Below are 72,089 nucleotides of genomic sequence, written 5' to 3'. Positions count from 1 at the left end.
TAACAAGTTCATAGAAGCGTAACCTAACGGACGCCGCTCCCTGAACTGTTCTTGCAGAACAACGGTCAGTGTTCCACGAGTAGGAGCATCCGTTTTCACAACAAATGCGTGCTCAAAATCCGAAATAGCCAAAACGAGCTACTGCTTAACAAAGGAGCTTTTAAAAATTTTAATTCATTTGTCACAAACTAATTTTTTCTGTTCTAATTAAAATTAACTAGTTTTTGTTCCCATTTTTTAATAAATTCGACAATTTTGAAAAAGGTTGTGATCAGTTACATTTCCTGAAAATCTGAAGCAAATTTGTTGGGTCGATCGAGAGAAAACATGTAATGGTATGAAAAATAAAACTGTTGGGAACCGATAGACAAAGTTTGGATCAACTTTTTTGGTGCGTTCCAGGTCTACAGGATGGATTATTTTCACCTTCTACAAACTCCTCCTCATACATTTTGTCCTCCTCCTGTTTGCTCTGGCTTGTATTTCTAGGCTATTTACAACCCTGTCAGTAGCCTGAAGACGTTACTTTTCCAGAGCAAGTATCATTCGAACCATGTTGAAACCTTTATTCTATATTTCGAAATACTGTGCAACTTACGACGTTGCCATCATTGAAAGTAGCAACAGTATCATACACACTAAAGTGACTTGTTTCTATTCCAACACAACCTTTGGGATTCTTCACCACATAACACTATTTACACTTTGATTTGGGTTTTGTGCTTTTCCATGAACACACTTCAGGTGTTTGCTAAGTCTCTGAAAACAGGTTTTATCACCTCCATTACCACATCAGGCAGACTATGTTTATGAGTGCACACTTGACCAGTTAGCAATTCCTTGTTGTTCTTCCACCAACGGTTTTCTCCTTTGGGACACAGGTAACGATAAGGACTTTCATCGGTTGACACACTATGAAAAATAAAGCCCAAACAGTCTTCTTCATTTCGTTGATACTGTTGTGTTTTGTCTAATAGCCATTACACTGTCATTTAACCTTCCCTTCCTATCCTACCCTTTACCATCACTGAGGTATTTTTTTTACATCTTGATCCCATTTTTCTGTACGTGTCCAATACACTCAAAATTTTGCTCTACAACATTATCACCATAGTGCTTAAGTTCTTGAATATGTTTTAAACTTAGAATCACCGTCACCAAGGTAATTCACATATCGCACTTTACGCTTTATCACACGCAACGCAAAGTTGAACTGTACTAGCAGCACCAGCCACTTCCATTCTTCCACTACTGCAATTATTTGTATGTGTACCTTTATTTTTTTGTGGACACCTACAATATTTAGAAATTACTACTAGGTATAATACTTTCCCTGGATACAATATGCTGGCAGATACTACACCACGAAGAGACGTGTGTCCTTGTTTATGCCATTACTACTGTTTTCTATTACTGCTTCTTCCACAACTTTCTTCATAGATTCTATACAGAATCATCTACTTTAGACCCTATAAATCTATTGTAGTTCGTAAACTTAGTTGGGGGATGTGGAAGTTTCATGATGCCACAGAAATCTATACCTGCAGTAGCACACACTTACCAGCTGGTCGCAAGCCATAAGCAAATGTTATGTTTATAGATTTTGATACCATTTTCTTCATTTGGAGTTACTGCAACTCTGCTCCAAAAGGTGGTCATATAAGAAACTTCACTGCCAACTCCTAGGTGATTTTTATAGAGAGTTCCAGACCCACTTCACTACACTGAATACATCTTACGCAGTTTGCAAAAATTCCGTTGAGAATTGTCATATCAATATTTCATTCACATCCGAATCGCCCATCAAACATTCATACTTTTCACTAACTTAACAAAGCGAAGTACTTTCTTTTTCACTTTCATTGGAATGGAAGGTGTACCAACAAGGTTAGGTTCACACACTGTGTTATCGCCTTTATTGTAGATACACCTGCCTTTGGCTTTCCAACATTTCTCCTTTTCTTAAAAGCCTTCAGAGGATTTCTAGTCACTTTACGTTTACCCACGATTATCCTTCAACAGAAAAAAGACTTCAGTGAACAGAAATCACTACAAATATTTTCAGTATTATAAAAGAGTAAATAAACTTGAAACATACGACAATCGAGCGAGCGATATATATCGAACAGTCACAGGTTAGCCACAACATTTATTTTGTAACACTTATGTTCTCTCAAATCACTAGAACGTAATGATGAACATGTAGATTCATGAGTACAGCATTTGACCGCAGTTTAACAGCGCCACAGAGAATCACGCCCATGCAGAACATATTTTAAAAATAATTGTAGTCTTCTGAACTGAATAATTATATATCTATTGATAAGGATAGGTCTTTAGTTGTTTAAAATGCGAAAACGTAAAATTTGAGCATTTCATGATTTTTAACCATCTAAAATCTGGCCACAGCCTTCTTATTCCTGGGCGCAATGAATCTACCCAAACCGCTAGTGCAATCTTTATCGAAGCTAATACCTTAGGCGGAAATTAACTGCCCCAAAAATAATATCTGCCGACACACCAACGAAATTTTGGAAGGTCTGACGGCCAACCAAGCCTCCCAGACACGCTCCAGAACAACCTCCAGCTGTTACAGATGATCAACGAAGGTGGCACTACAAACCATCTAATCGTCGAAATACACTACTGGCCATTAAAATTGCTACACCAAGAAGAAATGCAGATGATAAACGAGTATTCAATGGACAAATATATTATGCTAGAACTGACATGTGATTACATTTTCAAGCAATTTTGGTGCATAGATACTGAGAAATCAGTACCCAGAACAACCACCTCTGGCCGTATTAACGGCCTTGATACGCCTGGGCATTGAGTCAAACAGAGCTTGGATGGAGTGTACAGTTACAGCTGCCCATGCAGCTTCAACACGATACCATAGTTCATCAAGAGTGGTGACTGGTGTATTGTGACGAGCCAGTTGCTCGGCCACCATTGACCAGACGTTTTCAATTGGTGAGAGATCCGGAGAATGTGCTGGCCAGGGCAGCAGTCGAACATTATCTGTATCCAGAAAGGGCCGTACAGGCCCTGCAACATGCGGTCGTGCATTATCTCGCTGAAACGTAGGGTTTCGCTGGGATCGAATGAAGGGTAGAGCCACGGGTCGTAACACATCTGACATGTAACGTCCACTGTTCAAAGTGCCGTCAATGCGAACAAGAGGTGATCGAGACGTGTAACGAATGGACCCCCGTACCATCACACCGGGTGATAAGCCAGTATGGCGATGACGAATACACGCTTCCAATGTGTGTTCATCGCGATGTCGCCAAACACGGATGCGACCATCGTGATGCTGTAAACAGAACCTGGATTCATCCGAAAAAATGACGTTTTGCAATTCGTGCTCCCAGGTTCGTCGTTGAGTACACCATCGCAGGAGCTCCTGTCTCTGATGCAGTGTCAAGGGTAACCGCAGTCATGATCTCCGAGCTGATAGTCCATGCTGCTGCAAACGTCGTCGAACTGTTCGTGCAGATGGTTGTTGTTTTGCAAACGTCGCCATCTGTTCACTCAGTGATCGAGACGTGGCTGCACGATCCGTTACAGCCATGCGGATAAGATGCCTGTTATCTCGTCTGCTAGTGATACGAGGCCGTTGGGATCCGGCACGGCGTCCCGTATTACCCTCCTGAACCCACCGATTCCATATTCTGCTAACAGTCATTGGATCTGGACCAACGCGAGCAGCAATGTCGCGATACGATAAACCGCAATCGCGATAGGTTACAATCCGATCTTTATCAAAGTCGGAAACGTGGTGGTACGCATTTCTCCTTCTTACGTGAGGCATCACAACAACGTTTGACCAGGCAACGCCAGTCAACTGCTGTTTGTGTATGAGAAATCGGTTGGAAACTTTCCTCATGTCAGTACGTTGTAGGTGTCGCCACCGGTGCGAACCTTGTGTGAATCCTCTGAAAAGCTAATCATTTGCATATCACAGCATACTCTTCCTGTCGGTTAAATTTCGCGTCTGTAGCACGTCATCTTCGTGGTGTAGCAATTTTAATGACCAGTAATGTAATTATGTTCATACTTAAACTGCAGATCACCCAAGACACAATCTAAAAGGCAGGACAAAACAGTCTCACCAGTGGACAAGCCTTTCAACCCAGTTGTTATATAAGTTCCAGTTCCAGAAGGTGATAACATGTTTAGAATCTTCGGATAAAGGGATGTGACAATATGCCTGATGAAGATCAAGAACGGTAAAGAACTTGGCCCCATTGAATCACGTAAAACAATGGTGTAAATCAGGCAAAGATACAGATTCTAAAATAAACTTTTGGTTAACTAATTTATAGTCAACTACGTAGCGGAACTTCCCACTATTGGCTTTAGGTACCCGAAATATGGGCAATACATAAGGAGATGTAGAGAGTCTGATCACGCCATTACACAAAATGCTATTAATCAAGGAGAGGATAGCCATTTTCGGAGGTGATAGCCTGTATGGATCTTGCCAAACTGGCACCTCAGCAGTAGAGATGATTTTATACTGATCGTTATTCGTTGTGGCACAACACTGAAATGTAGAAAACTCTTGATGGCACAGTCCTTTATTAAGCCTTACTCGTTTTAAAATTTCATCATCAGACTGAACTTGTGGAATAAAGTATACAAGAAATTAATGACATGAAATATACGTACTCTATGTGATCAAAGATATCCAGGCACCCCCCCCCCAGGAACATACGTTCTTCATATTAAATGCATTGAGCTGCCACCTACTGCCAGGTACTCCATATCAGCGACCTCAGTAGTCATTAGACATCGTCAGAGAGTAGAATGGTGCGCTGCGCGGAATTCCCGGACTTCGAACGTGGTCAGGTGTTTGGGTGTCACTTGTGCCATACGTCTGCATGCGAGATTTCCACACTCCTAAACATCCCTAGATCCACTGTTTCCGAAGTGATTGTGAAGTGTAAACGTGAAGGGAGACGTACAGCACAAAAGTGTACAGGCCGACATCGTATGTTGACTGGCAGAGACTGCCGACAGTTTACGAGGGTCGTAATGTGTAATAGGCAGACATCTATCCAGACCATCACACATGAATTCCAAACTGCATCAGAATCCACTGCAAGTACTATGACAGTTAGGCGGGACGTGAGAAAACTTGGATTTCATGGTCGAGCGGCTGCTCGTAAGCCACACACACGCCGTTAAATGACAAACGACGCCTCGCTCGGTGTAAGTAGCGTAAATATTGGAAGATTGAGCAGTGGAAAAACGTTGTGTTGAGTGATGAATCACGGTACATAATGTGGCGATCCGATGGCAGGGTGTGGTATGGCGAATCAGCCCTTGTTGTTTTACGTGGCACTATCACTGCACAGGCCTACATTGATGTACTAAGCACCTTCTTGCTTCCCAATGTTGAAGAGCAATTCGGTGATGCCGATTGCGTCTTTCAACACTATCGAGCAACTGTTTATAATGCACGGCCCGTGGAAGAGTGGTTACGCGACGATAACATCCCTGTAATGTACTGGCCTGCTCAGAGTCCTGACCTGAATCCTGTAGAACACCTTCGTGCCAGACTTCACTGACCGACATCGCCACATCTCCTCAGTGCAGCACTCTGTGAAGAATGGGCTATCATTCCCCATGAAACCTTCCAGCACCCGATTGAAAGTATGCCTGTGAGTGTGGAAGCTGTCATCAAGGCTAAGGGTGGGTCAACGCCATACTAAATACCAACATTTAGGAGAAAGTAGCATTTCAGACGTTGCACAGATGAGCTACATTTGTGTGTCCACCCTTACGAACACTGAAAATTATGTCCGTTGCTGATAGAGACGAGACATTAATTCCTGTGTGTCAAATTGATGACGAAATATCAGTTACAGATAACCATGCAGTAACATGCTGTTCTGTTTTTATCTTCTTCATCATTTCCCTCAAGCATTAGACCAGTTGATCCGACGATACTTCTTGACCAGTCCATCTCTTCTTTGGTTTACTAATGTTTGTCGATGTACTGTAGCAGTTGTTTCAGGATACGTTCATCGCAGATTATTTCAGTTTGTTCTTTCCTTAACCTTTATTTAAAGATAAAATTCCTTCATTATTTGTCATGGTCCCATTTTTTAATCAATCTTATTACGCCATAGTCTGTTGTCAAATATCTCATCTCGACAACCTAGAGTCCGCTACGTATTGTGGAGTTCAAATTCTAGTTTTTCACTTCAGTGTCGTCCACTTCATAAAATTTTAGCATTGCTGCATTACTAATTGTCCCTTGCAGTTTTTTGATGGTACCACGCATAACATTGAACCTCTCAATCCTCTTTTTAAGTATTCATTTCGTCGAGACATAATATGCATCCCAAGAATCTGTAGATATTAAACTTGTTAAACAGTTTTGTTATCCATTATGAATATACATTTTAACACTAGAGCCACGGCTGGGTCACTCGTGACCCATTTGATAGTTCTTTTGTTTGTCACTTTTTTGTATTATTGCCAGGTGTGTTACATTTCTGTTACTTTTTATGAAATAAGGTAATTAGTGATTATACTTCATTTCACATTTTATGGCGAAAACATAAAAGAGAAATATGAAGATTCACCTAGAACTGTGTAAGGATCAGTTCTGACCCGTCCCGCGCAGTCGCTATAACAATCGCATTTTTCATGTAGCTTCATGCCTATTGTTAGTGTGTGTTTGGTCAGCAATCGCAAAACTCGTTTTTACTTCACTTCCGGCTGACGTTCCAGTTTTCAGCAGAGGACGAGAGGGAGAGAGATTCAAACAAGTCTGACCTTGTATGGAGATATTGCGCACCCAGAGTTTTGTACCACGAAAACGGGTTTAGTAGTGCATTCTGTCTGTGTAGATAGCGCTTGTAACTTACGAATATATTATGGCCAAATTTCTACGCACAGAAGAGGACATTATAAATGCTCTAAATGAGATTTTAGATAATGAATCGGAGGGCGAAACGTTAGAGTCTTTATTTGAGGAAGAATTTCCATCGCCAGTAGTTCGGGATTCTTCATCAGAAGACGATGTTACTCCTGAGAAGGTTCTACTGAATGCTGATGAGAAAGGTGTGCTTATTTATGTGTTTGTTTTATAATAATTTTTGTTTATGTGTATGTTGCGTAGACACTAATTTCAATTGCAACACTTATGTTTATACTTTGTATCGTGTTGAATTTTTACAAGTTATATATTAAATTTATGAAGGTGTTTTTGTTCTAATATTACACAATATATTCAATATTAAATCGCGTTCTGTCACGTATAACTACTATTACAGGAACAGCTGCCACAAAGACTAAGTCAACTCGAGGAAGTGGACGTCCTCAAGGTCGGCGTGGACAACAAAATGCCCAGGGTTCTGGACTACTTCAGTTTCCTTCAGGTAGCGATAATGTAGCACCCGATCGAACAACCTGGAAAGTTGGAGTAATAGGTGACTATTCGTATGGAAGATATGGAAAACAGAATGTTTTCAGAGATAGGACAGTACCATCTCCGCATGCAAAACGAAACGTGAATGAGACGTGTTACAGTGCATGGCATCTAATGATAACAGACAGAATTTTGAAACATATTGTAAAATGTACAGAAACTGAATCACGTCGTGTTCTGAGCTCAGATGAGTGGACTATAAAAATTGAAGAACTGGAAGCTTTTATAGCTATATTGTACGTCCGTGGAAGTATTGGAGCTAAGAGCTTAGAACTAGACACATTGTGGTCAGTGAAGTGGGGAAATAATTTTGTGAAATCAACAATGGCTCGTGACAGATTGAGAGAGATAATGCGTTATCTCAGATTTTACATTAGATCCACAAGATGAGAACGACTAAGAGAAGACAAGTTTGCTTTGGAATCAGAAATCTGGAATGAGTTCATTGCGAATGCACAGTCTAGCTACATACCGGGTCCATATATAACAATCGACGAACAGCTTTTTCCTTCAAAGTGCCGTTGCAGATTCACGCAGTTTATGGCCTCAAAACCGGACAAATACGGGCAAAAATATTGGATGGCGGTAGATAAAGACTCAAAATATATTGTGAATGCTATCCCTTATCTAGGAAAGGATGACACTAGGCGGAGTGATGAGCGTCTTGGTGACTTTGTTGTAAAAAAATTGATGCAACCCTACCTCAACAAAGAAATAAATGTCACATGTGACAACTTTTTCACCTCCTTAGCGCTCTCTGAGACACTGAAAGCTAATTCTACGAGTCTCGTGGGCACAATAAATCGATCTCGCAGGGAAATACCAGTCTGTATCAAGAAGGCAAGAGAACAGTTATACAGCACAGTATTGTTGAAAAAAGATGATACCGCACTGTTTATTAGGGTAAGAGCAACAAGAATGTCCTGATTCTGAGCACTACGCATCCTTATGTGATGATTGAGAATGGTATAAATAAGAAGTCAGATACAGTTACGTTTTATAACTGCTCTAAATATGGAGTGGACGTGGTCGACCAAATGGCTCGCAAATACTCTGTCAAGCACCATCGAGACGTCGGCCTATTCACACATTTTACAACTTGCTGGATTTGGCTGGGGAAAATGCGTGGGTATTGTTCAATTCCGTAAATGATAAAAAATTGAAACGCAGGGATTTCATCCTGCAGCTGGGGGAGGAGCTTGCTGAGAAGTACGCAGCGACTAGAAAGACTAGCGTCCCCGTCATACCTGAAGATATTCCTGACCGACAAAAAAAACGAACACGTTGCCTTGAAAAGTCTAACTGTGAAGGAAACAAATCATTTGTAAAGTGGCACATCTGCAAGAAAACTGTGTGCAACAAATGTACATCAAAAGACTATTATTTGTGTTCATTATGTAACGGTAGCCAGTAAAAACACTCAGCAAGTGCATATAAGTTTTAAAATATAAAATTATAATTTGTGTAAACCTTGTTATTTTTGTTAATTCCATTCTAAATTTCCTAGTGCTTCTAACAAGAGATTCATTGGCAGTAACAGTAACACATTGACATAGGGGAAATAAAGGAAAAGATCGCGGGTCATTAGTGACCCAGCCGCGGTTCTAGATATGTCCAAATATCAGCGGTTCTAGTGTTAAAGGTTGTGAGCCCTGGAACACAATCAACTTGATTTTATTTGTTGATATACTTCTTGCTTTGCCATTCTGTATAGTTCATATACAGGGTGTTACAAAAAGGTACGGCCAAACTTTCAGGAAACATTCCTCACACACAAAGAAAGAAAATATGTTATGTGGACATGTGTCCGGAAACGCCTACTTTCCATGTTAGAGCTCATTTTATTACTTCTTTTCAAATCACATTAATCATGGAATGGAAACACACAGCAACAGAACGTACCAGCGTGACTTCAAACACTTTGTTACAGGAAATGTTCAAAATGTCCTCCGTTAGCGAGGATACATGCATCCACCCTCCGTCGCATGGAATCCGTGATGCCCTCATGCAGCCCTGGAGAGTGGCGTATTGTATCACAGCCGTCCACAATACGAGCACGAATAGTCTCTACATTTGGTACCGGGGTTGCATAGACAAGAGCTTTCAAATGCCCCCATAAATGAAAGTCAAGAGGGTTGAGGTCAGGAGAGCGTGGAGGCCATGGAATTGGTCCGCCTCTACCAATCCATCGGTCACCGAATCTGTTGTTGAGAAGCGTACGAACACTTCGGATGAAATGTGCAGGAGCTCCATCGTGCATGAACCACATGTTGCGTCGTACTTGTAAAGGCTCATGTTCTAGCAGCACAGGTAGAGTATCCCGTATGAAATCATGATAGCGTGCTCCATTGAGCGTAGGTTGAAGAACATGGAGCCCAATCAAAACATCACCAACAATGCCTGCCCAAACGTTTACAGAAAATCTGTGTTGATGACATGATTGCACATGTGCGTACGGATTCTCGTCAGCCCACTCATGTTGATCTTGAAAATTTACAATTTGATCACGTTGGAATGAAACGTCATCCGTTTGCACTGAAATGAGGATTGACACATTGCTGGATGAACCATTAGCAGAAGTGTCCCGTGAAGGCCAATCAGCTGCTGATAGTGCCTGCACACGCTGTACATGGTACGGAAACAACAGGTTCTCCCGTAGCACTCTCCATACAGTGACGTGGTCAACGTTACCTTGTACAGCTGACATTAGGGTTATCGTCAATTGCACGAAGAATTGCGTCGTCCATTGCAGGTGTCCTCATCGTTCTAGGTCTTCCCCAGTCGCGAGTCATCGGCAAGAATGTTCCGTGCTCCCTAAGACGCCGATCAATTGCTTCGAACGTCTTCCTGTCGGGACACCTTCGTTCTGGAAATCTGTCTCGATACAAACGTACCGCGCCACGGGTAAGGCCACGTGCTAATCCATACATCAAATGGGCATCTGCCAACTCCGCATTTATAAACATTGCACTGACTGCAAAACCACGTTCGTAATGAACACTAACCTGTTGATGCTACGTACTGATGTGCTTGATGCTAGTACTGTAGAGCAATGAGTCGCATGTCAACACAAGCACCGAAGTCAACATTACCTTCCTTCAATTGGGCCAACTGGCGGTGAATCGAGGAAGTACAGTACATACTGACGAAACTAAAATGAGCTCTAACATGGAAATTAAGTGTTTCCTGACACATGTCCACATAACATCTTTTCTTTATTTGTGTGTGAGGAATGTTTCCTGAAAGTTTGGCCGTACCTTTTTGTAACACCCTGTAGTGCTCTCTGTAAGTTCTCTTTGTTGTCGGCAACTGGAATCATGTTATCAGCAAACATAAAGCGTTTTCAACAATTTCTTTCTTTGAATCTGTCCTCTACATCAAATTTCATAATCCGTTGATACCATTCTCTCACAATATCGTCTACATGTAAATTAAAGACTACCGATGGAATCCATCCTGGTCTGAACTCTTTATTAATATTTCCTTGGGACCTATTTGCAGATTCTAGCTTTAAATTGAACTTTGTTCCATATATACAGGTATTTGAGATAGCTTTGATGAGGTATAGTGGTGTTCCTCTTTTCCCATAATACTCCATAGTTTTCCTCTGTGCACACTGCAAAAGGCTTTAACATAGTTGCAAAGATTTTAAATTATTTTCTCTTCTTTTTTATGTGTTTTATTTTAATGAGAAAATATAGCTTTAGCAGGCCTTCCTTTCCGAACACCAGTTTATTCTCCGAATAATGTGATATTTACCAGGTTTCTCATTCTCTTTACTGCTATTGACACAAGTATTTTGTATTAAGTATTTAAGCAACTTATTCCTCTAATTTCTATTGTTACTGATGCTCTTCTGAAACTAGGAATTGCCGATGGTTTCTTCTATTACATTAGTAATTTTCTTTGCTGCCAACATTAATTTACGAAATCTAGAGCCTGTACTAGGTTCTTCTGGTAGGTATTTGCAAAGTTCTCTATTTATGGTGTCAGTTCCTTGAGGTCTTCGGATTTTCCAGCTCAGTAAGGTCTCTTAAAATTTCTTAAAATCTATTTTGTCAATTTCCGCAAGACATAGCTTCATTTCTTCTACTTCCTCATTCTCCTTTTATTCCGATCGCCGATTTTTACACAACAATTTTTTTCCGTTTGTTATTAAATGATGTTATTGATAAACATCTCCGGAATATCCAGGTAAATTCCGTCTGTTCTTTTAAAATTTGCTTTCTATTCGTAGTGAATTTAAGTTTACAAGTTTTCTTGAAATTTTTCCGTTCTGATTAACTGCAGATTCTCCGTTTATTCCGATTAGGTCTTTACTGGGCTGTTTTCGCGTTCTAGCATTTATATATCGTCGTGTGAAAAATAGTCTTTCTTATTTATGGCATCAAGGACACTTTACAGGCTCTTCTAAAATTTATAAGATTCACATTTTCTTCTTCCTTGTGTGACATAGGCTGATATAGTGCTCTTACATCCTGAAGCTATTTTAAATCTGTGTGTTAAAATTCTTTCATTTACCCCGCCCTAAGATGTTAACCCGCTTTTTCCGCGTTTATGGTAAGTCCGTCTAGAGAATGTCAGTCGCTCTCCCCAATCACAGCAATGAAGTGATTGTTTTTTAAGCTGCTGGGCTGTGGGCCACTCGATGCTGAATCTGCCGATGAGGTTGTGCTGTATTTAATGCAAATGGGTGGCGATGACGTGACTCACTTGTGTGGTGGAAACGTAACTAAGTCTTAATCCCAAGTTAGCTATTTTTGCGAAAGAGTGTTTTGTGTACCAGCCTCAAATCCATACAGTGAAATAAATTTCAGTGCGGCAGGAAACCTCATCTCGGAGATACGAAGCAGACTGGATCCGAAACGAGTCGATGGTATTCTAACAATTCATTGTAATTGCATCGCTAACAAAGTATAGTAAGGATTTCTGATTTTTAGATGCTAACTCACATATGTAAATTTGAACCAATAAAGCACGGGATGTTATACAGAAATATAATTTTTTCACTCTGAGACTGACCATCATCACAGAAGGTGGTAGTTCTTTAAGTTTACTTTGAAAATTTTAGCTGTTTCAAAATTATGTAGTTGTCTAAAGCAAGCTCTTTTGCCTTATGAGTCATAATGAGGTCGCGATTGCACGCTATCATACAGGAATATACGTCTGCAGCATAACTAAATGCCTCTTCGGGTAGTTCCATCAAAGGGGATATGGTGGTGGGGAGGGGCTGGGGGGGGGGGGGGGAGGGCAGGGTAGAGCAACACAAACCTACGAACACACAGGGCTACTACTACGGTCTTAGCAGCAAAGCGGTGAGCACGCCAGACCATCTGCACACGGCGCCTCTTTCGACCGTAGCCTGCCTGCCCACCAAAAACCGAGGTGTGAAATAATTGTAGAATAAGTTTATTACCTTTGTCGATATTCGATTTTCGAGGGCTCATCTGCTGTGCTTGTCGTCTTTGCGTATGGAAGACAACGATCTGTGCACGTTATTGGTGTTTGTTAATATTGCCGTTCATTTTTAAAAGAATTTTCCCACATTCTTCGGTGGAGAACTGCTGAACAACTGCGGAATATTCACAGGTGGCTATCCATTATTAATAATTTTGTAATTATAATTTTGTGCTTTACCCCAAGCTTGAATTTGTCTTATTATCTTAAAACTTACATGTGTACTGGTGTGCCAAGATCACCAGTTGAACTCAAAGTCCTACAATAAACCATTGTAACTGATTACTACAGAGAAAGTAAGTAGCAGTGCCTTTTCTTAATTTTATAAAACGCAGAAATCATTCGACAATATTAATCGATTTCTCTTTCTTCAAGCACCGGCAGGACAGGACGACTGCTCAGATGCGAAATTCAGATGCCTCGTTGGTCATTTCTGGAACCATAAACTGGCAGATGGTACCCATCAGTGACAGAGATTGTACGCTCGCATTCTATTTTGGAAATTACTGTGCTTTCTGTTACTTGAGAAGAAATATTCGTTGTCGCTATTCTCCAACTCCATTATCATGATAATTTTGCTCTTTGATTTAACATTTGAAAGCAGAAAGCTTCCATTATCCGCGCATCTGACGCGTGGCGGGATTATCTGATTCATGGCAGTAGTACTGTAAAAAAGTGAACAGCCGGCTAATAATGGGGCATTACCTTGAGCAATTTCAAACAAGTTGCGGGCACAGCTCATTGAGACGACTAGCGCGGCCTTTGGCGGCCTGCCGGTGAGTGGGGAACGATGTCCTCCAAGGACCTTATATATTACGGCGTGCGCATCGGAGGGCACTAGTTCTCCAGGCACCTCCTGCAGAAATGGCCGTCATCAGGGTGAGTCGACGGGATACATTCTGGTCCTTGTGTGATAATCGTTACTAGTACAATTCGTCCGCAATTGTTGGTGTCGTAAACGCCTTACCTCAGGTCTGACATTTTCCGTTTCAATGGACTGGTAGACCTGTAACACAATTTACATACTCCATTAGCAAATTTTTACAAGTAAAAATAATTATAGCAGGTGAACTTGGTTTTTATTAACTTCTTTTTAAATTTTTTGTGACTGAGGGAATAGCAGAATTTTGTTAGAAACTCTACGTCAGGTTCATTATGTAACCGCTACATAATTCCCGCTATAGTTAATGAAAAGAACAAAATAGGTTTCATACGTAGGTCATAAATATAGGAAGCGAACAACTTTCTGAATGGAGAGATTCATTAATGAATACCCGGAAGGTTCAGTCTAATGTCCATCATGTAAGTAAAAGACGCATTTAATACACAACAAGCAGTACTAGCACTTTTAGCAGATGTGTGCCAATATACGGAATCGACAGAAGAAATTGTAAGTAACATGTGTAATGAAACTGGTACCATGAAAATTCTCTCTCTGTTAATAACAACAGCAGCCTTAATTCTCACAGTAGCGACAATATTGTCTGCCTAGACACTGAGCAGAATTTACTTTTGGGAAAAATAAATAAATAATTAAGTAAACACGTTTGAGAAATCGTGAAATGATTCTGTTAAGTCACTTTATTTTGTGCTTTCTCAAGTCTTGGAGACAAACTACTCCATTTACTCATTTTTGTATTTTGTGTCATTACAAGTTGTGGACAGAAACTGGCATCCTGCTGTTTTTACTACCACTGCTGTCCTGTAGAATTGTATTCTGTAGTAACCTACATTTCGTTGCAAGAAATTTGTAGTGAGGGTAATATCCTGTATTCACGATGGATCATACTGTACAGAAATGCTAGTTCTGTCATTTCATTTCGTCATAGTATCAACAGTATATTCCCATTAGAAACACGTTTCAAACAATTCATTAGAAATTAATTAAGTGTAGATATTTGTGAACTACACTACTTTCAAAACTTTTGGTGTCCGATTTAGTAACAGACGACTCCTTTCACTCCATCAAAATTTTTTATGGAATGTGTAACTTCATTAATATTACTACTATTGTTATTATTTAATGGATTTCTCCTTTTGCACAATACTGTTTTCTTGAGGTCCGTTTGAGCAACATGTTACCAGTAACCTGAGTGTTATCCGAGAACCACACGTACTGTTCTGCAGGTTTTCTGCACAGGTGTGACCTGCAGTCACTATTACAGTGAAAGGAGCAAATTTTGTTCCTTCAGCCTCTTCCATTTAGTTTTGGGAAAAAGTGTGGCTCTTCAAATTTTCTACTGGGACAACGTAGACATACATAACTTCCTACACAGCTTTTACGTCGTCTGACATATAGCTATATTTACTCATGTTCTGGATTTAGGTTATCTACAGATTATGTGTAGCATTTAGCGATGTTTATAAAAATAGTTATTATTGGTACCAGGCCTCTCACTACAACACTATGTCACTAATACGCAACCACTGTTCGTTGCGTTTATTTCAATGAATGCTCAGTGGCCAAGCGGGTTAATGTCAAATTGCCAATGCTCAGAATTCTAACTTCTGCCGATCCAAGGATTTTTTGTGCCACTTGTCACTTTTTCCACCTCCGGAAATTATTTTTTTACTATGAGAAAGTCAAGAAGTACCATGGTTCGATGTTCAACGTCAAATTGTACGTTCTCCAGTAATTGGTCACGTAAGTAGTTTCAAAGGACGAATAAAAGCAACGTCACGCAACTTACAGAATGACCCTATGTAGTAAAGCTCTCCGGTGCTCAAACAAATCTCTGTATTGAGGATAACTTTGGTTTACTACCCACTGACCTGTACATATAGCTCTGCTCTAGAATGAGTTCGATATGACTCGGTCTCTGAGTAGAAGCGGCACATAATTAATGAGATCATACAATGTCTGATAGAAAGTATTAACACATCTATTAGTATAAATTAGTATGGTATGTGAGCCCTTCGCCTCCACGACGGCTTCAACTCCGATGGGGACACTTTTAACGGTGTGTTTCAGTGTCTGTGGAGATATTCCAGTTCATAATTCCTGAAGTGTCGAAATCAGTGAAGGTAAAGATGTTGGACGTTGGTGTTTCGAGTGAAATCGATTTTATAATTCGCTCCACATGTGTTCAGGTCGGGACTCTTGCAGGCCAGTTCATCTGAGGATCATTATTGTGCACAAACTTTGGGACACAGATCCTACTTTTTGACAGGATGGATTGTGATGCCGATAAAAATAATCATCGTCTTCGAACTATTTCTCTCGTGCACGCGATACACAATACTGTAAGAAGTGTTCATATTCTTCAGCACTTAACGTTGTCATAAGCGCAATAAGGAAACCACACCTTACCGACGAGAACGCCTCCATCCCGTTACCGAAACTCCTCTGTACTTCTCTGTCGGCAATACACATAATGGCAGATAACATTCACCACACATTCGCAAAATCCAAATGCTTCCATCGGACTGGCGCAGGATGTAGCGTGATTCATCTCTCCATATCACCTGTTTCCACTCATTCACTATCCAGTGCCATCGTTCTTCACACCACCTCACGTTTGCATAGCACTGACTACAGATTTCCGTGGCCGTGTGAAGATCTTCTCGAGCACTCTACTCTACTTTTTAAATTTCTACGCAGAAGCATTGTGGTAGATGGAGTGCTCGTAGCCTTTTGGAACTCAGGAGTGATTTCTGCCACTGATTTTACGTGATTTTTTACGACCACCTCTGCAATACCCGACGGTCGCTGACCGTCAAACATGAGGCCTGCTTGCCTTTGGTTTAGCTGTGGTTGTCCCCTCTCGTTTCCACTTCATAATAGTACCATCAACAGTCACCTCGTCCAGCTTTAGAAGCATAACATAAAATGACTAGCCCAAGTTCCACGTAACAGAGGTCTCCTGTCTCACCCATTCTCTACTGACAAGACAATGCTCCACCCCCACCCCCTCATTTTATGACGGCGGATTCCTCTCTAGACGTATCTAGTGAACAAATACGCTTTAAATAGGGATATCGCGGCATTTGTGATTAGACAGTGTGTGTCCGATCAGCTTCATGTGCACTGGCATTTTGATTGACTGTGATCTAGCTACAGCACTAGTACTATTGTGCAAGCTGCAAATGATGCGTAGTCTTAGTCTGTGACTGACAGGAGGTTGCTCTCAATGCCTGCCCAACACCGATGGCTCGTATGTTGTGCCCAGGTGTGCTCTGCCGGTATTGTGCAGCGTGCATTTTCGCAGATATTTTAGTAACAATATTTGAATTTGTATGTACTTTTTACCTACTACCAGGTGTTACGTTCCTCCGCCCTTCAGCTGCCGATCATCAAGCGTTACGTACCGGGGTTTTCCTTCCATTATCTAGATTTTGTTCGACATGTGTTTGACTGTCTGAGTACTATACATTTCTGTAATTCATTCCCCTAAGTGCCTACTAGAGTCGCCCCGATGTAGGGCTAACAACCAAAAAGCAGTTATTATTGTGACATTATCATACAGTGCAAAATAACTACACAACTAACTGTTACAACAGAAGAACAAGTAACGATCGCAAATGTCAAAATATTACTTATTGTGTGTGTGTACAGTGCACTAGGAGGAATGTATGATTAAACTTCTAGGTCAAAAACGTAGCACAGATAGTTATCAGCTCCAACAGCAGCAAAGGATCTAAACTGGAAAAACTGGAAGAAAATCAAGTCGAGATGAATTGAGATGACAGAAGTAGGTGCGTCACTACTTGCTGCTTCCACTCAATCATAGCACATGAAGACTGGCTTCATGCCAGCTTGTCTGCAATCCCTGTCCAACCCGCGACCAGATGTCTGCAATGCGTGAGAGACCTTGAGAATGTAACGACTAGAGCAACAGTCACGAATTCTCTGTATCGACATAGGTCAGGGCAGTATGGACGGCTTGCGAAGGGGTGAGGTGCTGGTCCCATATAACGATGACGGATGCAATCTAGCAAAGTTCGTTGTCCTCGGTGCGTCCGTGATGCTGTTAGAAGAACCGGGAAGTCTGACTACTTTTGTGTCCAGTGTTGTTGTGAACACTTCTACCATATTTCAGGGTCTGTGTTGCTTCGATGGACTCTGCAAAGTCCTTCAGACCTGCTGAAACGTCCCCTTTTAACAATTATACACGACTGTCCTTAAACTGACACACAATATTTTGTTAGCGCAACGCAATCTGACTTTCAATAATCCCTACAAAAGAATGGGCCCTGACTAACATTAAACTATACCTTTCACAAATCACTTACCTCACAAAAATCTTCGCTACTCAAGCTACTGCAATACAGCGAGCGCCACTACTGCCAGCTAAATAAAAGATTCAAACTACTGAAGGCACTAACTACTGATAGGCATAGTTAGCAAATGAAAGATTTTGATAGAGAACAACCAATGTATTTACCTCAATAGTCATAATATATGTAGCAGTTCATGACAAATTTCAAAACTCCGCCATCTCTCTCCCCACATCCACAACTGCTGGCGGCTCACCTCCAACTGCGCAACGCTACGCGCTGTTCACAGCCAGCTGCCTAACACTACAATGGCGAGTATTACAACAATGCAAAGCAGCCACAGACTGCACACAGCACAGCCAGTGATTTTCATACAGAGGTGGCGTTACCAATAAAAAAACCTAAACAGCCTACTTACATAGCACCCATGCTACCCACAAAAAAATTTACAAATTTTTTTGGGGCACTGGCCAATACATATTTGTTAAAATTTTTTTTTCACAATTACAATAACAAAGAAATCAAATGCACACACTTATTGATACAATGTTGGTCAAAAGCTAAAATTTTCTCACAGTCCATAAAGACAGTCCTGATCGTTGATCACACTAAAATTGCCGTGTTTTTCTCAAAGTCTGAGCAGTAAAAGACAATGCACACAGACGTAGTGGATTTCCATGCAGTCTTGAAGAAGTAGTCTTGTCCTTCCAACGGAAAGACAGTGCTGACTCGACATGCAGACAGGTAATGGGCCACAACAGAGCAAACCCACAGCAGAGTCATTCGAAATTTTGAAGAGTATTGGTTGGTAGGTCATCACAGAGTAGACCCACTGTAGTCCTGGTAGAGATTACGGTATTGGTGGGCCACCAGAGGCGCAGACCCACTGTAGTCCTGGTAGAGATTGTGGTATTGGTGGGTCATCAAAGATGCAGACCCACAGTAGTCCTTGTAGAGATGGCCAGCAGCCATCTGTTGTGACTGTGCAGGTGCACAATCACCATTGAAGAGTCTTGCGGATAATATACCAAGTCCATAACCACCACTTGTGCACTCACAAAGTTTTTGGAATTGTCCTTAGAACCAGCAATGCTGTTATCCAGTCCCTTGCTGAATTATTAACACACGTGCAAACACTAACAGTCCCTACTTCTCGCATATTGTCCATATACTATGACCAACAGAAACGTGTGCAGTGAAATGTAACTTACAAGTTAATAATATGATGAACTGGTGTCAATTACAATTTTATAACATAAGAATACAATTACAAAGGTACAAAATACATCATTAAAGAACATAATAATACAGATAACATTTGTAGTACAGGCTTTACAACAGAATAGAAATAAACATATACATCAATGTTACAGGAATTATGAGATAAGTAGATACATAAAAGATCAGAATAAATTTTGAAACATCAACTTCACACATGAGCATTAAAACAAAACAGAATAAATAATGTCTAAGCATATTTACAAGGTAAATAACATATTATTAATGCCAATTATATTTGAAGATAACAGTATTCCTCATCATAGTGAATGTAGCTTAGTATTACAAAAATTCTACAACATAAGTCTTATCAGATAAACACATAAATACAGGAAAAACATAAATACCCAAGGGTACACAAACATATAGCGGAATAGTACAAGGAAAGGACAGGGTTTGTTTTACTGCAGTATTTTGCAAACAAAACTTTCTTTACTTCTCGGAGATCTCCCTTCGTTCTTCATTATTTCCAAAAGTCCTATCTATACCGGTTTTCTGTACTTTTCTCGTATAGCCTCTCAGTGCATTTCTTCAAATTCATCGCAACTCATTCTCTTATAGGCTACCCCCTCTTAAGCTAACTAAAATCTACTGAGCTCAGATGCTAAACTAAGGGACGAGGCAATGCAGCAGCACAAAACAATTAACACAAACATCAGTGACAAAAAATTTAAATACGCAAAGCAAGCAGCAATATTACAACTAATATAACGCAATGAGCAGGAGACAAAAAAATAAATCAGTAGTAAAACTGGCTTAACAGAGTAATGTAAAGTGAAATTTAGTAGCACTATGCCTGGAAAACAGCAGCAGCAAATAAAATTTAAACCTAGACCTCAAGCAGAAAAAAATATTACACTAAAAATGGCCATGTCTAATACCTATGTCACATCTTAACACTAGAGTGATGCATCACGATAACTTACTCTACCAAAAAAATTACCAAGTAGTTGAAAAGAAAATTATGTATGCAGTTCCTGTGAAGGTAAATGTCTTTTTGTGATCCCCCATTTTTTGAAAAAAACTATTATTTACTCGGTCTGTAGACAGAAAATATTTGTATTAGTACATCTATAAAATTTTATTTTAACCAACGCTGAAGTGCAGCTAGAAACTAGATATTAAACAAAATGAGTTAATAAATACATAAAGCAAGCCATATGGCATTTCTCTCAACTAGCACGACAATAGCCGTGAAATGTTTCTCATCGTTTCATTAGGCATTTTAGTAAATATCATAAATTAAGAGCTCCACAGTATAATCATATGTTTTCAAGTTCGACCGTGTCGTTTTTGCGATGCTTTCTACAAAGGAACGTCAATAGCAAGGATAATGGCCTCCTTTTTTTTTCTACCTGTGCCGCTGAACGGCACACGCTAATGGCTTTTTTTTCGGGCGGCTGTCGCCCAGCTGGGTGCCCATGACGCATTACGTGCAAGTGGTCACTTAACTTTCTTACCGAAATATTTACGACAACAGTTTCCGCTACAGTCACAGTCTCATATAAAAAAATTCACAGGTCGAGAATTTGCGTTACCAATGTGTAGAAACAAAATCTTATGAATATAACAGTGTCCAAAAATTTTCGCCGGCATTGTGATACATTCACGCATTTACACACATTTCATAATTCTTAAAGTACGATTCTTGGTTTCCAACATCCTTTTTCACAAGTCAGAGTCCCTAACCACTATTCATTATTCATTACCTTATTACACATATACATATTCGTCGACACTTCTTCAGTATTTCATCATAATTAATACATATCATAATAAACATTCCTCAACAGCATAATACACATCGTCGTTGTAATAATAACATCATAACACCTCAGTCAAATCTCAAAAACGTCGTAGCTTTCTGCAATAATGTCAAAACCTAAAAAATTCTCTGCTCATTTCAATAGTGTCATCTACCTGAAACGTACTTTAAAATCATGCTCCCTTACCAAATACATCATACAAAGCTCTCATAGTATCACAATGGTTCCGAAAAAATATGAACAGTTCACAAAGTACAGACAAAATAAAATTTCATAAATGTGAAGTTACCCAACTGTGAAATTACGTAAACATGTGTCACTGATGTAGTAAAAAAAAAATGTTTATCTCTCAGTTAAATGATCAGATAGCTGTGTAATTTGTGTGTCAGAGAAATATGGTACCGATGTGTAAAGTTGTATAAGCAAATACCATATGGGCTAGGGCTCCTTGTGCTTGCCAAACACATGGTACACAAAGTAAGCGTGTACCCCCCTGAGGATTAATGTAATTATACCCTCAGGTGTTACAGATTACAGCAATGGAATGAAATGTATCACGGAAAACCTTCTTTGCAATTCATAAATCTTGAAAAATAAATGGCTTAAGTACAAAATTAATCTCTCAAATGCGTGTCCTGTAGCGCTAAATGTGCGTCTTGCTGTAAGATAATTCAGTGGAAGTGTCGTAGTTATCGTCCTCTGTAAGCAAAGTTCTGCTGGAGTCAATGTACTTACCTCATCATAAACGAAAGTGAAATGCTTTGCGTATAGATATCTTAGTTATTACGCTTATTGTTGTGATGAAGAAAGTACTGTACTGTAACGTATTGTTGTGCTACGGGAAAGCCTGTCTCATTGTAGCTATACCACAAAAGTTGCTACTAAAACATGTTTTACTTTCCAGAATAATGCAGAAAAACTGTGCAGATATAAAACAGAAACACTGCAAAAGCTACATTGTAAATTGTCACTCATTAGTAGCGTCGTGATAAAATCGTGTAGCTGTCACATAAACTAACCACTGTGTCATCTGGTATTTCACAGAAAGTACTTTAAATCCAGAATGTTTTTTCAAGTAAACCAAAATGTTGCATTAAAATCTCATTAGCAGTACTGGTAAATGTTCTAAGTATGTGAGCCTTATAGTCGTTACGTAATCGTGCAACAAACAAGCAAGAATGTACACACACAATAACACTGTGTCGTTTGGTCACAATAACAATGCATTCGTAATTTCTGTTTAAATAAGTTCTCTTGGTTCTTGATTGGATATTTAACTTCAAACATTGTTGCATGGTAACAGTTTCTAAGTCTGACAATGCATACTAGAAATGTGAAGTGAAAAGTTTTATGGCAATGACAAAGTTAAAAAGCAGATTATCTTTCAATAAACTTTTCTACATGTGAAATGTGGTGTAAACTGATGTGTTGGTGAATGTGCCAACACCTTGTAGATAGAGGAGGCCGAAATGCACGCTATCTAACGCAGACGGGCGTGAATTCTGGAACAGGATAAGTAGTGAATTCTAATAAGAAAAGTATGCAGCTCCTCGAATACTTAACTTTTATTTATCCTTGTATACATCGTTCTTGATGAGACATCTGGAGATTGTGGCGATACAAGTGAGACTCTTTAGATACAAGCTATCTAAGGCTAATGGCGCCTTGCTAAGTCGTAGCCATTAACTTAGCTGAAGGCTATTCTGTCTCTCAGCAAATGAGAGCAAAGGCTTCATCCGTATAGTCGCTAGCAACGTCGTCGTACAACTGGGGCGAGTTCTCATACGTCTCTCGAGACCTGCCGTGTGGTGGCGCTCGGTCTGCGATCACACAGTGGCGACACACGGGTCCGACATGTACTAATGGACCGCGGCCGATTTAAGCTACCACCTAGCAAGTGTGGTGTCTGGCAGTGACACCACATTCCTCCCCCGCAAATCGGGGAACGGTCGTGTTATAAGGCTTCCGCCCGCCGTGGGGAGGACCCCATGTTGACGTATGCGATGAGGTGGGGAGCCTAACAACAGGCGAGGCTGTGCCACCCGCACCCGGCCATTCGGTCCGAGGGGAGCTAGGAAACGCCTGAAAACCTAGTCCAGGGTGCACGTCAACATGCGGTGTACATGCCCGTAGAGAGACAGGAGGGGCCGAAGGGTCGACCTCCATGTGGTCGGGGCACCCGACGGGCGAAGACGACAGCTGGTCCGGAGCGGGCAAGAGTTCCATGGCGGAGGACAGCGGGTCACGGGAAGCAATCGGGGGCGCGTGACCCAGGGAGGCGCCAGGCGGTTGCAGCGACGCGTCCACTGTGGGCGGCGCCGGCGGGAGAACAGGCGGCGGCACGTCGCCATGAGGCAAAATGGAAGGCAGCGTCGGTAACACCTGGGGATGAGGCGTAAGGCAAGTATTCGAAAGCAACGCCGATTTCAACTGTCGAAAGGCGCATTCGCATTCCGTCGTCCAGACGAACGGAACACCTTTACGGTGTAAGCAATGAAGCGGAGCTGAAATGGAAGAAGCGCGCGGCACAAACCTGGCATAGTAGTTAATTTTTCCCAACACACTCTGTAGCTGTTTCACATTTTGTGGCGAAGGCAAGTCCTGTATGGCACGGAGGTGCTCTGGACTCGGATGTATGCCTTGGGCATGAATTACATGTCCAAGATACTGTAAGTCACGAGCAAAAAACACACATTTGTCCTTCCTCAAGCGAAGACCATTTTGTTGCAATACCTGAAATAACGTTCGCAGGTTTGCCAAATGTTCGTCATCGGTCTTGCCGGAGATCACAATATCATCCAGATAGTTCGCAGCAGTAGGGACCGACGCACAAACAGTTTGTAAATATAGCTGAAACAATGCAGGGGCGGGTGCACACCCGAATGGCAGTCTTTTGAAGCGGTACAAACCAAGATGCGTGTTAACCACCAAGACGCGCTGGGATTCTTCGTCCACAGGTATTTGCAAGTACGCATCTGCGAGGTCCAACTTTGAAAAATATTTTCCCGGGCACAGTTTGTCAAAAAGATCTTCCGGGCGGGGCAAAGAAAAAGTTGCAGTCACAAGTTGTGGATTCACAGTTGCCTTGAAGTCCATGCAAAGTCTCAATGTTCCGGAAGGTTTTGGCAAAATTACTAAAGGTGAGGCCCAGAGAGAAACCTGCACACGTTCAATTACACCTTGAGATTCTAAACCGTGTAATGTTCTTTTCGACCTCATCACGCAATGCGTGGGGAACATTGCGCGCTCTGAAAAATTTCGGTTGCACGTTGACTTTTAGTTCCAAATGTGCTGCATAGTTCTTAGTGCAACCAAGGCCCGGTGCAAAAATGTCTGCAAATTCCTCACAAAGACGAGAAACACTGGCGGAAGGCACAGTCTGGTTCACTGATAGGACCTGATTTACGACAGACAAGTTAAACAACTGAAATAAATCTAAACCAAACAAGTTCACTGCCGTAGAAGAACGAAGAACGTAAAATGACACAAGTTTTGTTTGTCCCTTGTATGTGGCAAGAAGGCTGCACTGTCCTAACACAGGTATGTGCCGTCCTAAATAACTTTTGAGCTGAACATTTGCGGCACGCAACGGAGGTTTGCCCAGTTGTTTGTACGTGTTTTGATTGAGCAGTGAAACTGCAGCTCCGGTATCGAGCTGGAATGGTATCACTTTGCCTCCAAAGTCTAAGTCTACAAAAAGTTTATTGTCCTGCTGACGACAAGAGCGACTTTCACGTGCAATTTGAACTGATATAGGTACAGAAGCACTTGCGACTTTACGGGAGTTTCGTCGACGTCGACGCACACGTTTTGTGGGACGAACACAGTCACTGTTAGATAAAGTGGCACTGGACGGGGTGGAATTAACGACATGAATGTCCATGGGCGAAGGTCCACGAGCCTGATTGTCCTTGGTGCGATTCCAGCGTGAAGCAAAGGGCCTGGAATCGTTGTGATTGTCTGATCTTAGCTTTGTCTGGCACTTTGAACACTTTGAACATGTCCTTTCTTATGACAGTAAAAGCAAATAGCTTGGCGTGACGGGCAATTGTCACGCGAATGTCTAGTTGCACACCTCGGACATGATTTGAGCACTGCATTGGCATGCTTACACGGCACACGTGTCTGAGAGCTAGGCTGCAGCTGCGCAGACGTGCGCGAGGGCCGTTTAGCGTCCCGTGCTGCGCGCCCGGCGGGCTGGGCAATGCGACACACTGCTGGCGAAGTTTCAAATGATTCCTGAGCAAAGTCAAGTGTGTCTTGCCTATCCAATATGTCTATCACTTGTTGAAGGGAGGGATTAACTAGTTTCAAAATCTGTTCCCGTATGCGAACATCAGAAACGTTCTGTGCTATTGCATCACGCACCATAGTATCTGCATACGGAAGTTCACATTCACATGCAAAATCACAATCCCTAGTAAGACCTTGCAATGTTGCAACCCACTTCCTATTAGTCTGACTGGCCGTACGTTTTGTACGAAAGAACGTATACCTTTTTGCAACTACATTAACTGTTTCTTTGAAATAGGCATCCAAAGCTGACAAAATTTCTTCGTAGGACAGAGTTGCTACGTCGCGTCGGGGAAACAATTTCACTGTCACATGGTAGGTGGACACACCGACACAAGAAAGCAAAAACGGCTGCCGCTCATTACCTTGAATTCTGTAGGCGGCTAGATGGAAGCCAAATTGTCGGGACCATTCCGGCCAGGTCTCGTGGGCTGCGTCAAAGCTACGAAACGGAGGCGCAACCGCGTGTTGTGGCTGCGGTAGCGATGAAGCGGCGGCGGCCGCATCGGAGTGCAGCACACGTTGACCCTGGACGAGCTGTCCAAGGGCATCCAATAACGCCTGCGTCTGCTGATTCTGCAAGCGATAAAATTCGGACAGTACATCTGGCGAAGCCATGACACAAGGAAATGTAAGCAATCAGAAAGAACACTGTTCCCTCGTCGCCAATGATGTGTTGGTGAATGTGCCAACACCTTGTAGATAGAGGAGGCCGAAATGCACGCTATCTAACGCAGACGGGCGTGAATTCTGGAACAGGATAAGTAGTGAATTCTAATAAGAAAAGTATGCAGCTCCTCGAATACTTAACTTTTATTTATCCTTGTATACATCGTTCTTGATGAGACATCTGGAGATTGTGGCGATACAAGTGAGACTCTTTAGATACAAGCTATCTAAGGCTAATGGTGCCTTGCTAAGTCGTAGCCATTAACTTAGCTGAAGGCTATTCTGTCTCTCGGCAAATGAGAGCAAAGGCTTCGTCCGTATAGTCGCTAGCAACGTCGTCGTACAACTGGGGCGAGTTCTCGTACGTCTCTCGAGACCTGCCGTGTGGTGGCGCTCGGTCTGCGATCACACAGTGGCGACACGCGGGTCCGACATGTACTAATGGACTGCGGCCGATTTAAGCTACCACCTAGCAAGTGTGGTGTCTGGCAGTGACACCACATAAACCTTTACTCTTCCTAGTACGCAGAGTTTCAACTTCAACGCAATTATCATGTGGTATACGTCGGATTCTATAAGGTCCATTGTAAACTAGAAAGAATTTGTGACTCAAGTGTTTCTTCTTATGTGACAATGAATGAGCTTTAATGAGAACTTTCTGACCAATATATAATTTCTTTGCATTTGCTTTACCGTGTAGTTTTCTCCTTTTGTCTGCTGCAGATTTTATATTTTTAATAGCTAAATCAATTATGTCTTTGTGTCGAAGTTTACGTGTATTCGGGAAAGGTACAAGCTCTCTGATTCTGTTCGGTGGTTCTTCATTCTTCAGTACAAGAGTAGGTGGTAAAGCAGTGGAGTCGTGAGGCATTTCATTCAGCACGTTTTGAAATAAGTGTAAATATCTGTCCCAATGCTGATGCTTCCTGTGACAATAAAGTCTGCAAAGCTTATTGATTTCTTTCATAATCCGTTCAGACGGGTTACAATGTGGTGAGTACAATGAAATAAAAACAGGTTTGATTTTATTATTCCAAAGCATGCGTGACCAAACAGCAGATCTGAATTGCGGTCCGTTATCTGAATTGACTTTACTAACGTGTCCAACTTCACGTAAAAAATTTTTAACAAAGGCGTTGGATACAGACCGTCCAGTGGTTTTACGTAACGGAGTGAAAGAAACAAATTTGGAAGTAAGTTCAACAGCGACTAGAACGTACGAAAATCCATTCGATGTTCTGACAAGGGGTCCCAATAGATCAACTGCAGCAAATTCTTTTAATTTAGAAGGAATGATAGGAAACAACGGAGCACGATGTGAGATAGTAGATGGTTTCGCCTATTGACAAAGTTTACAAATAGACAAGACTCTTCGAATTTTCTTTTCCATATTGTTAAAATAACAAGTCGTTCGAAGAATATGATAACATTTTCGTGGGCAAAAATGTGCGTAGCTGAAATGAATGTACCAAATGAGCTTATTAACAAAATCGTCTGAAATGCAAAGTACCCCTAGCTTGTCATCAACAGTGCAGCGTTTGAACAGTGTGTTGTTTGTAACCAGATAATAATGCCAAATCTGTGTGTGTGTCTTTTCATGCCATTTGCTTTTGATGTCTTTCCAAATCGGATCTTTATCTTGTTCATGAGCAATGTCCTTTAAAGATGTGGTGATGAAGTTTTCAAAGGCGACTTTCTGAATGTAAAGAATACTGAAATTTTTCTCGAGGTGGCCTTCTGTGTTACTTTTCTCAAGCCCAGCCAGTGCGCGTGACAGTGCGTCCGCAACAATGTTCTCCTTGCCGGGAATGTAGACTATTGTGAAGTGGAATTCTTGCAGAAACAATGCCCAACGTTTTAACCTGTCATGATTTAATTTTGAAGACGTAAGAAATTGTAATGCACGATGATCACTGTAAACTTTTACGTGCTTACCAGAAAGAAAGAAACGGAATTTGTTAAATGCCCAAACGATAGCTAAAGCTTCTAATTCAGTAACGGAATAATTTTTTTCAGATTTTGTTAGCACTCGGCTAGCAAAAGCAATGGTTTTCTGAACAGTAGTGTCATTTTCTGTGACTTCTTGAAATAAATGGGCACCAAGACCGACTTTAGAAGAATCCGTGCTAAGGCAGAAATCTTGTGACAGATCTGGATGAGCTAGTATTGGCGCGTTAAGTAGCGATTCTTTCAAAGAATTGAATTCCAACTGTGCTTGTTCGTCCCAGTTCCAAATAGTATTTTTTCCAGTGAGAGAACAAAGTTTTGGTGTAACAAGAATTTGCGTATTCAGAAAACGTCGGTAAAAATTTACGAGACCTAGAAAACTGCGGACTTGTTTTTTTTTTTTGTGGATGGAACTGGAATGGCTCTGATTGCTTCTAACTTTTCAGGATCCGGCTGAATGCCTTCAGAAGAAATAATATGTCCCAAAAACCTCACCTTTGACCTACCGAATTCAGACTTTTCCAAGTTAACTGTAATTCCAGATTCTGCAAAAATACGTAACAAACTGTTGAGGATGCGATTATGTTGTTCCCATGAGGCTTCTGCTATCAGAATATCGTCCACATATAAGGTGATGTGATGTTTTAAGAACTTAGGTAATATGGAATTTAGCCCGCGAATAAATGCTGCCGAAGAAATGTTCAAACCAAAAGGAAGTTTCCGAAACTGATAACAAACGCCGAAACAAAGGAAAGCTGTGTATTTTCTACATTCTGGATGAAGTTCGATCTGATAAAAGCTGGATCTGAGATCAATGGAAGACAACACTTTTACACCATTAAAATTTTGAAGAAGTTCTTCCAACGTTTGCGGCCTGTCTGTTTCAGGAATGATGATAGTATTGATTTGTCTCGAATCTAAGACAAGCCTGATCGATCCATTTTTCTTCTCAACAACATGTAATGGATTGTTGAATGAGCTTACTGCAGGCTCAATAATACCCTCGTCAAGCATAGATTGTACTTCTGTTCTAACACGGTCCCTATAATGCGCCGGAATTACGTATGGTCTAACACAAAATTTAGTATGCTCACGAACACGAAATTGATATTGAAATCCCTTGATTGTTCCTGTTTTGTGAGTAAAAACTGTGGAATGTGCTTGTAAAATCTCAAAAAGGTCTTGCCTATCATTGTCATTACACTTCTCAATTGTTTGAATTTTATTCTGAATTAACTCATTAGTATCAAATGCGCCATCGATATCACCCCTGTCAGTACTTGCAGAGTGATTGTTAGTGTCAAGTTCTGTCGAAAATTCCGAGCTGTTGTCTAACAGGAGGTAAAGCCGATTAATTTCTTCGTCATGGTTTGAGAGCCAATCTTCAAATTTCAAAGCTACTGACTTACCTTCTTTTTCTAAACTTATTTCAGCATCGTGAAAGCTTAAGATTGCTTTGTATTCATTCAAAAAGTCTACTCCCAGTATAATTTCCTTCGACAATAATGGAACAATAAGAAAGTTCATAGAGAAGCTGTGGCTTTGACAAAAGAATTCTAAGTTGGTTTGTTGGCGTACATCTACACTTTTTCCAAAGATTGCTCCTTGTAATTTAATCTTACGTAACGGAAGTGTGGGGCAATCGTTCGATTTGTTGCATTTGCTAAAGGCTGTTTCACTAATTACTGAAATGAGACTGCCAGAGTCAAGTACTGCCGTAAATTTTACGTCATTTACTGTAATGTGAATCACAGGATATGCAATGTTGTTATGTTTTACGTCGTGTTCTTGGAGTAAGATGTCCCTAATGTCTTCCATTTTTACGAAATTACTAGCTACGGCAGCTGTGTCGTTAGTTTCATACGTACGTTTTGTGGCTGCCAGCGGTATGAGTCATTGCCTATTGTCTCTTTGTTGGCGCGCGTCGTTATTGGGGTTTGGGGACCTAACTTCTACAAATTCACCTTGTCGAGAGGGCCCTGCCCTGTTTAAATCCCGCCAGTTCTGATGCAATTCAGGTCTGTCGTTACGATCATATCGTCTGTCGTCATGTCGGCAATTCCTGTGGTTTCTTTCTTGTCGGTTAAGTGGTGGAGAATTTCTCTTTGAATCATAACTGCGCGCTGGACCGTTGCGTCTAAAGTTATTCTGTCTCTCGTAACAATAATTGTTTTGGTTACCATATTGTCTGTTTCTCTGATTGTCTCTGTGATAGTCATTACCGCAGAGAGGTGATCTTTCCCTGTAATTATTACTACTCTGCCAACGGTTGTTATACGGGTGGCGTCTGTTTTGGTCACGATTTATGTTGTGAGAATAGCCTTGTCGTGTCCAGTTATTATTTCTTTCATCGCGGAAATGTGACGGATGTGACCTGTAATTGTTGTGCTCCTGTTTTCGCGTTCCACGCTTGTCAGTTTCAATTTCCAGTTCTTGTAAGAGCCCCTGAAAAGCTTCAATGTCGTCTTTGCAACGTCCTGCCAAAATAATATGTCGTAAATGTTCAGGTAATTTTATTAAGCAAATGCGGATGAGTTCTGAGGGGCTGTGTGGGTTTGACAGGTACTGATTCTTGTGCAACATGTCTTCAAAATATTTCACTAGACTGGAAAATTCAGATTGTTCGAAATGTTTCACCATTATGATGCTATGTTTTACTCGGTCTTGTGTAGCTTGAGACCAATATGCTGAGAGGAAGGCATGGTAAAATTCTCCTTCACTGTGACAATCGTGAATGACCGATCGCATTCTTTCAGCTGGTTCATTCTCTAAATAGCCACACATAAATTCTAACCTGTGCTCCAATGACCAGTTGGGAGGAAAACAATGAGAGAATTGATGGAGCCACGCTTGTGGATGAATGTAGTTGGAAGAATTCTTAAATGTTTTGAATTTACGTGTAGTAATGAACAGCTTATAGTCAAAATCATCATGTCGGCGAGTCGCATGTCGGTCATTGTTACGTCGTGTCGGCGGTTCCATTTCAAAATTCAGTTCACCTTGCCAATTTCTTTCATAATTTCCGAAGTGTCCTGTGTTATTACTTTGTGGCTGTTCCGTATTTCTATGTCCCTCTTCCCGTGTTGGAGCGCGAGTGTCCTCTGAAATACGTAATTCTTGTATTACCTGTGTCAGCTGATCTTGTACTTCACGGATTTCTCTTTGGTGTTGCGTATTAATTTGATTCTGATTTTGTTTGAATTTCCTAATTTGTTCGCACTCTTCTGTGTCATTATAGACTACCGGTTTTGTGTCATTCAGATCATCATCTACCTTTGTAGATAAGTTAGTGAACTGATCTGAAAGTTCGGCTACTTTCTCCGTTAGTGTACTTATTTCCTCAGTGTGTTTTTCTGAACCAAGTTTCAGAGTATCTACTGTGTCCTTTAAGTTTTCCTGAGTTTTTGCAAGTTGCGTAACGGAATCGGTAGATGCAACTGAGTCAATTTTAGCTTGCAAGGTGTCGTGATTTTCATGAACAATGGTTTGCAGTTCTTTTATGGCTGCTTCGTGATTCTGAAATGCATTTTCATGCCGCGAAAAAATGGGTTGAAAATGCTCACAAATTTGTGTTTTTACGCCATTACGGACTTTTTGACATTTCGATTCAATGTTATGCAACTCACTAGTTAAATCTTCACGTGTTTGTTCAAGTGTGGTGTCTAACTTTTGAAGCTTTTGCTGTGTTTGTCTCTGATTTTGTTCCATTGTGTCTAACTTTTCAAGCTTTTGTCCTGTTTGTTGCATTAAGTGTAATAACAATGCACTGGTGTCTGAAACATGTTCCTCAGTGCTTTTCGGCAGTGAATTTGCACCGGCAACATTCACATTTTGACAAGCGGAAAATGTGTCTTGACTCATTTGAGAAAACGGTGAGAACCCAAAACCTGAGTCTACAGTAGTTGCAATATTGTGTTCTGTCATTCCCGATTCCTGAGGCGAGCTGTTGCCGACCGATCGATCGATAATGCTTCCCTCTTCACTAATTGTTTCACTGTCTACGCCATTGTTTGCAGCCCGCTCCATTTCCCTATGCACAGTTACCAAAAAATGGTTCAAATGGCTCTGAGCACTATGGGACTCAACTGCTGAGGTCATTAGTCCCCTAGAACTTAGAACTAGTTAAACCTAACTAACCTAAGGACATCACAAACATCCATGCCCGAGGCAGGATTCGAACCTGCGACCGTAGCGGTCTTTGCGGTTCCAGACTGCAGCGCCTTTAACCGCACGGCTACTTCGGCCGGCTCACAGTTACCAAATTACTACTTTGATCATTAGTTAATTCATTACTCGGTGGCGCTAACACACTACTTTCGTTTTCACTGTCATTTCTCAGTTTACTTTGGAGCCTAGTATTACGTTTTTCACACGCCATTATTGTCACAATATTTCACACGACAACACAGAAAAGCACAATTTGAAGAGCAAAAATAAGAGAACACACTAACATAGCACTGAAAATAATATCTAGTTAATTGCAGCTGCGAAATACTTGGTGCAAATCTACATGCATGCCACAACTGTTTTACTGTACAACAATGAAAGGCTGCAACTATAAAGGGGATTCTCTCTACAATTACGCGCTAGCAATAAACAATAGCTACACTAATTACACAAACTACAAGAAAAAAATCAGAAGATTCCAGTGAGGTATCCTCGGCTAAGGGTCGACATATGAAACGTCCCCTTTTAACAATTATACACGACTCTCCTTAAACTGACACACAATATTTTGTTAGCGCAACGCAATCTGACTTTCAATAATCCCTACAAAAGAATGGGCCCTGACTAACATTAAACTATACCTTTCACAAATCACTTACCTCACAAAAATCTTCGCTACTCAAGCTACTGCAATACAGCGAGCGCCACTACTGCCAGCTAAATAAAAGATTCAAACTACTGAAGGCACTAACTACTGATAGGCATAGTTAGCAAATGAACGATTTTGATAGAGAACAACCAATGTATTTACCTCAATAGTCATAATATATGTAGCAGTTCATGACAAATTTCAAAACTCCGCCATCTCTCTCCCCACATCCACCACTGCTGGCGGCTCACCTCCAACTGCGCAACGCTACGCGCTGTTCACAGCCAGCTGCCTAACACTACAATGGCGAGTATTACAACAATGCAAAGCAGCCACAGACTGCACACAGCACAGCCAGTGATTTTCATACAGAGGTGGCGTTACCAATAAAAAACCTAAACAGCCTACTTACACTGCATCCATGCATGCGTATCTGATGGACGTTGCACAGTATGCCTACATAGAAACAACACAGGTACTACAATATGGTATTTCATGCCTAAAAATAAGGCCGCAGCTTTAATCGTACGTCTCTCCCCTCACAGGATTCACAGTATGTGTACGGGTATAGAATGTAGACAAGACGGCGACAGATGGAAATCTGGGTCTGTCTGGGAAGCGCGCTCGGGTATTCGAAGCGAAGGCCTGTTAGGTGTACCGTGACGTATGCGCGTTATCGAGACTTCTTACACAGGGTGTGATCCCTGCTCTGGAACTGCGCAACTGTGTGGAAACCACTGTTCTCGTACAGGACAGGACAACACCGTATGTAGTTCGCCCACGAACGTGTCATCTCCAGAGGTCTTCCAGATGCATGACCTGCAAGAATCACCTGATCTGAATCCATGTGACTTTTAACTCTGAGGATATCTAAGAGAATGCGTTTACCTCGGACAAGTTCCGTACCTACATGATCTGAAGAACAATATACAGGAAACTGCTGTTCAGAGAAGTGCTCCGAAAAACTGTTGATCATGTCATTTTACGGGTGTAGAATCCCGTCGTCGTCTCCGGTGCTCGTATAGAACAACCTCTTTAGGCGACGATTAATAGTAAACTCAACATTATGACTTTCTCACTTGTTTGACCTTCTCTGTCCACGACCCGTTCCTAATTCATTACGTTTGCAAACATTTCTATATGTCTTTCATTTATTCACAGCGCAAGATTTCTACCTGGTGCCCAAAATTGGAGCTATTTTTTTCCGGAGTAAATCGGTTCCGCATTAACATATTAGAATATCTACCAAGTTTCGGCGGCATACGCTACTTGCAACGCGTTGTGGAGTTCTTTAATTAAAAAACTCCGGTACATTCTTATTTCTATGTAATGGTCCTCATCTAGTTTTTATTTTCCGTTTCCTCATTCCACTTTGTATCATGTCGTTTATATACAAACTGAATAAAATTGTAGAAAGTAGCCAACCTTGTTTAACTCCTCGGTTAGTTATAATGCCATTCTTGCTTCCTTTGTTTTACGTTTTTGTTACAAATTTAATTTCATTCGATAAATTTTTATGGCCTTTATCAAGTATTGCATAATCCTGCTTTCTTGTAATGTTGAGCATCAACTTGTATCTAACTTAAGTATTGCTTTTACTGTAATAACTCATCTGTAAATGGTCGCATTCAGCCATATTTCGACCACTTATCGGAGGAACATGTTACGTCATACATCGCACAAATGATGCAAGGGAAGCTTATTAATCTACGATGCTCTACATCAGTTTATTTCTCACTGTTTGCTAGTCTCATCGGCCATTCTTCAATTTCAGATATCTTCTACACCCACTGAAATGTTCTCATCTACATCAATAAACTTTCCGGATTTGTCATCCTACATGCCATCTACATGTCTGTCGATTGAGGTGTCACTGGACAGAAGTTTGACGAGGTTTGGACTTCCACATTTTTGATAATTAATATCGCTTTTCGTAACTCGAGCTTGTAGATTTTTCTTCAAATGTTTTCTGTAATGCTGTCATATGGAGGAGTGGAAAAAAAGAGCAAACATGGTTTGCAAGAACTCGAACCGAGAGTCGCCTGTCGCCACACTCACTGATACCAGACCGATTGTTCCTACCAGCACATCCATGAATAGCTATAGTTGAGAGAGTAATGGAATCGAGTGTTGATTGATGTCAGAAGACTACTTCTGCTGTGATAGGATGATCACAGAAAGTCAGTTCCTAAAGGTGACTTTCTTATATCTGTCACATGGCGCATGGTTTCTGTAGCGATATCGCGAATTGCATTAAAACTCTTGCACGATATGTAACTACAGGTTCTTTAGTTTTCTTCTTGTATATCGAATAATCCCACATCTGCTTTCCCTTTCGACAAATTGTTTGCCCATTACGAGAGCCGCAGAGGTTCATCGCCTTCATGTTTGAGACCTACTGCATTCAACTAACATGCAGTACCGGAAACTAGATCTCTAGTGACTTCAAACGAGGTTTCTGCTCAGCTTGCCCTCGAAGACTAGCAAATAAAAACTGAAGGAAACGTCGGTAAATACAAGGAAGGCGAATAAAATTGGAAGGACGATACATGGTGACCACGGAAAATGTACGTTCACAAGACCAGAAGAAATTTTAACATTGTCAATACGAATTTAGTGTTTCGTGCAACAGCTCACTCGGGAGCGGTACTAGAATAGGAAAGAAGAGAGAATGTTCCACTGAGCAGTATGGCACAACACACATATGTATAAAATTTTATGTACAGGGTATTTCACAATTCTACTACAGGCTTGTTGAAGTTGCAGAGGTGACTTCATAGACAAGGTTTTGATGAAGAAAACATCTCCAGAAATGCTGCGCTTGCATGTAAGATAATCGGAGGACAGAATAATTTTCACAGCTCACATAAACGCACTTACGCAGGGAGACAATGAGCCCCGACATGAGACTCATACAGTTTCTATTCTGACATTCTTTCATTTTCCACCTAGAACTTCACGTCTGTGTTAGTTGTGCCCGTGTCAACCATGACACTGCTGAAATTTCATTAAGGAAGCTTCCATACGTTTATATTTTCACATTGCTGTGTATCATGAAATGCTGTAATCTGGACATCATTTTCAGCATGGTACAACTTCTAATGCTCAAGAAGACGGAATTAGCTAATAGGTAGTGATAAAGTGTCAGATGGAAAAGAATTGAAGATTTTAGATTAGTGAGCTGCATTTTCATCAACGATTCATTAATATGTGGACGTTTCATTGCCATATTACTTGCAATGAGGAGTAATTTATCTCCCAGTTAAGAAATAAATAAATTTGTATATTGGGGTGATGCATAAGTTCGTGGCGTTTTTGTTTTGCATGTCGGTATTTCGGTCACTATGGGTTTGTTCAGCGATTGTCATTTTTTTACTTACATTAATTTTGTCGTTTGGAGATAGTGAATGGAGCTGTGGCCGCTATAAAATAAAGTGCCAAGTAGAACATTTCCGACATATTCTCCTATTTGAGATCAATAGAGAGGTGACAGCAGTGGAGGGAGCAACGACCCCGTGTATGGGGATAATGCCACTGACCAGAGCTCGGCAAGAATACTTTTCTCGTTTTACGGAGGATCGTTTTGACATTAGGGGTTTCCATGTCCAAGAAGAGCTTCGGGTTTGATGAAGATCGTTTGAACGCATTAATCCACGATGATACACTCCAGTATATTCTAGAACTGGTCAAATGTGCTGAACTGCGATAGTTCCAGAATCGTGGGACATTTTCATGAAATAGTAAAGGTTCTAAAATTGGCTGTAAGGATACTGCAGGGTCTAAGCCGAAATCACAAAAGTCAGCGGGAGGCCATATGTGCACCTCTGCTTGCTCGTCATCAGTTGGCTCGTGAACAACACCGACGAATCCTACCTGCACCGTTACTGATGACGAGAACTGGCGCCTTCATGCTATCATCAGGAGAAGAAAGGAATGGTTGAGACTCAATAAAACAACAACTCATGCGCATCCACAAATACAGCGATACTGAACCAGCGACGGTGTGGTATATAAAGAATTTCTTTCGCGATATATAACCATCACTGTTGACATTTACAGCCAACAACTGTGACGTCTTGCAGATGCATTCCAAGAATAACGATCAGGCAGACTGCGTGAAGTGATGCTACTCCATGATAGCGCTTGCCTGCATTCTGTTAGACTGTCAAAAAACACTGTATAGGAGTTCGCTTGGGAAGTCATTCCAAGCCCACCTTATTCACCTGGTCTAGCACACTCAGATTTTCATCTTTCTGCTCACTATCAAACACGCTCTCTACCAAACACGCTCCGAACATGGCTGGAAGAGTTCTTGGCCACAAGGCCACTTGGTTTCTACAGTTTCAGAATCGAAAAGCTACCCCAGAGTTGTCAGACTGTTGTAAGTAAGGAGAATGTATTATTGATTACTAAAGTCACTGTTATGTGTTTTTTATTAAACCTAAGGACAACGCTACGAACTTTTGCACCAACATAATATTACTTGCCGATTTGCCATAGTAATCCTCATTATTGCCTTATATACTCACGTAGGAGGTTCCATGCGGCTTTTCACGGATGATGCTGTAGTATACAGAGAAGAAAAATTGCAGTGAAATGCAAGATCTGCAGCGGATAGTCACTTGGTGCAGGGAGTGGGAACTGACCCTTAACATAGACAAATGTAATCTATTGTGAATACATAGAAAGAAGGATCCTTTATTGTATGATTATATGGTAGTGAAGCAAACAGTGGTAGCAGTTACTTCTGTGAAATATCTGGGAGTATGCGTACGGAAAGATTTGAAGTGGAATGATCTTATAAAATTAATTGTTCGTAAGGCGGGTGCCAGAGGGAGATTCACTTAGAAAATGTAGTCCATCAACAAAGGAGGTGGCTTACAAAACACTCGTTCCACCTATACTTGAGTATTGCTCATCAGTGTGGGATCCGTACCAGGTCGAGTTGACAGAGAAGATAGAGAAGATCCAAAGAAGAGCGACGCGTTTCGTCATAGGGTTATTTGGCAAGCGTGACAGCGTTACGGAGATGTTTAGCAAACTCAAGTGCCAGACTCTGTAAGAGGCGCTCTGCATCGCGGTGTAGCTTGCTGTCCAGGTTTCGAGAGGGTGCGTTTCTGGATGAGGTATCGAATATATTGATTCCCCCTACTTATACCTCCCGAGGAGGTGACGAATGTAAAATTAGACAGATTCGAGAGTGCACGGAGGCTTTCCGGCACTCGTTCTTCCCGCGAACCATACGCGACTGAAACAGGAAAGGGACAGTGGCACGTAAAGGGCCCTCCGCCACACACCGTTGGGTGGCTTGCGGAGTATAAATGTAGTTGTAGGAATGTCTCGTTCCAAGTATAAATGACTCGTTGAAATTTACGGACGCCCATTCCGGTGTAGGATTACATTTCTTATCGGCCTAAACCATAAAAGTAATCATATTAAAGAAATTTTAAAGAAATGACAATGTCTCTTAGTAACTGACTAGACCGTCAAAGTTGAACGATAAAAGAAAACCGGAACATTCCTTCACTACGTCACCCATTTATCAAATCTGTATCTTTGTCTCGAGAAACTGGGAGTTAATGAGAGTGTACGTATGCCAATGAGTGTAATTGAGTGTGTCTGTATATGTTATATCTACGTTCTGTGTGTTTGTGTACGTGAGAGAGAGAAAGAGACAGGGAGAGAAGGGAGGGAGAGAGGGAGGGAGGGATCCAGGGTGGGAGGGTGAGAGAATGAATGAGACGGGGGTGGAGAGCTGTTAACATTTGTTTTGTCCATATTTTCTAGATTTTCCTGGTTGCTGTCATCGTGAAAGCTGTTCTAGCAGCACCGCAGTTTAATCCAAGGGACGCTCCTATTGTCGTGTTGGAGAATGACTTCAATGGAGTTGAACCGTGGCACTGGAGGTATGCCACAACCACACGTTCTCACACTTAACTCTGATATACATACATAATCGTTTTACTACGACTATTCATTTAAAAAAGGCCAAATTCGGGTACGACTCCCGCTTGAGGGTTCTGTATTAATATAGTTATATATGCAGATAGTTCATGAACTCCGGGAATCAAGAATTTCAACGGTTTTTGCCTGTTATCGACATTGATACTGAAAAGATACAGGTCCTGAGCATTCCAAGACTTTCGAGAAAGTTTTAATTTCAAGTTTAAGTTTAAACTTTTTCTGTGCTTTGGCATTTGCTATTGTAATTCGTAAGAAAAGGTGGCTATAACAGTCGGACAGACAGACAGCCGAAAAACAAACGGGGAAAATATATTTGTCCTTATGATAAAAATTTTATTGTGATGAAGAGTCGGCTGACATTTAAGACATTAGTAAGGAAGAATCAATACGAAAACTAGTGGGATACGGAAGTACTGAAGGATGACTAGATATGCTTGAAGTTCTCTAAAGCTATATATATGCAGCAATAAAGAATAGGTCAGTAGGTAGCACAGCTGAAGTGTAATTGACGTCTCTAAAAAAAAGACAATAACACAAGTTGGAAAGAAACACATAGGTACAAAGAAGGTAACTGCGAAGAAACTATCGGCAACGGAATAACCATTTCAGGTGAGCGGTGAAAGGAGAAAGTAGAATAATGTTCAGGGAAATTCAGAAGTCGCGAAATACAAGTCGATGAGGAATGAAATAAGTAGGAAGTGCAGGGAAGCTAAGACGAAATGGCTGGAGGAAAAATGCGAAGAGATCGAAAAAGAAATAATAGTCGGAAGGACTGATTCAGCTTACAGAAAAGTGAAAACAAGCTTCGGTAAAAGAGAAAGCAAGGGTGGCAACATTAAGAGTGCAATGGGAATTCCACTGTTAAATACAGACCAGTGACGTAACGGTAACTTTAAAAAAATCTTTACATATTTCTTGAGACACTCATGGTCGAAAAATAGTCAGAATGGCTTCAAAGAACTTTGAAGATTTGTCCGATGTAATAGAAGAAGAAACAGGAGTGTATAGAATGTATGAGTCTGGCGACATACCATATGACTTTATGAAAAATATCATATACACAACTACGAAGACTGCAAGAGTTGAGAAGTGCGAGAATTAAGGCACAATCAACTTAACAGCTCACGCATACAAGTTGCTCACAAGAGTAATATACAGAAGAATGGAAAAGAAAACTGAGGATGCGTTAAATGACGATCAGTTTGGCTTTATAAAAGGTAAAGACACCAGAGAGGCAATTCTGAAGTTGAGGTTGATAACGGAATCAAGACTAAAGAAAAATCCATACGCGTTTATAGGATTTGTCGGCCTGAAGAAAGCGACAGTGTAAAATGGTGCTAGATGTTCGAAATTCTGAGAAAAATAGGGATAAGCTACAGGCGAGACGGGTAATATACAATATATACAAGAGCCAAAAGGGAATAATAAGAGTGGACGATCAGGAACTAAGTGCTCGGATTAAAAAGGATGTAAGAGAGGGATGTTGTCTTTCACCCCTACTGTTCAATGTGTGCATCGCAGAAGCAATGATGTAAATAAAAAAAGGATCAGGAGTGGAGTTAAAATTCAAGGTGAAAGGATATCAATGATGCGATACGCTGATGGCGTTGCTATCCTGAGCGAAAGCGAAGGAGAATACTCCTGACTATTCATATAAGGGAACTAATTCCTCTCCCCACTTGAAACACTACGTGTACATTAGTTCTCCCGAAAAATATGCTTTTGTCTTGAGCAATTTTGGTAAGGGTAATATCTTTCGTTGTACTTGCGTTTATTAATTTTCTTTGATCTTTTTTCAGCACTCTATCAACTATAGGATGATCATAACCACTACCTGAGCCTGTAAGTCTGTAAGTCTATCTCGTTTACAGAGACGAGCATATCATTGAAGGAAAGAATACTAGTTTGTAGGCCTCGGGATAATAAGGTGAATTATGTATGATTACATCAGTTGTGGAAGCTTTTCTGAAACTAATAAACTGAACTGTGTGGTTGACTAGTGAAACCTCCAAGTTGAAGAAAGCAAATTTTATGTTTTTTTTTCTTTTTCAGTTTGAAAGCTATATGTGCATTGTTATAGCAGTTGAAACTTTCTTCACATATAGCTAGACCATTAGATTGAATGAAATATTTGCACTCAGAAGTGAAGAAATTTTGTGACAGTATTATCTGTAAACCTTCCATCAGTTCCACTATTTCTGGTAACTGTAACTTCTTATGTTTCTGTAGATTTTTCCTAATCAACACTTATGTTTCATCTAAAGGTACATTAGTATATAAGTTAGTCACATCTAGTGAAAACATTTTAACATTACAGGAGATCTGTAAACTCCTGAGCATACCAGTCAGCTCCTCAGAGGTTTTCACGAAATATTTGCTTGAAAATACATAATTGGCGCTAAGGATGTTGGTTAACTTTTGCACAGGGCTATTAATATAATTCACTATGAGCCTTATAGGAACATCCTCATTATCTGTCTGTCTTCGGCTGTGTCCTGAGCTTAGGGGTAGTTGGATTCAAAACTGTGAGAAATTTGTTGCCATGATCTATAAACAAGAAATTACTCTGTTTTACATATTGCTTCACTTGATTTTGTAACTTAGGTGTCATATCTTTCCTCAACTCTATAATGTTATTATTATCAAAAAACTCCATATTTTTGTTAACAGTTTTGTTGATGCATTATAATAACCAGAGAGTTACCTTTATCTGCCCTTTGGTTTATTGCATTATTATCTTAAAGTTTCTTTTTAACTGTCTATATACATTTGTGGTCAACATATTAACTTGTCAGTCACTGTTGTTACCTTTGTATTCCTCTAATACTCTAACCACTTTCACAGTTTACTCATTTTTTCCCTTAGTAGAATCAACAAGAAGGTCAATAGCCATTTTAAATTTAGCCAAAATTTACTCCATGTATTTCTCGTCATCTGCGTATTGGTGTAGAATTTTCCATTTTCCAGTTAGCCAGAATTTGCTTCATGCATTTATCGTCATCTGGCTGTTGGTGTAGACTTTTGGTCCTTTGCATAGGAGTGAGATTTCATCATCTTTAAATGCAATATTGATTAGATTTACCATTTTATCAAAAAAATCTGAAGTAGGGGAGAGGGAGCTTCCACTATTGGATGCTGCAATTTATAAAGATCATACATTTTCTTAGAGTGTCTGGAACTATTGTTTCACTTTCAGCCATGACAAACATATCAATTGCACCAAAAACGTCACTGAAAAAAGTATGACCTATCACACAACTCACTGTGTCTTACGTATGACTGTTCGTTAAGAGAATTTAATATGTATTTCCATATAAGTTCTTCTTTAAGCCTTTCCACTCACTGTGTTCCTTCACTTTTGACATCACTTCTTACCTTATTGTCGTTATAAATGCCAGTATCGAGCTATACATCTTATGATGAAAGTTATTGCATTGCTACACCTCGTTAGTTTTGATTGCTGTATTGAAAGCCGAGAACCACCTTTTTTGCCTGGTTAGGCAACAGATTTATGTATATTTGTAGGTGGGGATAATCAGCCGCCAAATAATGGAACATGTAAAGCAATCAAGCCAGTTATCTCTCAGTGTGCATCTGAATAACTTGCAACACAATACGACACGTATCTCTGATGATATGAGTTTATTAGATAAGGTAGAAAAGGGATATATTATGAACGCTCTTGAAGTAATAGACATTTTTTGTGGCTCAATATTGCAACCCAATATGATTCTTAATGAACAAGAAGATCTCAAAAACAAAGACTTCCATGAAAACTTCGTAAATTGTAACATGGTCCCAGTGTTAATACACTGGGTACATGGTAAGCTATATGTTAAGATAAGTATGTGGCGATTTCTGAGTATTAGGCTTTACTTTACCCTCTTTAGTGGGCTAAGTGCAGATATAATGTTTTGGAAATACAGTATACCCTAATCATGATGTGAGCCATCATACATTAAAGAGGATTTTATACTTTAATTACTTATCAGTTATTTAGGTATAAACATTTTTTTTAGATTGCTTTGTATTTTCCGTGAGTCTCGCATTTTATTTTAATATGAATTACTCCCAGGATGTGTATGAGTTTGCTTCACCCTTCCCTTGATAGTGTCAATGCAAATGTAAATGTTAGACACGGCTTTGTGGATATTCCTTTAGTAATTTTGTAAGATGATAGCTAGTGTATCAAACCAGCTAAGACACGATTTGATACGTTTCACTAACACTGTTTCACTAACACTGTTTCACTAACACTGTTTCACTAACACTGCAAACATAAAGTTCATGTTCTGTGGTAATGTTGTAACATGATCTCTAATGCACCAAACCAATTCTCATAGGGTTTGTTAATGTTACTTAAGAGAAGTCTATTCTGTCTGAATGCGCCCGGGTTCCCGGGTTCCATTCCCGGCGGGGTCAGGGATTTTCTCTGCCTCATGATGACTGGGTGTTGTGTGATGTCCTTAGGTTAGTTAGGTTTAAGTAGTTCTAAGTTCTAGGGGACTACTGACCGTATGTGTTAAGTCTCATAGTGCTCAGAGCCATTTGAACCATTTTATTCTGTCTGAAGATTTTGTAATCACAGACTGGAAGTTTCTACTGAGATTGTAGGGATGTTTGGTGATCAGGGATTCTGTTATCAAGCCCCATTATTGATCAGAAGCTGTAAGCATATGTTTGGTCCTCATCTTAGCCTTTTTGTACACTCTTTGAGCAAAAATGAGTTGTCAATGTTTTGGAGTGTACGACGCGTTTTTTAAGATAGGTTGTTTAACTTCTTTTTTGAATATAGATTATTTCCTGGTAACAAATATTTAAATGTTAAATGCAACATTTTCCTGAATTCCTTTTAATAATAGTTCAGGATGTATTTTGTAAACATAACAGATACTGATTATGGTATCTTCTTCACAAGATGTGTAAAGTTACATATTTTTTGGATTTTATAAGTGATAAACATCTGGCCATCATCTCACTGAACAGTACAGGTTCTATCCAATTTTTAGTTTTTCTACTTCGTATCCAGTTCTTCTGTAAGATTTTATTTTGGGCGGCAATTCCTAGAGGATGTCTATATTTTGTAAATAATAAAGAAAGAATATAAACTGCAAAATAAAAAAACAAATTAATAGTCAAAAATAAATAAAAAATAAGAAAAAAAAAGAAAGGGAAAAATAACTAAATGAAAACATGTAATAATCTGCTGCTTACGCAGGTCCCTCCCTTCTCTTCACACACACACACACACACAAACACACACAAACACACACACACATTTTCCTTTGAGTATATGGAATTAAAGTGTCATAAAATTTTTATCTATATGCTCGTAATGAATGCAGTTACTGTCATAGTATAATTTGGTGTAATATACTCTGTGAGGCTATTTTTCACACTGTAGATGTAATTTAACTACGTTTTGTAACATGCAAAATTCGCCAATGTCGCTTTATCTGATGTCAATAAACGGCTTTCTTTGATTTTCAACCGATCTCGATTTGGCAGTTGTGATGTATTTCCGATTAGGAAAGTTGCTAGGGACATTTGTGTATATATTATAATTGTACGTTTGTAGTTTCATTATTTAGCTCATTATTGTATAATGTTCACATGTAACCAAATACTACAGTGTATGTCCAGTTCAGTTGATACTGCTATTGCTGGCATGTTCTGTAGTTTTTATCATTGACATATTGTGGTTTTTGACTACATCCTTCAATGTGTTTCCTAATTACATCAGTCAGTGTGCGACTGGTAGTCGTTGTGAATTTTGTTTCTTTATGGAATCTAATGTACACAGCTATTATTGTAAATAATTTTGTACTTATATTGTGGGCTTAAAAGAGCAAATTTCTCGTATTATGGTATAACTTTCCAGCTGTTCATGCCAGTAGGTAATACATTATTTAGCCTTCTATTTGCCTGTAAATAGTGTACTCTTATTCATTTGATTTATCAGTTTTAGGCTTATGCTTGATAATGTTCTTTGACCGAAACTAGTAGCGGATCGCATTGTGCAAGATAAAGGACAGCTGAAGGTTCGCCACGAACTTTAACAACTGTTTGGTGGCTGATTATCCCCACCTAAAGGATACGTAAATGAGCATAACTCACATATTCGCTTTTAAAGGCTCAATGATTCTAACCTACAGAACATTGGTCATCAAGAAGGATTCCACAGATTGGATTGCAATGTACAATAGCTGCTACCGGATACAAATACACTCATTAACATTCTTCTGCAAAGCATTTTTAGAGAGGTTTTTCAGCACCGAGAGATAAATATCTCATTGCTCTTCCGAATTACTGAGACCTATTTAATTTTATCGCTACTTTTCCTTTACAGTTACCTGCTTCATATTTCGTGTTTGTTAAGCCGAAGTTTTAGTCGTGTAATGAGGAGGACTGTAAAGTCATATTAATATGCTTATCTTAGGTACGGCGATAGTATTAAAATCGATTGCCAGCATATGATTAGTATTCGAGAAGGGCATGAGGTGTTTCTGATATAGAAATAGATGAACAGTTTCGTTTAACTTCTAAAGGACATTGTACACAAATGTCAAAATAAAATACAGGACGTTGGTGCAGTGTCTACACCAACATATGTCCTCCCATTCCCAGTGATTCAGTTGAAACGAAAAATCTCCCCAGGTCGGAAGAAAGTAATTATAGTTCAACTCCAAGTCGAATACAAGATTACACGATTATTGACGTCGGAGCACAGACTCTGTTAAGACAAAGGCAGCAAGCAGTACTGGTCCCATTTTTTTCGAAGGAAACCATTGAAACCTAAATGTAAGTGGTGGGATACAGATCTGATCTTCGCATGTACAGAACAGGAAACCACCGCCTTAACTAGTACCAAATTGCGTTGGTTGCACGGAACCAGCAACCTCCACATTCTCTTACTACCTTCTTTCGACGATCACCTGAAGTATTTATTATTACCCGAGAATTCTTTGTATTTCCTTCCTTGCACCTACCTGTCCTATTTTAGAGGTGACCATTTCCCTTCAGCTTAACTGAATACGATGGCATCCATTATCGCAGTATTTACAGCCTCAGAGAACTACAGAAGCACATCGTCGTTCCTCAGTAGTTCATTATCCGAATTTGTACTTATTGATTCTTCCCGAAGATTCTCTTAAATTTCCGTCCACTCTTTAGCATTACAAATTGTGTATATCTGCTGCTGGGTATGTGACTTCGGAATCTGTGTCTCGTCATGATGCAGCTCCACACGTGTTTCCTAAGTAAACCCAGTCTTGTTGTTATTGTTGTGGTCTTCAGTCCTGAGACTGGTTTGATGCAGCTCTCCATGCTACCCTATCCTGTGCAAGCTTCTTCATCTCCCAGTACCTACTGCAACGAACATCCTTCTGAATCTGCTTAGTGTATTCATCTCTTGGTCTCCCTCTACGATTTTTACCATCCACACTGCCCTCCAATATTGAATTGATGGTCCCTTGATGCCTCTGAACATGTCCTACCAACCGATCCCTTCTTATAGTCAAGTTGTGCCACAAACCCTTCTTCTCCCCAATTCTATTCAATACCTTCTCATTAGTTATGTGATCTGCCCATCTAATCTTCAGCATTCTTCTGTAACACCACATTTCGAAAGCTTTTATTCCCTTCTTGTCCAAACTATTTATCGTCCATGTTTCACTTCCATACATGGCTACACTCCATACGAATACTTCCAGAAACGACTCCGTGACACATAAATCTTTACTCGATGTTAACATATTTCTCTTCCTCAGAAACGCTTTCCTTGCCATTGCCAGTCAAGATTTTATATCCTCTCTACTTCCGCCGTCATCAGTTATTTTGCTCCCCAGATAGCAAACCTCCTTAACTACTTTAAGTGTCTCATTTCCTAATCTAATCCCCTCAGCATTTCATTAGAATACATTCCATTCTCCTAATTTTGCTTTTATTGATGTTTATCTTATATCCTCCTTTCAAGACACTGTCCATTCCGTTCAACTACTCTTCCAAGTCCTTCGCTGTCTCTGACAGAATTGCAATGTCATAGGCGAACCTCAAAGTTTTTATTTCTTCTCCATAGATTTTAATACCTACTCCGAATTTTTCTTTTGTTTCCTTTGCTGCTTGCTCAATATACAGATTGAATAACATCTGGGATAGGCTACAACCCTGTCTCACTCCCTTCCCAACCACTGCTTCCCTTTCATGTCCCTCGACTCTTATAACTGCCATCTGGTTGCTGTACTAATTGTAAATCGCCTTTACTCCCTGTATTTTACCCCTGCCACCTTCATAATTTGAAAGAGAGTATTCCAGTCAACATTGTCAAAATCTTTCTCTAAGTCTACAAATGCCAGAAACGTAGCATTGCCTTTCCTTATTCTATTTTCTAAGATAAGTATTAGGTTAGTATTGCCTCACATGTTTCAATATTTCTACGGAATCCAAACTGACCTTCCCCGAGGTCCGCTTCTACCAGTTTTCCCATTCGTCTGTAAAGAAATCGCGTTATTATTTTGCAGCCGTGACTTATTAAACTGATAGTTCGGTAATTTTCACATCTGTCTTCTTGTAATATTTGAGAAAAGTATTTATTATTAAACAGTTAAGAAATATTCCCATCGTAGCACAAAAATGCGAATATTCCCCTACTTAAAAAACGCTAACCTAAAGTGGGATATGAGCTGGCTCATTCTACCTTCCTCAGCAGCTTTAAAATTTTTCCCAAAAAATTTTGACATGCGAACATATTAGTGCTGTTTTTAACATGCAACTCACGTCTCATTCCTACAAGCTCCTTTCACTAGTCCATTGTCGTAAGTCACTCATACCTACCCCCACCAACTTGTCCGTTCTCACACATACAGCCAAACTCATTGCAATTACCTCTGTGTGTCTGTCTCACTCTATCTGTCCCCTGTCTCACAGCCACAGTCCCCTTCCTTCTGTCCTACTACTACTGCCTCCTCTTTCTGTCACAGTCTCCCCTTTGCTCTCTCTTACTGCTACTGCCTCATTCATTCCTTCCCATCATTGCTGTGACTTCGCACTGTCACCAAATTTCTTTTCCTCGTTGTCATTGACTCTTACGTCTCATTATCACTGGCTCTCACCCAGTTCCCCTTCCTACTCCTTTTTATTCCTTTCCCATTGGCACTGTTTCCTTCACACTTTTCCTACCAGGGTTCTGTCAGCTGTGTTCCACGGCCACTAAGTCACTCTGTTTCTCTTCCATTGCCATTGTCACTTTGTCTCTTTCTATACCATAACCACTGTCTACTATCTTCCAGTATGTATTTCTTTTCCGTCTATTACTGCAACCACTGACACCTTCTCTCAGCATAGAAAAGCGCGAATACGTTCGGGTGCCGAAATTTTTCGGAAAACTTTTGAAGCTGCTGAGAAAGTGAGAATGAGGCAATTAGGACCTCAATCCTCAATCATAATCTTTTAAACAGGGGCGTATTCCTCTTTTTGTGCTTCAGTAGGGGCATTTTTCCGATGGTTCGCTTCTCTTACCTGTCACAGTCGGACATGTCACTCTTACGAAAAGAACATGGGCCAGAAAAATTTTGATAGCTACACAGGACTTACGTGAACCTGAAATATCGAAAAACTAATTTCACACCTCGAGACGAGATTTTATGTCGACAAAAATTTTTCATGTGCTTCAGAACTACAACAAGAGACTCTCAGAATCCTGATGATAACGGGAACACTTTACAGCAATTTTTCTAGTACGATTAAGATAATTTTGAGCACCGTCCCTATGAATGGATAAAGATATCAATAAAAATTTCAAGGTTGTTCGAGACCTGGATCTTAGGAATAGATCGTAAAAATTATAGCACACTGCTGTGAATGGCCTTCTGGGAATCCGTGGCTCGATTTTGTCATGTTTTTGGGGTGTTTTTTGGTAACGGAGAAAGATTTTTTAAAATTCGAAAATGGCTTTTTTAGCAGAATGCCTATAGAATATACCGATAAAATTTGAGCAATATGTTGATGGTGAAAATATGATGAAAAGCGCTTTTTTCTAGTTCTCTCAGAAACCTTCCGTGAACTAAATGGTGCCTCCAGAATCTCCAGAAAGCACAGCACCGTATACCACATCTAATAAAAAAGAACCAACCAATTTGCTCTATTTGCCTAAGCTGGAGGAAGCGTGTAATATTCAAACTTTGACCCTGTACTGCAGTATAGTTACAGTAAGGCGATCCTTCTATGTATAAATGGACCCTAGCTCAACGGATAACTAAAACACTTCAACCTGCCTTTCTATCAGCAACAAGGTCAAAAGTATGAGCCCCGGAAAAATCCCGTTTTTATGCGCGGTGTTTTGGAACATATTGGTAGCTCATCCTGTGGCAATCTTACGGATTAGCTAAAATTTATACAGAACTCAAGGAGGTGTTCTTCAATCATATTGCTCTTACCGATAAGATATTCTTTCGTATATCATTTTTCTTTTGCCTTTCCCTACTGCAAAATTCTTCTAGATCTCTTTCCTCCTCTCTTATTCCTACTATCGATCCCATATCCCCCAGAAAAACCGTCTTCAGTTCCTGCCCCTCCTTCAGCGTACCTATTCCCCTTATTACCCGATTTTTCCATTCAGTGCGTTCATGCACTCTAACTCTTCATAGTCTGTTTTTGAAGCCGAAATGTATACCCTAATTACTATTACAGAATATGTTATTGTTGTTGACATTGGTTTTCTACCTCAGAATATCCTGTAACTGAACTGTTCACACCAACTGACTCTCTGCCCTAGACTGGTATTCATAAATAATCCCACTGCCTTTTTCCTCAGAGATTTATGCATGCCGAACTTCCTGTTCTAACATTTATGCAAATATTGCAACTTACCTGACAACAAATATTTTAGCAACATTTTGCTTTTGTAAATTACCATCATTGTATAGAAACATCCGTGTGGGTATGTGTGTGAAGCTTTAAACAGTATGCATCTTCAGAGTTTAAGAAAGTGTTGAATGTTGATCACCATTCCTTAGAAGCAAGGACATTTCGAAAAATAGTCGAAATGTTACGAAATACAACAATATTAACCATGTAAGTAAAGCAAAACTAACGCATTTTATCACAGAAAATTTTCTATGTAGTTTTAATTCGTACTTATGCCCAGTTATAGCAAAGTAGTTCTGTTCGTTAGAACGTTTTTTTTTTTTTTCTATGCAGAACCACCACCGCAGTGAACTTCCGCCATAACGAAAATCAACCAACATGGCATGTTCAGTACAAGCTAAATGTAGTTTTAAACGTGGAACCTGTCGGCTAGAACGCAGTAACGGACCTATTGGTTTAATCACTATCATCAGTAACAGTGGCTGGTTGCAATTTAACGTGTATTTTCACAGCCATTACCTCTCCATGTCAATTTTCAACAAAAACTTGTCAACAGTGCTTTATTTCATGAGCTTCACGTAAGAGTACGGAACAATACGCTTACTCGTCAGTCCCATGTCTAGTGACTCGTGTGTTGCTTCACAGTCGCTCTGCGACTGACATTGCCCGGTGGTTGGCCGAAGCGGTGCGGCACCTCTACCTACATTCGCGCTCTGGTTGAGTGAACACTAGCCGCAAAGATCTCAACACGCTATTAGATACGTCATTAAGTGTCATCGAATTGTGCTTCTGTGTAAGGTTAACCATAGTTGGTAAAATAGAAAAAACTAGTAAAAAAGTAGCGAATACTCAATAGAAACCACCTTCAGGACCCTCCTAAAAGCCAGTAATTTGCTTTACCTGCATGAAAGCCTACACACCGGGTGATCAAAAAGTCAGTATAACTTTGAAAACTTAATAAACCACGGAATAATGTAGATAGTGAGGTAAAAATTGACACACATGCTTGGAATGACATGGGGTGTTATTAGAACCACCCCATATTGCTACAAGCGTGAAAGATTTCCTGCGCGCATCGTTTGGTGATGATCGTGTGCTCAGCCACCACTTTCGTCATGCTTGGCCTCCCAGGTCCCCAGACCTCAGTCCGTGCGATTATTGGCTTTGGGGTTACCTGAAGTCACAAGTGTATAGTGATCGAGCGACATCTCTTGGGATGCTGAAAGACAACATCCGACGCCAATGCCTCACCATAACTCCAGACATGCTTTACAGTGCTGTTCACAACATTATTCCTCGACTACAGCTATTGTTCAGAAACGATGGTGGACATATTGAGCATTTCCTGTAAAGAACATCATCTTTGCTTTGTCTTAGATGAAGCGCCATCTGTCGGACATTTTTTGACCTTTTGTATTTATTGGTTCTAATAAAACCCCATGTCATTCCAAGCATGTGTGCCAATTTGTAGCTCTCTATCTACATTATTCCATGATTTATTCAGTTTTCAAATTTATACTGACTTTTTGATCACCCGGTATCTGGGATGTCATTTTAATTAGAGACGGAGCAGAAGTTACGGTTGGCGAAGTATAGGGAAGGAAATCGCCCGGGCCCTTTCAAAAGGATCATCCCGTCATCTGCCTGAAGTGATTTAGGGAAATGATGCATAAACCTAAATCTGCATGGCCATACGTGGATTTGAACCGCTAGCCTCACAAATACGAGACTCTCACCCCTGCATCACATCTGCTTGTGTGTGTTTATGCGTACGCGTGCGCACACGTGTGTGTGTGTGTGTGTGTGTGTGTGTGTGTGCTGGGTGGGGGTGGGAGGGGAGGATTTACATCTCCTCTCACAGTCCATCTATTCGCTCTCCTTTCTTGCTTCTTCGGTTACCTTCTTGGCCATAATTCTTAATGTATTTTTTTTTTTGCTTTATATTATGAAAAACATTAAGTGTGTTTCTTAAAATAACACCCCTGCTGTTATTCAAACAGCGTTGATGTCAATGTCAATTAAACTGCTTGCAACTGTAATCATCCTCTTCCGTAACATCTCTCGGTAGTTTTCGTTGTCAGCAAACTATAGCGTTTTGATGAAGTTTACGAAGTCATACTACAGGAACACCATTGTTCATTGTCGTACCTGTTCTGAGAAGCGTAAGTTCATCTGTCTACATAGCAGACGGTGCATCCAATTGTACCAGTTATTACTGCTCTTACAGTTCCACTGCGTAAACATATGGAGGACAGGGAGAATGATTCATTAAAAAAAACCGTGCGTGCTGTAATTAGTCCAGTCTTGTAATCGGAATATTTATGCGAGCTGTATCATATCCCCAGGTTCTCTTCAATTGAATTGATGTCTTGTAAGCAGGCATCCTAGAGATAGAAATAAACTATCTTCAAGACTAACACTCACCCATCCATCAAACAAATTGTGACCGTTCGTGCTGTCCTTTGTATATGTTCAATACCCCCTGTTATATCTACTTGACATGGGTCCTACACAATTTCTAGAATAGGTTTACAATTGTTTCGTAAGCAGTCTCCTTTGTAGACATTGCATTCTACCAATAAACAGAAGTTAGGTACCTGCATTTTCTACGAATAAACCTTCTAGTTCACATCCCTGAAAATTGTTAGTCCCATGTATTTCTATGAGCTGACCGACTCCAACGGTCACTCACTGTTATTACAGTCATAGGATACGTTGCCTCGCCTTGTAAAGTGCACAGTTTTTCCATTTCTGATCATTTAAAACAAGTGGCCAAATTTTAAAAAACTCGGCAATCTTATCAACATCCACTGAATATTTGTTCAGTTTTCTCAGACAGTAAGTCATTATAAAAACACGCTGAGGTTTGTGTTACATAATTAAAATGCAGTATGAATGATAAGGGCCCCAGAAAGCTTGAAAGTACTTCAACACGTGTCTATAGATATTCAGCCAAGATAACTTGCTGCAGTCTCCATACCAATAAGTTGTCAATTCACTCAAAAGTTTCGCTTAACACTCCATAAGAACGTATTGTCAATAAGTATATGTGTGCCACGGAGTGAAATGCTTTTTGAAAGTCAAAACGTACTACATCTTTCTGACTGCCTTGATCTATGGCTTTCAGTATGTCATGTGAGTAAAGTGGGGGTTTCATATGAACGATATCTTCGGAATCCATGCTGATTAGCATGGAGAAGCTTATTCTGCTCTTGATAATTCATTATGTTTGAGTTCAGAATGTGTTCTAATATTCTACAATAAACTGATGTCATGTTTACTGGACAGTATTTTTGTGGATCACTTCTGCTGCCCTTCTTATAGACGGATATGATCTACGCTCTCTTCCAACTACTGAGTAATAAGAATCAAACTGACGCTGTTTCGAGTGCTGCAGTGTAGGTTGTACACTCCGCAGGACGCTGAAGCATCTTAGGTACGTTCAGTAATCAGTAAGTTCGCAGAGAATGCTGAAGAAATAATAGTTCCACTTTCTACCACTAGGTGCGAATTTGTCGCTGTAAGCAGACAGAATGTGATGTGAGTGCAACAAAAGGGGTGGAACGATCAAACACGTGATAACGTGGTTCAGGCTCGTTTAGTATTATATGGTTACAACATGTGTTCTGTATGGTTTCCCGATTCAGCATCGTGCTGCATCCATAATACGGCACAGTCGACAGCTGATCGCAGCACACCCACCGTCATTAGAGTGACAGATCATGGTATCAGGAAATGTCCAAGTATATTCTTGATGGACAAATATCCCCACAACCAGAAGCCTCTTGGATTTAAGTAGGGGTCACGCTTCTTGAAATTGCCTAGAGATGATGCAGTCGTTACTGAAGGTTGCTCCAAGTAAGGCTTTTGATACCGTTCCTCACAAGCGGCTATTAATCAAATTGCGTGCATATGGAGTATCGTCTCAGTTGCGTGACTGGATTCGTCATTTCCTCTCAGACAGGCCACAGTTCGTAGTGATAGACGGTAAATCATCGAGTAAAACAGAAGTGATACCTGGCGTTCCCCAACCTAGTGTCATAGGCCCTCTGCTGTTCCTGATTTACATAAATGATCTATGTTATAATCTGAACAGCCCCCTTAGATTGTTTGCAGATGATGCTTTAATTTACCGTCTAGCAAAATCATCAGACGATCAATTCCAATTACAAAATGATATATAGAGAACTTTTGTATGGTGCAAAAAGTGGCAATTGGCACTAAACAAAGAAAAGTGTGAGGTCATCCACATGGGTACTGAAATAAATACGATAAATTTTGGGTATACGATAAATCGCACAAATCTAAGGGCTGTCAATTCGACTAAATATACAGGAATTACAATTACGAGCAACTTAAATTGGAAAGACCACATAGATAATATTGTGGGGAGGGCGAAACAAAGACTTAGACGGTGCGACAAACCTACCAAAGAGAGAGCCTACATTATACTTGTCAGTCCTCTGTTGGAATATTGCTGCGCAGTGTGGGATCCTTACCAGGTGGGATTGACGGAGGACATCGAAAAAGTGCAAAGAAGGGCAGCTCGTTTCGTGTTATCGCGCAGTAGGGATGAGAGTGTCACTGATATGATATGCGAGTTGGGGTGGCAGTCACTGAAACAAAGACGATTTTCTTTTCGGCGAGATCTATTTAGGAAATTTCAATCACCAACTATCTCTTCCGAATGCGAAAATATTTTGTTGACACCCACCTACGTAGGGAGAAATGATCATCATAATAAAATAAGAGAAATCAGAGCTCGAACGGAAACATTTAGGTGTTCCTATTTCCCACGCGCCATTCGAGAGTGGAATGGTAGAGAAATAGTATGAAAATGGTTCGATGAGCCCTCTGTCAGGCACTTAAATGTGAATTGCAGAGTAACCATGTAGATGTAGATGTAGAAAGCAAATTTTTCATGTGGCAAGCGGCATGTGGTGTCGCCCAATTTTGCATGAAAATACTGTGTGGATGCAGTTACTTTCCTGAAAATCTGAAATCACATGTTGCACAAGGATGTCCATACGACGTGCAGATTTCACTGTGAATCTAACGTCCTAGAAGAGAAATGTATCGAGAATGAAAGAGCTTCTGAAACCCACAAAGCTGAGTGCAGTGGATGTTCCTGCACGGCATGTGGCGGCATAGAACCTCATATGCGACTGTTCCGTGCACAGTGAAACGAGCCTCATCTGGCCTATCTTGGGGCTTCATTTGGTTCACATTCTGAATCTCGTATGGATATCAATATAAAATGCGCCACAAAATCTTTGAACTTGCCCGCGAACGGCAAAGGTCCCAAGTTCGAGTCTCAGTTCGGTACACAGTTTTAATGTGCCAGGAACTTTCAGTCTGTTGTTTGACAGGGGAGAGACAATTCCCATGACACATCCCGAGCACTGGCTGCAGAATCCGAGGCATATACTGCGCGGTCAACTACAACTACAGCAAATTTCTCAACAACTGACACGGGAAGGGGGCCTACCTTCCCCTACTGCACTAATTAGTTCACCTGTTTCAACTAATTCCTTGATCATATTTTTTAGTCCATTTATTGACATGGGGTCTCTTCTCAGCTGTTTCTGAAAATGATATTTCCGCAGTTCGGCGCTGCTAGAGGTGCCATGCCGATAAAACAACTTTACCAGTAGTGCACTGTTTTTCTCCTCAATGCAGTTGTATCTCGTACGGAAAACATTAACATTTTTAACCCTCTACACCAACAGTAACTTCACAATAGAGATCAATAAGTGTCACCAAGCGACAAACAGCATACTGACGCCAAAGCAGGCAACATTCCACATTCTGGGTGCTTACAGCGCCATACTTTCTTCTGGTGCTAGGTAGTGGAACTGTTGGTTTTTTTTTTCTTTTTTTAGCAGTGTCTGCGAGCTCACCGATTAATGAACACACCTGCGACGTATCACCTTCCTGCAACGTATAGGGGCTGTGCTATAGCACTACGAACACCGTCAATTTAATTATAGCACACCGACAACTGTCATGCTTTTTGCTCTAGAATTCTACGACACATTATACTTAAAAGACGGGCTAACTCAGCCGCGTGTTCTGTATAGGGACGCAAACCGATTCCGTAGGTCCCTGGAGCTCTGTTCAATTTTAGAAATATGACCTGTTTCCAGAGATCGCTGACATCCATATCACTCATCTTTGAAGCGATGCTGCAGTTAAATTGGCGCTATACAGTTAGATTCTCCTTTGTAAAAGGAACATTTAGAAACGAACTTCAGCATCTCCTTTTGCTGCTTCACATTCAGTTTTAGTTCCTGCCACGTAATTGAGAGTGCGCGCACCAACTTTCATACCATTAACAGTTGTATGTGAAGAAAATACCTTTGGATATTATTAGAGGTCTTTCGATAGTGTTCTGCTAAGGCAGTCGTTGAAGGCTTCGCGCATTAAAATCTTGACAGTCAAACTCGTTTCTCTCGGTATATCTGTACATAACCCTATTCTTTATTTTATACCTATTGTACAGTAGCTTATGTTTAGAAGATTATTTACAGTAACTTTATACTATGGAGGATCCCTCCCATCCCGATTTGTTCTACTAGGTACATATCTGTCGAATACATTATCAACTATTCTGTTACACTTGATCCACAGTTCTTCTATGCGCTCCTATCCATTGCTAAATATTTCACCTTATCAGAGTAGCAAAATCTATATGATAATATATTTATTTTCGATGACCAGTTTCAATCAGTGCAGGTCAGCTTCAAAACTTAAAATTAATGTTAATCTTAAAATTAAACTGTTGAACGAAACAACACGAAAGTCACTACTGCCAGAGAAGTTGCTGTCAACTCCGAATATCCCAGAAAATCGACGAGGTGTAATGGGTGAGATTGACTACAACATATCACTATCAGTGATAGTATGCCATTATTCGTGCCTGTCGGCGCATCGAAACTCGACAATTCGCTCTACAGTTGTCGCTCAGCATTGGAAGTTCCTCTGCAATGACCGAGACTCTCGGATATTCAAAGAGGTGCTCACGATGGATTCACGAATACTCACAGCGGAAAACAAGATTAAAAGAAAGGACATTTCATCTTAATTGTTGGAGCTTAAAGATTGTCTACGGGGAACACGCTTTGAAGATGGCGAGAGTGTCTGTCATGCAGTGAAAACATGGCTGTGCGTACAGGACAACAGCTTTTACGAGCAAGGAGTACATGATCTTCCACATCGTTGGCGTACGGCCATAGAAATTGATGGAAACTAGTAGAAAAATAGGACATGCAAAAGACATGTTGATGTATATTGTCACCAAATTCTGACTCTTAACAACAAATATGTTCTGAGAAAAAAAATGGGGCAAAAGTAATTCTGGCCTTCATTTATATATTTTGTAGCTCCCGTAAATTGTTAAACTGGGTAAAATAACGACTAGCACTTGATAATTAGTCTTTAGTATGAACATTGGTGTTACGTTGTACTCACACATACCTTGAACTGAATGGTCAGTGTGCATTTGCCTTGTGTTTTCATTTTTTTACTCTCATCTCCAGAAAGCTGGTGAGTTACGTCACGCCGCGGGGGATTAGCCGAGAGGTCTAGGGCGCTGCAGTCATGGACAGTGTGGCTGGTTCAAGTCCTCCCTCGGGCATGGGTGTGTGTGTGTTTGTCCTTAGGATAATTTAGGTTAAGTAGTGTGTAAGGTTATGGACTGATGACCTTAGCAGTTAAGTCCCATAAGATTTCACACACAAACAGTTACGTCACTATGTATTATTACAGTAGTGTCGAAGTCAGTTTTGTGTATGTTTCTAATAATGTCGTGTTTACGTGAGTGGTACAATGTGATAGACACGTTTCTGAAAAAGTCTTGATGAGAGGAAGTGGACTGCAGCGTAAGAAATAGAGGTTGAAAGCGCCGCTGTTCATGTCTTCGTAACTAAGAAAGTTACAAGAAAGACAAAAATGCTGGTTAATGTCCACCTAGTGAGTACACAATATTTGCTTGAAACATTGATTATTTTCCTTCGGGACGAAAAATTATTAAAATAATGATTTACTTTTCATGAAAACAATGTATTCAATTATTCTTTCATAGTTCTTGAAGACTGTATAAGAAAGAATAAACATTCTTTCCTAGAAAACTGATCGTAAGACATACGAAGAGGTGAGTGGGCTGTAGAATTGAAGAGATGGAATAGAGCCATCGACGAGAACCAACATGAGGCCTCCTGTCGACAAATTCAGACGGTGAGGAGGTATACTTAATCAGGAGCGTCCTGGACGACCATCAGCATCTGGCGCCACAGTCCGGAGCATTGCTGAGACCAATGAAAGAAGCCCATGCGCTTCTGTTCCTGGCTAAGCCGAGTCTCGAAATTGGACGACCTATGTCTGACGCACTGTTTGGTTACGCTTACAAAGGCGGCATATCGTTCCAGGATATGCATCACCTGGAGGACGAAATTAATGCACCCATAAGGAAAAGTGTTATGACATTTTGCAGGCCATGGAAAACGAAAACCCATTATATGACATCCTTTCTTTAGACAAAGCCAAATTTCACTAATGTGGTTTTGTTGGCAGTCTCAGCCGCCAGATATGTGCCGGCAACAATACCCCTGAGGTGCAAGAATAGCAGAGAAAGACTCTGAAACTGAACGTATGGCTAGGTATGGCCAAGACTAATATTAATGGATCATTGGTTTCTGCAAAGCAGACGATAACAGAGACATGTTACGTTGACGTGCTTGAGCTTTTCCTGTAACAGCGACTGGAGTTTTTTGACTTCTGAATTCTGAAGATAGGCCACCCTTCATTTCGCTCTCATTGTTCGACGTTACCTCAATTGCAGGTAGCCTGGATGGTGGAACGGTAGAAGTCAGTCGCGTAGGTGGGCTTCTAGGTCGCCTGACTTTCCACACATTCCATGTGTACAAGATTCAAATCAGTACCCTGCCATAGCTTCACGGCCTGATTGTGGAGGCAGTTAAGAGTGTCACACCTGACCTGATCAGCTACGGAACGTATTGTGGTGGGCGCGAAAAGGTGATGTCTTTTTCATTGACGTGCAGCTTGGCCACGTTGAACATTCATGATTTCTTATGCTTCATATGTGATATATATATAGGGTGTTACAAAAAGGTATGGCCAAAATTTCAGGAAACATTCCTACAACACAAAGAAAGAAAATATGATATGTGGACATGTGTCCGGAAACGCTTACTTTCCATGTTAAAGCTCATTTTATTACTTCTCTTCAAATCACATTAATCATGGAATAGAAACACACAGCAACAGAACGTACCAGCGTGACTTCAAACACTTTGTTACAGGAAATGTTCAAAATGTCCTCCGTTAGCGAGGATACATGCATCCACCCTCCGTCGCATGGAATCGCTGATGCGCTGATGCAGCCCTGGAGAATCGCGTGTTGTATCACAGCCGTCCACGATACGAGCACGAAGAGTCATTTGGTTCCGGGGTTGCGTAGACAAGAGCTTTCAAATGCCCCCATAAATGAAAGTCAAGAGGGTTGAGGTCAGGAGAGAGTGGAGGCCATGGAATTGGTCCGCCTCTACCAATCCATCGGTCACCGAATCTGTTGTTGAGAAGCGTACGAACACTTCGACTGAAATGTGCAGGAGCTCCATCGTGCATGAACCACATGTTGTGTCGTACTTGTAAAGGCACATGTTCTAGCAGCACAGGTAGAGTATCCCGTATGAAATCATGATAACGTGCTCCATTGAGCGTAGGTGGACGAAACTAAAATGAAGTCTTACATCGAAATTTAGTGTTTCCGGACACATGTCCTAATAACATCTTTTCTTTATTTGTGTGTGAGGATTGTTTCCTGAAAGTTTGGCCGTACCTTTTTGTAACACCCTGTATATGTGTGTGTGTGTGTAAAAAAGGTGTTTCTTCAACACCCAGTATATGTATTACTACAGATTGAATTTTAGTACTAATTCGGGACCTTACCCCTACGGTAATTGTCGTCCTAACTCATACATTTACGAATGTGGTTGGTTGAAGTTGCTCCTGTCGTTTCGAAGCCACGCACCCTCATACACTGACAACCTTTCTGTGTATATGTGTGTGTGTGTGTGTGTGCGTGTGTGTGTGTGTGTGCGTGTGTGTGTGGGTGGGTGGGTGGGTGTTTGTGTGTGACACTCTATACTCCGCAGTGATGATTGGTGGGTGCAATGCTTGCGCAGGTTCGAGTCGGGCAACGGCATCCGGCAGGAGCAGTTCGGCTCTGAGGGCGACGGCGCGCGCCTACGTGGCAGCTTCTCGTGGCAGCCGCCGGACGCGGGCGGCGCCACCTACAGCGTCACCTACGAGGCCGACGAGAACGGCTACCGGCCCGTGGTCGCCTTCGGCAGCGGACCCGTCGCGGTGCGCCCCACACCGCTGCCACGTCCGACGAAACCGACACTCCAGCAAGTGGTTCCGATCATTGGAAGTAATGCTGCACTCACATTGGTCGGCTGAGTGGCCAGTCACTTCATGTCACCGACTTATTCAAGTGCCTCAGTATCAAAACCAGTTTTTGAACCGACACTTCAAATTAGTCGAGAAAGTGTGCAATTCCTACCCCTGTCACCTAGTACATTGCTGTTAACTTTCGTCAGCTAACAGCTCAAATTTTCAGGAGATGTCACTGTCAGATTCATTTGTGATTTGTACAAATGCTTTACCCAACAACAAGATAGTTTCTTAGATTTGTAACATAGCTGTATTAATTAAATTTGTGTAGTGACGTGTTCTTCAATTTTCCCTGTCTACATACCCTGTTATATTTTAAATCGCAAAACCGCTATGTTCTTGCCACACTACAACTCATCCTCAAGTATTTTGTAATGAAGGCAATTACTCAAACCTGTTTTGAGCGACGTGCCTTCCAGCCAAAAATGTTAGATCAATGACAAAATTTTCCCAACATAATATGGCGTCGCCAATAATTGAATCTACGAGGGTCGGTCAAAAAGTAATGCCTCCCATTTTTTTCTACTTAAAGAAATTAAGTTAAGTGAAAAATTTGAATTTGGCGCCATTCCTCAAACCTTCTTCTGCAATCCACTGCAGTAGTAACTTTCTGTGTCAACAGGTGGCAGCACAGCAGAAGTTTGTAAGATGGCTGACATCGATGTTCGTTTGAGACAGCGTTGTGTGATTGAATTCTTGAATGCAGAAGGTGAAACGCCCATACGCATTCATGAAAGACTGAAGAAGGTGTATGGTGTTGTGACAGTGGATGTCAGCACTGTTAGACGATGGGTTCGTCGTTGTAAGGAAGCTGAAGGGCAAACACCGTTGACTGACGAAAAGCGGAGCGGCAGGCCGGTGAGTGCAGTGACTCCACACAACATTCAGCAAGTTGATGACATCATTCGTGGTGACCGTCGGGTGACTGCAGATGAAGTGTGTCGCATTATTTCTCTTAGTAAAGGCAGTGTGATCACGATTATTAAACAATTGGGGTACTCAAAAGTTTGTGCACGGTGGGTTCCAAGAATGTTAACCGATCAGAATAAAGAGGCAAGGAAAACAATAGCCTCCCAACACTTGCAGCGCTTCCGTTTGGAGGGAGATAAGTTTCTGAAAAAAATTGTGACCGGGGACGAAACATGGGTGCATTTTTTTGAACCCGAATCAAAGAGGCAGTCAATGGAGTGGCGTCACACAAGCTCGCCGAGGAAGAAAAAATTCAAAACTGTGCGATCGGCAGGGAAAGTTATGGCAACAGTTTTCTGGGATACAGAGGGTGTGATTCTGGTTGATTTTTTGGAGCAGGGATGCACAATAAATTCCGTTCAATACGTCACAACCCTCAAAAAACTTAAAGCACGTCTTCAGCGAGTTCGCCCAACAAAATCAATGGCAGATGTTCTTCTTTTGCATGACAATGCAAGACCACACACCAGTCGTCACACCTCTGACGAGATTGTCAAAATTGGATGGGAAGTTTTGCCTCATCCCCCATACAGCCCTGACCTGGCACCATCAGACTTCCATCTGTTCGGGCCACTAAAAGAAGCTCATCGTGGGATTCATTTTGAAGATGAGGAGGCCGTCAAAACATCCGTGCGTCAATGGCTTAGGAAGCAGAGCTGTGATTTTTACCGTGCTGGGATACATGCCCTTGTTCAAAGATGGACCAAAACTGTAGAGATGGGCGGAGATTACATTGAAAAATGACAAAATGATCCTCAACGTTGTGGTTTTCAACCTATGTAATTGCATTTAAATTTCCTGACAATTAAACGTAGAAAAAAAAAAATAGGAGGCATTACTTTTTGACTGACCCTCGTATTTATGTATACCCAGACTTGATAAATCCTCTATCGAGAATCACACCTGTCTCAAGGAAACAACTTATCCTCATACATTTACAGATTCTCATAAATAAGATACTGAGTTAGCAGTATTTTGTTCCTGAATATGATGTCTCTAACAAAAGCAATAGTTTAGGCCCTGAGTTATCAGTAAGACAGGATGATTAATGACAACAGTGGTTTCACGTGTTCTCTTATCCTCAAACAGTGTCCTAAAAATAATGACACTACTACACAAGCCTATTCTTTGTCATGCAAGATATTCCATATTCTTTCAGAAAATCACAAGTAACAAATGTCTTGCAGGCTATATATACAGGGTGAGTCACCTAACGTTACCGCTGGATATACTTCGTAAACCACATCAAATACTGACGAACCGATTCCACAGACCGAACGTGAGGAGAGGGGCTAGTGTAATTGTTTAATACAAACCATACAAAAATGCACGGAACTGTGTTTTTTAACACAAACCTTCGTTTTTTAAATGGAACCTCGTTAGTTTTGTTAGCACATCTGAACATGTAAACAAATACGTAATCAGTGCCGTCTGTTGCATTATAAAACGTTAGTTACATCCGGAGATATTGTAACCTAAAGTTGACGCTTGAAACCTGCGACGTTCAGTTGCGTGTTGTAATAAACACGGGCCACGGTCGGCGAGCAGCGTCTACAGGGACATGTTTACGATGACGACCATGTTTACGAGTGTGGCTGTAGTGCACTGTTGTGGTTTGGTCTAGCTGTCGCAGTGTCCGCATGTAGCGCTTTCTGCTATTGTTATTCTGCATTCGTCTCCGCACGCAGACCAACTGTAGTACAACGTGTTACCAGACGTCTGTGATAGTGTAGTGTTGTAGGAACTGTGACCATGGTGTATTCGAACTCTGAAAAGGCGGAGATGATACTCATCTATGGCGAGTGTCGACGAAATGCAGCTGAAGCCTGCAGGGTGTATGCAGAACGGTACCCGGACAGACAGCATCCAACGTGCCGCACATTGCAAAACATCTACCACCAACTGTATGCAACAGGTATGGTCGTAGCACACAAACGGGTCCGTAACAGGCCCGTCACAGGAGAAGCGGGTGCAGTTGGTGTGTTAGCTGCTGTTTCCATGAACCCACACATGAGTACACGGGACATTGCGAGAGCCGGTGGACTGAGTCAAAGTAGTGTCATGCGCATACTGCATCGTCACCGCTTTCACCCGTTTCATGTGTCGCTACATCAGCAATTACATGGTGATGACTTTAATCATTGAGTGCAATTCTGTCAATGGACATTAACAGAGAATGCGTTGCAGTTCTACCTGTTTACCGATGAAGCGGGTTTCACAAACCACGGGGCAGTTTATCTACGGAACATGCATTACTGTTCCGTGGACAATCCTCGCTGGCTCAGACAGGTAGAGCGACAGCGACCGTGGACTGTAATTGTATGGTGCGGAATCATTGGCGACAACCTCATTGGGCCTCACTTCATTGCAGGGGCCCAAACAGCTGCAACATACATCGCGTTTCTACAGAATGATCTGCCAACGTTGCTCGAAAATGTCCCAGTGGAAACGCGTCGACGTATGTGGTATCAGGCTGACCCTTGACAGGATGTTCGACGGGCGTTTCATAGGACGTGGAGGACGCATAAATTGGCCAGCCCGTTCTCCTGATCTTACACCTCTGGACTTCTTTCTGTGGGGTACGTTAAAGGAGAATGTGTACCGTGATGTGCCTACAACCCCAGAGGATATGAAACAACGTATTGTGGCAGCGTGCGGCGACATTACACAGATGTACTGCGGCGTGTACGACATTCATTACGCCAGAGATTGCAATTGTGTGCAGCAAATGATGGCCACCACATTGAACATCTATTGGCCTGACATGTCGGGACACACTCTATTCCACTCCGTAATTGAAAACGGAAACCACGTGTGTACATGTACCTCACCCCTCATGGTAATGTACATGTGCGTCAGTGAAAAAGACCAACAAAAAGGTGTTCGCATGTGGACGTAATGTGCTGTTCCAGTCTCTTCTGTACCTAAGGTCCATCACTGTTCCCTTTGGATCCCTACGTAATTCGGTGCTTTCCGATACACACGATCGAACAGTGGAGGAGTGGTACTCAAGCGTCAACTTTAGGTTACAATATCTCCGGATGTAATTAACATTTTACAATGCAACAAACGGCACTGACTACGTATTTGTTTATATGTTCAGATGTGCTAACAAAACTAACGGGGTTCTATTTAAAAAAACGTAGGTCTGTGTTAAAAAACATACTTCCGTGCGTTTTTGTATTGTTTGTATTAACCAATTACCCTAACCCTTCTCCTCACGTTCGGTCTGTAGAATCGATTCGTCAGGATTTGATGTGGCTAACGAAATATACCCAGCGGTAATGTTAGGTGACTCACCCTACTTGAAGTTAATGTGTGTTACAATTGTAAGGAATTCAGGTAAGAGGTAACTGCCTTAAAGCGCTTTATAATATAATTTTGAGCTGCAACGGATTAGTAATATCCAGAGAAAAAATTCACACAAAATTAGGAAGAAACTAGCACATCTGGCAGAAAAACCTATATGTAAACTGTCAGAACTCATATGAGAAATTGGGCATACGGCAGATCAAATGAAGCAATGTGTATAGGATCTCACAAAATCAAAAATTTTCAAAAAAAAAATTAATGTGGCTACTCACTAAACCGCAAAGGTTATCAGCCAATTCTAGAAGAATAGGATTTTTTCAGGTAGTACGACATATATGCTTTAAAAGCGGGTGTATCATAATGGACTACTTGGAAGTCCTTAAAAACTATACTCAAGAGAACAAAGGAAATTAATTGGCACATTAGCTACTCTACAAGCGAGAATATACCACTTAATCTGCTTCATTCGTAAGAAGGAAAGGATCCTAGAACAATGGAAGGAGTCTGTCATCTGCCCTATACTAAAGAAAGGAGACCCAACGAGATGTAGAAACTATAGAGGAATCACTCTTCTATGCACAGCTTATAAGATCTTGACATGTTGTTAATGAACCCACTAACACCACATGTCGAGAAAGTACTATTTCCGGCGTTGCTGCGACCTGTACCTGTGTCACATAAAGAGCGCGATGAGACAATCACGTCTTCATGGTACCAAACATCTGACATTACTGAAAGCTAGTTACCAAGTGTCAGGAGACACCCGTACTATCGCTCTGAAATATTCCTCGGTATTTAGCATAAATATCAACACATGGGGAAAATATGCTCTTTTCCGAAGACAACGAGACGTCCGTCCTTCGCTCATAACAGTACACTAAAGTAAACGAAAATGTGGTTGGAGAACATGTTATTTCGTAACATCCAGTGGGGTAAAAAGTATCCTGTGAACACGCAGACCGTTCCTTGCGTTAAAATAATCCAGTGTGTGAGCAACACCTCAGCGATCTATAAACAGAATGCCACAACCTAAGCACACGACATCATCCAGAGGAATCTCACTGAGCAAGACATGCAGCGCTATTTGTGCATAACGCGGCGAAGATTATAAGGCGTGTTTCCTTCTCTCTCAACGCTAATTGATACTGGTCCACAATTACTCATCTCAGCGAAGCGCAAACATCACTTTCGTTGCCCATGTATGATTCAGTCACATTGAAAAGATTCTGGTGGGAAACCAGCGATGAGTCTGTACGAGGATTCTCTCGTGGTGTGGACATCATCACTCTTTTTGGAGACATCTATTCTATGACAGCAGAAATTGCACAGATTCACCAAACCATTGTAAGTAGTCAAACGATGTCCTATCGAAAACAATGTGTGTGATTAAATGCGGAGCTCATCTCATTCGGAAAACATCCAAACTCTTCGGGTTTCCATTTACCACATTTTGTCAGTAAGAAACACCGCCTGTCTCGTGATGTGATGTGACATGTAGCTTTCTGTGTCAATGTCGGTTTATACATCACTGTCGAAACAGATAATGTACGGTGGTATAAAACAGGGTGCCAAAACGATAACGGAAATATAACACATAAGAGTCCAGTATTGGTCTTCTTCCTTTACAGTTGTACTGAAACGACTTGCTTCCATGTAACAATACGTCCATATTTAGTGCCACTTTCCCGTCGAACGTAAAAATTGCTATGTGTTTTTGTCAACATATGAAAGACGCTGTTCCCCATTGATATTTCATGCGTTTCAAGTACATAGAACAGCTACGTGCACGAGGATTTATTGACTGACACTACTATAATACTAATTTACTACTATAATACTTATTTACAATGAACACATTACTGCACTGAAATGGTGCAGAAGTTAGTGTGTACTTACACACACACACACACACACACACACACACACACACACAAACTTATTGATTGTACTTATATATTAAAATAGATTAAAATTGCTACATCACGAAGATGACGTGCTACAGACTCGAAATTTAACCGACAGCAAGAAGATTCTGTGAAATGCAAATGTATAGTTTTTCAGAGTATTCTCACAAGGTTGGCGCCGGTGGCGACACCTACAACGTGCTGACATTGGGAAAGTTTCCAACCGATTTCTCATACACAAACAGCAGTTGACCGGCATTGCCTGGTGAAACGTTGTTGTGATGCCTCCTGTAAGGAGGAGAAATGCGCACCATCACGTTTCCGACTTTGATAGAGGTCGGATAGTATCCAATTGCGATTGCTGTTTATTGTATCGCGACATTGCTACTCTCGTTGATTGAGATCCAATGACTGTTAGCAGAATATGGAATCCGTGGGTTTAGGAGGGTAATACGGAACCCCGTGCTGGATCCCAACGGCCTCGTATCACTAGCAGTTGAGATGACACGCATCTTATCCGCATGGCTGTAACGAATCGTGCAACCACGTTTGCAAGACGACAACCATCTGTACGAACAGTTCGGTGACGTTTGCAGCAGCATGGACTATCAGCTCGGAGACCATGACTGCGGTTACCCTTGACACTGTATCACAGACAGTAGTGCCTGCGATGGTGTACTCAACGACGAACCTGGGCGCACGAATGGCAAAACGTCATTTTTCCGGATGAATCCAGGTTCTGCTTACAGCTTCATGATGGTCGCATCAGTGTTTGGCGAAATCGCGGTGAACGCACATTGGAAGCGTGTCTTCGTCATCGCCATACTGGCGTATCACCCGGCGTGATGGTATGGGGTGCCATTGGTTACACGTCTCGGTCACCTCTTGTTCGCACTGACGGCACTTTGAACAGTGGACGTTACATTTCACATGTGTTATGACTGCTATATACATAAGTTTGTTCTACTGAGAAATTCATCAATGGTCTAGAAGGAGTTGGCCACCAATAAATGCTTTACGCTTCTCTTAAATTTAGTTTCTTTGGTTGTGAAGCTTTTTATGGCTGCTGGCAAGTTACTGAAAATGTGTGTTGCTGAATAATGCACACCTTTTTCTTCAAGAGTAAGTGACTTTAAATCCTTGTGAAGATTATTCTTATTTCTATTATTGGTTCCATGAATTGAGCTGTTCGTTTGAAAAAGTGTTATATTTTTAATGTCAAATTTCATTATGGAATAAATATATTGGGAAGCAGTAGTTAATATCCCTAGTTCCCAAAACATTCTTCTGCAGGACGTTCTTGAGTTCACACCACATGTAACTCTTACTGCACGTTTTTGTGCCTGGAAAACTTTAGCTTGGCTGGATGAATTACCCCAAAAAGTAATCCTATATGACATTATGGAATGAAAGTAAGCACAGTATGCCACCTTTTTCATATTTATATCCCTTATGTCTGACACAATTCGCATTGCAAATAGAGATTTGAAAAGACGTTTCAGCAGTTCTGTGGTGTGCTCCTCCCAGTTCAATTCATTATCAAGATGTAATTCCAAAAATGTAACACTGTCCACTTCTTCGATCTGCTTGTCATCATATGTTAGGCATATACTAGTGGAACACCCCTTACAAGTTCTGAACTGCATGTAGTGTGTTTTTTCAAAGTTTAGTGACAAAGAATTGTCTAGGAACGAGTGATTAATGTCCATAAATATTTTATTAGCTGATCTTTCTAAGGCTACACTTGATTTGCTATTTATTGCAATGTTTGTATCATCGGCAAACAAAACGTACTTGGCATCTGGTAATGTTAGTGATGAAAGGTCATTTATATACACAAGAAAAAGTAAGGGTCCTAAAATGGAATCTTGTGGGACCCCACATGTAATTAGGTCCCGGTTGGATGATGCCTGATAGCTTAATACATGTTTCTTTACTAATAACGCCCTTTCTTTCCTGCCAGAGATATAATATTTGAACCATTTTGCAGCGTTTCCTGTTACACCATAATATTATAATTTACTTAAAAGGATACTGTGATTTACACAGTCAAATGCCTTTGACAGATCATGTAATATACCAGTTTCCCGCAATTTTTTGTCTAATGAATTAAGCACATTTCACTGTAAGTGTAGATAGCCTTCTCTATATCAGAACCCTTTAGAATTCCGAATTGCGACTTTGACAGCATGTTATTTGAGATAAGATGGTTATAAAGCCGATTGTACATTACTTTTTCAAAAAATTTTGAGAATGCTGTCAAAAGTGAAATTGGATGGATATTTTATGCTATTTCTTTATCTCCCTTCTTAAACAGTGGCTTAACTTCAGCATATTTCAACCATTCAGGAAATATTACACTGATAAACGACTGGTTATACAGATAGCTTTATGTGTTACTTAACTCAGAATTACATTCTTTAATTAACTTTGTCGATATTTCATCATACCCACTAGATGTTTTTAATTTTAAAGATTTTGTGATGGACATTATTTCTGCTGAGGTAGTGAGGGTCAAATTCATGTTATGGAAGTTACTTGCTATGTTGGTCTGAGGTATTACATAGCAGCATCTACAGAACCTGACAACACCATCTTTTCAGTAACAGTTATAAAATGTTTGTTAAAAAGTTCTGCAACACTATACACATGTGTCACCAATGTATCATTTACCCTTAATGCTATTTGTCCTTCTGCATGTCTGGTTCTACCGGTCTCCTCCTTCACTGTATCCCATATTGTCTTTATTTTGTTATCTGATATGACTATCTTTTCGTTGTAATATATTTGCTTTGATGTCCTTATTACAGTCTTTAATATTTTGCAGTATTTCTTGTAATGTGCTATAGCATTATCATCAAAACTGTTTTGGATTCACAGATACAGTTTTCTTTTTGTTTTACAAGATACCCCTATTCCTTGAGCAATCAATGGCTTCTTTGTAGACTTTGCTCTAACCTTGGTTAGTTTTGGGTGAAAACAGTGTTCAAATAAGGTAAGCACTTTATCAGCAAAGTTGTTATATTTTTCATTCATGCCATGAGCACTGTAAACATCAGTCCAGTGAATGTCTCTGCGGAGTGCCCTGAAATAATCAATTTTTGCCTTATTGATTACCCTCTTGAGCTCATATTTAACAGATTTTATATCCTGTTCAATTAACATTTAACAGAAGGAAATGCATGCCATGGTCTGAGAGGCCATTGACTATTGGTTTTGTATTGTAATTTTGTTCATTAGACTTTTCTATAAAGGTATTATCAATGGCTGTTTGTGAGCAATTGGCTTTCCTAGTCGGGAACTTTACAGTGGGAATTAAGTTGAATGATAGTGTTACTAACTCAAATAAGTTCTTATTGGGAGAGTCTTTAAGAAAATCTACATTGAAATCACCAGCAACAATATTTCTTTGTTTTTGGTTGTTAAATGGGCCGGTACAGCTTCAAGGTGGTTTATGAACAGATTAAAGTTATCTGCAGGTGCTTGATTGATATACACTTAATATTATGAAGGACATTTTGTGAAATTCCACTTCTGTTGCACATGCTTCCACATGCTGTTCTAGGCAAAATTTATGAATGTCGATGTTCTAAAATTTATGACAGTTCCTGATGAATGTGGCAACCCTTCCTTTCTCCATTTCTCCTCTACAAAAGTGAGATGCTAACCTAAATCCTGTAACACTTTTAAAGTTCTATACCAGTGGTCACATGATGTTCAGAGAGGCATATTATGTCAGTTGGGTTTGAAGCCTCTAATTCATTTATGCAGATAATTAATTCATTAATTTTATGTCTCAGTCCTCGAATATTTTGATTCAATAACGATAGCAGACATTTCACATTGGGTGGAGTCGAAATATCTGCTGACTGTTGAAAATTCTTAACCAATAGCTGTTTATGCTGATGTAATAAGCTAGAATGATGTTTTTTGTTTCTTTCCCAAACTGACGGTATGTCTCAGCCCTAACCTCTCTTAAAATTTGGTTTCTTTCTGTCCTCCCAAAAAAAAAAAAGCTTTTCTGAAGCCTATAACCACCGGTATCTTATCACTCATGACAGTGCCTCCCCCCTTTAAATTTCCTGCTATCAGCCCAGCCAGTTTACCCTTCCCTTTCCTGTTGAGGTGAAGGCCATGCCTAGTATAATCCCACCTATTGAGAGAATGAATAGGAACCATACCAATGTGTGACCCTGCACCCGACATAAGCAACTGTTCCAACTCTTAACTTGTAAGTAGGCGGTTTAGGTTTTTATGTTGGTAGCGCTCTATATGAAAATCACTGACTGTGCTGTGTGCAGTCTGTGGCTGGGTGGCATTGTTGTAATATTCGCTATTGTAGTGTTGGGCTGTTGGCTGTTAACAGTGCGTAGCGTTGCCAGTTGGAGGTGAGCCGCCAGCAGTGGTGGATGTGGGGAGTGAGATGGCGGAGTTTTGGACAGAGACAGTAAATTTGTAAGACTGGATGCCATGAACTGATATATATATATATATATATATATATATATATATATATATATAATTACTATTATAAACAGTCTTGATCACGATTTATTTAACAAGGTGACCGGTTTCGATCACTACTGTGGTCATCCTCAGACCATTAAGTAGGAACCTCTTTCTGTTGGAGTAGTGATTCTCCAACAGAAAGAGGTTCCTACTCCATGGTCTGAGGATGACCACAGTTGTGGTCGAAACCGGTCACCTTGTTAAATAAATCGTGATCAAGACTGTTTATAATAGTAATTATTTATAAGACATTGATCACTGCTGTTCCCGTAATGCATTCAAAAGTAATTGATATATATATATATATATATATATATATATATATATATATATATATATATATATATATATATATGTGTGTGTGTGTACAGGGTGTGGTAGGTAAGTAATGAGACTGGCCGCCGCGCGGTGCCCCAGTCGCTCGCAGGGCGGTCTACACCTGTACGTCATGTGGTGGGGGGATCTGAGCTAACAATAGAACCGGTTCGCAGTCGCGTCGGAGCTCTGGTGCAGTGAGGGTCGAGCTTCGCGTATTACGTTGTTTGTGTGCCCGTGACACTTGTGAAAACGCTGAAGATGGATCGCTCGATAGAACAGCGGTATGCAATCAAATTTTGCTTTCGCTTGGGCAAAACTGCTTCGGAAACTTTTGCTATGATTACGGAGGCCTACAAAGAAGACTCCTTATCAAGAGCTCAAGTGTTCTGGTGGTTTAATGAATTTAAAAACGGGAGGGAATCCGTTGAAGACATGGAACGATCTGGACGCCCTTCAACGAGTCGTGTGGATGAAACGGTGGCCAAAGTGAAAGAACTCCTGGACTCCGACCGTCGTTTAAGTCTCAAAATGATCGCTGATGAGGTCTCCGTGAATAAATTTACGGTTCACCAAATTGTTACGCAAGATTTGATGATGAGGAAAGTTTGCGCAAAATTGGTTCCCCGAGTGCTCACCGCCGAACAAAAGCAACAACGAGTGGACGTTTGCCGTGAGATGTTGAATGATTTGGAAAATAATCCACACTTTTTAGACAACGTAGTAACAGGCGACGAATCGTGGACATTCCAGTACAACCCGGAGACGAAAGCCCAGAGCTCTGAGTGGCACACACCGGCATCCCCGCGGCCGAAGAAAGCAAGAATGTCAAAGTCCCGCATCACGACAATGCTGATTGTGTTTTTCGACAAGCAGGGGTTAAT

General features: G+C 40.7%; 1 protein-coding gene across 1 annotated transcript; it reads left to right on the top strand.

The window, feature by feature from the left end:
* The first annotated feature begins 13,730 nt into the window (after nt 1-13,730).
* LOC126203102 (flexible cuticle protein 12-like) lies at nt 13,731-60,465 on the top strand. Its single transcript, XM_049937345.1, has 3 exons — nt 13,731-13,786; nt 38,681-38,799; nt 59,926-60,465. The coding sequence occupies exons 1-3, from the start codon at nt 13,772-13,774 to the stop codon at nt 60,200-60,202; spliced, it is 411 nt and encodes a 136-aa protein (XP_049793302.1). The 5' UTR covers nt 13,731-13,771; the 3' UTR covers nt 60,203-60,465.
* The last annotated feature ends 11,624 nt before the right edge of the window (nt 60,466-72,089 follow it).

Source organism: Schistocerca nitens, chromosome 9 (assembly GCF_023898315.1).
Source record: "Schistocerca nitens isolate TAMUIC-IGC-003100 chromosome 9, iqSchNite1.1, whole genome shotgun sequence".
Classification (NCBI taxonomy): domain Eukaryota; kingdom Metazoa; phylum Arthropoda; class Insecta; order Orthoptera; family Acrididae; genus Schistocerca; species Schistocerca nitens.
The sequence above is the reverse complement of the archived record's forward strand: the minus strand, read 5'-3'. Positions and strand labels throughout refer to the sequence as shown.

Excerpts from the sequence above, each read along its gene's own strand:
- LOC126203102 (XM_049937345.1), top strand. Across the intron at positions 38,800-59,925 it reads GTTGAACCGTGGCACTGGAG|GTTCGAGTCGGGCAACGGCA; the intron begins GTATGCCACAAC and ends ATGCTTGCGCAG.